The sequence below is a fragment of the Salvia miltiorrhiza genome, unplaced genomic scaffold (assembly GCF_028751815.1).
Source record: "Salvia miltiorrhiza cultivar Shanhuang (shh) unplaced genomic scaffold, IMPLAD_Smil_shh original_scaffold_354_1, whole genome shotgun sequence".
Taxonomy (NCBI): Eukaryota; Viridiplantae; Streptophyta; class Magnoliopsida; order Lamiales; family Lamiaceae; genus Salvia; species Salvia miltiorrhiza.
This window is the reverse complement of record NW_026651532.1, coordinates 108-71,672: the sequence shown is the minus strand read 5'-3', so window position 1 is coordinate 71,672 and position 71,565 is coordinate 108. Positions and strand designations below refer to the sequence as shown.

At 39.5% G+C, this 71,565-nt stretch overlaps 6 protein-coding genes and 1 long non-coding RNA gene across 8 annotated transcripts; 4 read left to right on the top strand and 3 right to left on the bottom strand.

Moving 5' to 3' along the window:
* Window positions 1-17,851: 17,851 nt before the first annotated feature.
* Window positions 17,852-21,173, bottom strand: LOC131004198 (protein FAR1-RELATED SEQUENCE 2-like). Its single transcript, XM_057930820.1, has 5 exons — window positions 21,071-21,173; window positions 19,045-19,603; window positions 18,611-18,865; window positions 18,344-18,465; window positions 17,852-17,937 (listed from the first exon to the last, which is right to left on the bottom strand). The coding sequence occupies exons 1-5, from the start codon at window positions 21,171-21,173 to the stop codon at window positions 17,852-17,854; spliced, it is 1,125 nt and encodes a 374-aa protein (XP_057786803.1).
* A 12,559-nt stretch (window positions 21,174-33,732) lies between these two features.
* Window positions 33,733-35,354, bottom strand: LOC131004197 (uncharacterized). The gene is made up of 2 exons (XM_057930819.1): window positions 34,905-35,354; window positions 33,733-34,677 (listed from the first exon to the last, which is right to left on the bottom strand). Exons 1-2 carry the CDS (start codon window positions 35,352-35,354, stop codon window positions 33,733-33,735), a joined length of 1,395 nt encoding a protein of 464 aa, XP_057786802.1.
* A 4,896-nt stretch (window positions 35,355-40,250) lies between these two features.
* Window positions 40,251-40,871, top strand: LOC131004196 (uncharacterized). Its single transcript, XM_057930817.1, has 3 exons — window positions 40,251-40,439; window positions 40,516-40,746; window positions 40,812-40,871. Exons 1-3 carry the CDS (start codon window positions 40,251-40,253, stop codon window positions 40,869-40,871), a joined length of 480 nt encoding a protein of 159 aa, XP_057786800.1.
* Window positions 40,872-58,162: 17,291 nt separating this feature from the next.
* Window positions 58,163-58,588, bottom strand: LOC131004195 (uncharacterized). The gene has a single exon (XM_057930816.1). It carries the CDS (start codon window positions 58,586-58,588, stop codon window positions 58,163-58,165), a length of 426 nt encoding a protein of 141 aa, XP_057786799.1.
* Window positions 58,589-59,838: 1,250 nt separating this feature from the next.
* LOC131004204 (uncharacterized) lies at window positions 59,839-64,746 on the top strand. 2 transcript variants are annotated; one of them, XR_009094930.1, is made up of 3 exons: window positions 59,839-60,228; window positions 60,325-60,400; window positions 62,123-62,705. XR_009094930.1 is itself a non-coding variant. In XM_057930827.1 (3 exons), the coding sequence occupies exon 3, from the start codon at window positions 63,806-63,808 to the stop codon at window positions 64,541-64,543; it is 738 nt and encodes a 245-aa protein (XP_057786810.1). In that variant the 5' UTR covers window positions 59,843-60,228; window positions 60,325-60,400; window positions 63,696-63,805; the 3' UTR covers window positions 64,544-64,746. The 2 variants fall into 2 exon arrangements, 1 of the variants encoding a protein (XP_057786810.1); XM_057930827.1 differs by lacking the exon at window positions 62,123-62,705 and adding an exon at window positions 63,696-64,746 and having other exon boundaries at window positions 59,843-60,228.
* Window positions 64,747-64,838: 92 nt separating this feature from the next.
* Window positions 64,839-65,648, top strand: LOC131004194 (uncharacterized). The gene has a single exon (XM_057930815.1). The coding sequence runs from the start codon at window positions 64,839-64,841 to the stop codon at window positions 65,646-65,648; it is 810 nt and encodes a 269-aa protein (XP_057786798.1).
* Window positions 65,649-69,885: 4,237 nt separating this feature from the next.
* Window positions 69,886-70,871, top strand: LOC131004208 (uncharacterized). Its single transcript, XR_009094932.1, has 2 exons — window positions 69,886-70,220; window positions 70,317-70,871. It is a non-coding gene; the product is annotated as an uncharacterized LOC131004208 (long non-coding RNA).
* The last annotated feature ends 694 nt before the right edge of the window (window positions 70,872-71,565 follow it).

The window sequence follows — 71,565 nt, the reverse complement described above, 5'->3', positions numbered from 1 at the left end:
AGGGATTTATCTAAAAAGCCTTATGTTCTCTAAACTCATTTTCATTTCTCAAACTTGACTGGCCAGTCTATGTTCTCAAGTACTGAGAGGGAGGCATCCCTCCGCAGCACTGTAATCGGCCAACCTGAAAGTTGACTCACGATTACCGTGTACAATAATTCTACCTCGCGTAGAACCGATATCATTATGCTCAGACAGATAGATAACATACTAAAATCTCAAATATTTTGGCAATGCAATAACTTCAAAATAGATTGTCAGTTCAATCATTGAAAAGAAATCAATACATAAAATGCATAAACATTTTGATTTTAGCATAGAAACGCCCACCTCGTTGCGTCTTTGTATCAACGGGGAATGTCACTCTCTCCCCCACGTCTTTACTTCCCAAAATGACCTTCATCGTTATGAAGAATCGATGAGAAAAAGGTTGAAAAGAAAACTCAATTATTAATCTAAACTCTTTTATGAAACATTAGTATCTCTAATGTTCATCTTTCTAAGTTATCAATAATTATAGCCATTAACCTATTAGAAAGTTAAACTTTCCATTAGGCATGTATTTGAGTTACAAGTCAACATGAATTGACTATGCACAAATTCTAATTTCAATAAGAAATTATAATTATTATTTGATGATATATCAAAATATTCACTTATTGTTAGATCCCGAGGGTCTCAAATAGGTGTATGGGGGGGGGGGAATACACCTATAGGCTATTTTTGACTTAATCTTCTGACCTCAATCAGAGGGATCTCAGTCAAAGATCAAAACGAAACTTTGCACGCAAACAAGGACTCCTGTTTTACTGAAATCAGTTTTGACCAACAGGGTTGACGACTGATACTGAAAGCTCTTCAGTAATGAGTTATCAGTTAAGTTACTGGAACTTAACTTATCCAAGTAAGGGCTTCAGTCGTGTTTGCAAAGATAGAGATGATATCACTCTTCCTTACTATCAGAGGATAGTTCAGTCAGATTGATATCATACGCAGCGGAAATTAAACTTAGTTTCGTAATAGCCTCGGTGGAGCAGGTTGTTGGATTAAGGTTTCTCTTTGCTGTTATTCAGTGTTCAATTTTATCAATTGAAATACCACAAGTAAGAATGTAAAACTGAAAGCTGTAAATAACACAAAGACTTTTACGTGGTTCGGAAAAACCCTTTCCTACATCCACGGTTGGTTGATCAGACCAACAATCCACTCCGCAAGTGCTTCACTGGTGCACTGCAAACCGTACCCGTGTGCTTGCCTGGTGCACACAACCGTAAACTGAAGAAAACCCTTCTTCAGCACCCACACACCTCGCGTAGGATTTCCCTGCTAAGCACACCTCGTGCTCAGACTTTTCACTCAGAGTTCAGAGTACCTTCCTGAACTCCGAACCACTCAAACACTCTTATGGGGAGGAGGTTTGAACGAGTGCCAACTATACTTACAAAGAACAAGTTCTTTGAAGCAAGTTTGACATTTGGCTTCTGGGTAAACAGATATATGCCTAGGGTCTAAGAGAATGTATGTAATCAGCAGTGACTGATTTTGGCTTTGGAATTCTCTTCTTCGATTCAAGCTTTGGGGCGGTTAAGCTTTAGGCTGAGTAGCAATTTTGGCAGAGCTTCAGCTTATGTCGTTGAATCGGTGAAGGTTGAAGTGATCCTCGAGCGCTATTTGTAGGAGAACTCTTGAATAGATCCGTTGGCGTAAATCGTACTCAAGATTTCTTCCGTTGGGGAGCAAATCAAATTTGGGCTGAGGCTTCAATCTTCGAGGTTCCTTGTCTGTGTGGAAACGGCTCTCTTTGATGGACAGGAGATGTGACATCTCTGAAAAGTAGCCACTAGATAGGAATGACCTCTGCAGAGATAAGATATTCTGAGATCTCTGCATTTAATGCGGCTGTACTTGTGCGTACGTGGCTTCCTCTGAACGTTGGAAGATCAGTCCTAGGAGGAATGTTCAACTGATACTTGACTTTAGTATCAGTCCTTTGCGTGCATTAAATAATCAGTCTTCAACTGATACTTCAGTTGGTATCTGCAGTCTTCAGTCTTTGACACCGCAACTAAACTAGAAACGAACTCTAACACTTGAGTTCTAAACGATTCTAGTCTATTACATATAAGTCCTATGAATTTTGGTATCATCAAAACAAGGGTTCTAGACAGCAAAAAGACTGAACTCACAGTACAAGTTCTAAACATGGGGTGAAAACAGTTCCCACTTAACAATAGAACCTAAAAACTTGTACTTAGAGTAAGAACGAAAACAGTTCTAAAACAGAACAAAAGGAAGACAGCAAAACCATAATCAGAGCCTGGACAAATAGTCATTGTCTTCAGGTTGAGATCAATAAGAAGTTCATTTCATTAAAGAAGACTGATAAGCCATCAGTCGAGGTACAGAGCAAGACTTACATTGGAGTAAAAAGAAAAAAAAAACAACATGGGAAACCCATGGACTCCAACAGTCTGCTTGGCTGCGCCTTGAACTTCTTGATCTTCATCTTCTGTCTTCGTGTCTTCATGTTCCTAAGCTTGTTCCACTCTCACTTGTGTTCCGTTGAATTGAGGTCTTTACCTCTTGGCGAATCTTCCTCATGATCATCCTGATGAAGTAGGATGATCATTTTGCTTGATCGTCTTCAGTCTTTTGAGAATAAGTCTCTTAAGAATTTCCCCCTTTTTGGCAACATCAAAAAGGTGGGATTTTGACTCAGGGATGAAGCTAAGACCACTGCGTGGAAACAGAATCGCAGAATGGTCCAGAGAAAGATGCTGAGGGTCAGAGGTAAATGGAGAACACGGAGGGTTTAGAAAAGGAAAAATAAAGAGTGAGTGGAGGAGATATGAAGGAGACGGAGAACGGGGAAGGATCAGGTTTGCATGGCTCTCGAGACAGGGAAGAAGAGAGCAGCAATCATGCAAACCAAAGGAGGTTGAGGAGAGGGTTGATGGTGAAGAGAAAGAAGCACGTGAGGAGAAGTGTGTGGAGGAGGAAAATCGAATCAGTGGCTATCGTGAGGATAGACACTGTCGATGTGGCACCGGTTGACAATGAGCTCCTGCTCATTGTTGTTGCTTGGCATCGAAGCTCCACAGTGGGCAAGAGGCCTTTTTGTGAAGACTATGAAGTCTGTCCTATTTCAGACAGGTACTTCAAACCGATACACCGGGCATGAGGATAGAAGACACTCACTTCGCTGGATACAAGTGAGGGTAGAGCAAACTTTGACGCCGGAGAGACGTTGAGATCCAGTGGAAGGGTCCGGTGAAGACCAGGTATGTGAGCGTCATTCTTCCACTCCATGACTTTGCAGTCATAGATTTCTCCTTTAGTCGGAATAATTTTTCTCTGCAACTTTTGGAAAGATTGAAAAATTTTCTCACAGTCAAGGCTGTGGAGAGTTGTTAGTTGATGCAGAAAAATCGTGAAGACAACATGGTATAAATGGACAAGATTTGAACCATGTAAGAAGATGAAAGGTTTTTCGAAAACTGTGCCTAAAATGCAATTGAAGAGAAAATTCGCGTCCGCCGTCACTGCGAGGGACTGCGTCTTCAAAAAGTTGAAAGGCATCATTACATTCTGTCATGTCAATGAGCTTTTCAAGAAATTTTATTGCAGAGGCAAAAAGGTTGGAAAGATTTTTGGCAATAGGATCAGGACAAGTTCAATCAAAACAGATTTTCACTTTATAAAAATCTTGTCCTTCTCGGATATTCCATTTTCCAACAATTTCCAACAATCAGTTAAAGTTTTTGAAAGAAACTGATCAGTTAGAGATAAGATTTTGAACTAAAAACTTAAAGCTCTTAACTGAAATAACTTATTTTGAAAGAGCAAGTATTTAAAATACTTACTGATCAACTGAACATCGTAGTCAGTTGATACCACTTGATCCTGGTTGTTTTCATCAGGATGACTTCTTCTTCAGATGAGCATTCGGACTTCATTGCATTCCATGTTGGCGATCGTTGAATCATCAGTTGGTTGACCACCAGTCAGCATGACTGTTTGAGAAGATCTTCAAACACAGCATCACTCTTCAGGGTTGATGAGGCCGATCTTTGCACATAGATCATTGAACCTCTATTCTGGAAGAGCCTTGGTCAGCAAGTCCGCTCTCTGAATAGCAGTGGGAATCCATTCCACAGAGACATTCTTCTTTTCGACATGATCACGAATGAAGTGATGTCGAATTTCAATATGCTTTACTCTGGTGTGGTGAACTGGATTCTGGGAGATGTCAATAGCACTGGAGCTGTCGCAATAGATAGGAACTTCCTTTTCGTCGATCCCATAGTCCTTTAGTTGATGGACTAACCACAGGATTTGTGAGCAGCAGCTTCCGGCAGCAACATATTCAGCTTCAGTTGTAGAGGTGGCGACTGAAGTCTGCTTCTTTGAAAACCAAGAAATGAGCTTGTTGCCTAGGAATTGACATGTTCCGGAGGTTGATTTGCGATCAAGCTTGCATCCACCAAAGTCTGAATCTGAATATCCGGTGAGCTTGATGTCGTCGTCTGCTGGATACCATAATCCTAAATTGGGCGTGCCTTTTAGATATCTCAGAATCTGCTTTGCTGCATCCAAATGAGCTTCCTTAGGATCTGATTGATATCTTGAATATACCCCGACTGCAAATGCGATATCTGGTCTGCTCGCAGTCAAATACAGCAAAGATCCAATGATTTCTCTGTACTTCTTCGAAGAGACAGAGTTTCCTTCTGAACCTGGATCAACTTTCCAGTTTGTGTTCATTGGGATCTTGACTGACTTCATGTGCTGAATACCGAACTTAGCTATCAGTTCCTTGGCATACTTGGACTGGCTGATCAGTATTCCTTCGTTGGTCTGCTTGACTTGCAATCCGAGAAAGAAATTCATTTCTCCCATCATGGACATTTGGAATTTGTTGGTCATGATGTCAGCAAACTTCTTGCACATGCGTTCGGATTTGGATCCGAAGATTATGTCATCGACATAAATCTGAACAAGCAAGAGATCTTCTCCTTCTTTGAGAGTGAACAGAGTTCTGTCCACAGATCCCTTTTTGAAGCCTTGTTCAACCAGATACTCCGAGAGAGTATCATACCACGCTCTTGGTGCTTGCTTCAACCCATAGAGCGTTTTCTTCAGCTTGTACACCTTTTCTGGTCCAGCAACCTCAAACCCTGGAGGTTGTTCTACATAGACTTCATCTGTGAGCACTCCATTGAGAAATGCACACTTGACATCCATTTGGTGTACCTTGAAACCTTTGTGAGCTGCGAAGGCTAAGAAGAGTCTGACTGCTTCCAATCTGGCAACTGGGGCGAACGTCTCGTCGTAGTCGATTCCTTCTTCTTGACTGTATCCTTTAGCCACTAGCCTTGCTTTGTTTCTCACAACGTTTCCTTCTTCGTCTTTCTTATTTTTGAAAATCCATTTCAAGCCAATCACCTTTGCATCGTCTGGTCGATCCACAAGCTCCCAAACTGAATTCCAGTTGAATTCATTGAGTTCTTCTAGCATTGCGATGACCCACTGAGTAGACTTCAGAGCTTCTTCAATATCCTTGGGCTCTGTAGTTGATAAGAAACAGCTGAAATTCTTATCTTCGTTGATGTAGTTCTGATTGATGTCGAAGACGAGATTGCACATTGATCTCCGAGTCTTGACACCATCTGATGGTTCTCCAATGATGTTCTCCTTTGAGTGGAGTTCAAACCATCTTCGATACTTCTTGATCTCTTCAGGTGAAGGTGGGGCTTCTTCGGTCAGAATGGTTCTGGGGTGTTGAGCACCTTCTGGAGCAGGGGTGAGTTGAGCTGGGGCGGCTTCTGCGCATTCAACTCTATCTTCAGCAACTGGAGTTCCCCCTTTACTGATGCCGTCTGCATTGGCTCCAGTCTGAACTTCAGACCTTCGGTTGATCTTCTGATACTAAAGCATCTCAGTATCTTCATCTTTGCCTGGTCCCCATATCAAGACAGTAGAGGGCTCGGTGTTGTGGATTTCAGCTCTGGAACCTTCAGTGTTTTGAACACACTTTTCAGCTTCTTGTTCCCTGAAACCATCTGTAGACTCATCAAAGATCACATGAGGTGTTTCTTCAACACAAAGAGTTTGAGTATTAAATACTCGATAGGCTTTGCTTGAACGTTCTATTCCAGACTATCCAAAGAAGACTCCTGGATCGGCCTTACTTTCGAAAGTGTTCAACCTCTTCTTATCATTGTTGTGTATGAAACACTTAGAACCGAAAGCATGAAAGTACGCAATCGATGGCTTTCTGTTCTTTCATAACTCGTATGGAGTTCTTCCATGTCTCTGAGTGAGGAAGGAGCGATTCTGCGTGTTGCATGCGTTGTTGACTGCTTCGGCCCAAAACTTCAAGGGGAGTTTTGACTCGGCTAGCATCGTCCTTGCTGCTTCCTTTAGAGACCGGTTTCTTCTTTCTGCAACTCCGTTCTGCTGTGGAGTTCTTGCTGCAGACGTTTGATGACTGATTCCTTGTTCATCACAATACTTACGAATGACAGTATTGAGGAACTCAGTCCCACGATCTGATCTGATGCTGATGATGTTGACTTCCTTTTCAACGCTCAGTCTTCTCAGCAGCTTTGGCAGTTCCTCCAGTGTCTCTTTCTTCTTGAAGAGAAAAATAACCCAAGTATATCGTGAATAATCATCCACAACTACTAAGGTGTACTTCCTACCGTTGTAGCTTCTTGGAGTGATCGGGCTAAACAGATCCATGTGAAGTAGATGCAGAATCCTTTCAGAGGAGTGTCCTGACTTTGACTTGAATGATGTCCGCGTCTGCTTTCCTCTGAGGCATGCTTCACATTCTTGTTTCTTCTGGAACACAATAGAAGGAAGGCCTTCTACCAGTTGATGTTTAGCAAGTTTGTTGATCATCTTGAAGTTGAGATGGTTGAGACTCTTATGCCATAGCCAATTGAGCTCCGAGCTGCTCTTGCTGATGAGGCACGTTTCTGGTGGGCTGTCTTCCCAAGAAACGACGTAGAGACTCCATTGTCTGAATCCTTTCAGAACCACCTTCTTTTGATTGTTTCGAACAGTGAATTCATCCTTCTTGATCTTCACTGTGAAACCACTGTCACAAAATTGACTCACAGACAACAGATTATGTTTAAGACCAGAAACAAAGCTAACATTACTGATACTGGCGTTACCCATGTTGAGCACACCGTAGCCTTTTGTTTCTCTGATTGAGTTGTCTCTGAATGCAACTTTGGATCCAGCTTTCTCAACATACTAAGATAGATATTCTTTGTAGCCCGTCATGTGCTTAGAACAGCCACTGTCCAGATACCACGTTCTGATCGAAGCTTTGGCCTCTTCCTTCTTTTTGTGTTTCCTGACATTGTCCTGCAAGGAAGAGTTGCTTCAGGCACCCAATCAAGCTTTGGGTCCTTCGATGTTAGCTCGAGTTCCCTTTGGAACCCATATCTGCTTCAGAGTTGGTCTGGCTGATTTCTTGCGCTTCGTTGGCGCTTCAGGTGGCACATGAGCATTCTTCTGTTGAGAAATCCTTTTGAAGGCCTCACTCTTGTAGCAGTTCTGTCTGATGAGTGGTTGAGGTCTTCTTTGCTCGGCGTAGTATCTTCCCTGAGATACTTGAGTCTTTGCAGACTTTTGAAGACTTGGCTGATGTCCAGTAGCTAGTTGTCGTGGATGGCTCTCGGTTCGTCTGGACTCAGCATTGCTTGGTCTCCATGGATGTTGTTCCTTCTGAAACTGAACTGAAGATGTCAGTTTCTGACTGATGTGGCCTTTCTTCCCCCTGGATTGATGAGGAAGATTCTTCTTGACTCCTGATGTTCCTTCCCTGATCTTTGACTGAAATCTACTTTCCAGTCTTCTCAGTAGAATGATCTGGTTGGGGGCCTCCTTAGCTCGTCTGAAGCTTCATGGAGGTGGAACATTTGATCTAGCCATCAGTCTGCGCTTGCGAACTTCATCCATATCATGATCTCTTGATTCTTCTGAGGTTATGATTTCAGAAGGATCGTCCTTTGAGATGATCATGATATCCTTTCCTTTGTCAGCTGCAACCTTTTCTCCGATGCTGTTGACCAGTCTTTTCGATGGAAAGTTACTCATCATGGGAGACTGCATCATGCAGTTCTTGACTGTTTCTTCCAGCTTGTGATTTAGCCTCTTGATCTCATGAGATGCTCTTTCACATTCTGAGTTGGAGATTCTGAGCTCTTCTTCCAGTCGGCTGTTCTCCATGATTAGCTGATCAAGACAAGTTTCATCCAGAAAATAGATGATTGTCTGATTCTTAGCTCGTTCATCATTGATCTCCTTGTCCATTTTCTGATTCTGCTTGAGGAGATCTTCGAACATTTTCCTCAGCTGACAGTGATCAGTCATGAGCTGATCAAACTCGTCAGTTTCATCGGATGAGCTATCTCCAGATTCTGAGTGGTCTCCTGAAAGCATCAGGAAGTTATCAGTAAAAGGAGTTTTTGAGTGAGAGTTTACCTCTGAGCCATTCATTCCATTGTCGTAGCTGTTGTCAGCCACGCTTTCTGATTCATTGGCCATCAGGGCTCGGCTCTCATCATCTGAGCTGGAACTGTCGAAGTCGGATGATTCTGATATGTCCTTGGAAGAGTCAGCATCGTCAGCAACCATCGCTTTCTTCTTTGAAAAGCTACGATCTTTCTTAGCTTTCAGTTCTTTGCGCTCAGCTGGAGTCAGATCAGTGCATTCATGTCGAAAGTGCCCTTTCTTTCTACATCCAAAGCATTCCATATCTTTGATGTCGTAAGCGGCTGACTTCCTTTCTCCGCTTCGATCTGTGGAATGTCTGGAGTTGCCTTCTCTTTCTTTTCCTTTGTAGTGCTGCTTGTGGAACCTTCTGTACTTCCGGAACTTGGACTCCATCTTGTTGAATCTTTCAGTCAACAAAGCATATTGACTGAAGATGTCCTCTGGGTTGAGTTCCGTTGGTTCCTTGATCTGCTTCTTTCCTTCTCTGGTTGAGGCCTTCAGTGCCACTCCTCTTGAGGTTGATGGACCATCTTCGTCTGATCCTCCAGCCTTCTTGTTACCAAGATTTCTCAGAAGGTCGAACTCATTTGCCATGAAATCGGAGAAAAGCTTGTTTGTCGAGAGCTGACTGAATCCTGGCTTATGTTGATGAGCGACTGAGTAGATCTGCCATTCTCTCCGTGGTAGTGCTCGAAGAATCTTCAGGTTGATTTCTCGTTGAGTGTATTTGTTTTTGGAAATGGATTGAACTTCATTCAAGATAAGATTGAATCTTTGTTCCATTTCCTCGACAGATTCATTCTTGAGCATGAGGAAGGAGTCGAACTTCTGGCAAGCTATCGATAACTTATTCTCCTTGATTTCCTCGGAACCTACGCACATTCTTTCCAGAATGTCCCACATCTCCTTTGCAGTTCCGCACTTGATGATCTTCATGACATGCTTGTCGGGAACAGTGCCGGAGATGATGCTTTTGGCGAGGTTGTCTAACTCATCTTGCTTCCTTTCTTCTGTGGTGAAGTCTGCCTTTGACTTGGGCTGGACCTCATCGTAAGGATCCTGATGGAGATCATTAGGAACCCTTTTGACAGTTTCGATGATGATGATCGGTCCGCTGGTGATGACTTCCCACATTCGGCAATGTTGGGCGGTGAGGAAGCTTTCAAGCCGAAACTTCCATATGTCGTATTTTTCAATACTAAACATAGGTAGAGAAGATAATCTGCTGTGGTTAGTCTCCATCAAAAAAGAGAGAATAGATAACAGCAGATAGAGCAAATAGCAAGCACAAAAAGAAAGAGCAAAACTTTTTCGAGACCTTTAAGAAAAAAAGGATCTAGTTCAAATAGAACCTAGTCAGATGCAGATAGTTCTTGCGAACAACCTGCTCTGATACCAATTGTTAGGTCCTGAGGGTCTCGAATAGGTGTATGGGGGGGGGAATACACCTATAGGCTATTTTTGACTTAATCTTCTGAGCTCAATCAGAGGGATCTCAGTCAGATATCAAAATGAAACTTTGCACGCAAACAAGGACTCCTGTTTTACTGAAATCAGTTTTGACCAACAGGGTTGACGACTGATACTGAAAGCTCTTCAGTAATGAGTTATCAGTTAAGTTACTGGAACTTAACTGATCCAAATAAGGGCTTCAGTCGTGTTTGCAAAGATAGAGATGATATCACTCTTCCTTACTATCAGAGGATAGTTCAGTCAGATTGATATCATACGCAGCGAAAATTAAACTTAGTTTCGTAATAGCCTCGGTGGAGCAGGTTGTTGGATTAAGGTTTCTCTTTGCTGTTATTCAGTATTCAGTTTTATCAATTGAAATAGCACAAGTAAGAATGTAAAACTGAAAGCTGTAAATAACACAGAGTCTTTTACGTGGTTCGGAAAAACCCTTTCCTACATCCACGGTTGGTTGATCAGACCAACAATCCACTCCGCAAGTGCTTCACTGGTGCACTGCAAACCGTACCCGTGTGCTTGCCTGGTGCACACAACCGTAAACTGAAGAAAACCCTTCTTCAACACCCACACACCTCGCGTAGGATTTCCCTGCTAAGCACACCTCGTGCTCAGACTTTTCACTCAGAGTTCAGAGTACCTTCCTGAACTCCGAACCACTCAAACACTCTTATTGGGAGGAGGTTTCAATGAGTGCCAACTATACTTACAAAGAACAAATTCTTTGAAGCAAGTTTGACCTTTGGCTTCTGGGTAAACAGATATATGCCTAGGGTCTAAGAGAATGTATGTAATCAGCAGTGACTGATTTTGGCTTTGGAATTCTCTTCTTCGATTCAAGCTTTGGGGCGGTTAAGCTTTAGGCTAAGTAGCAATTTTGGCAGTGCTTCAGCTTATGACGTTGAATCGGTGAAGGTTGAAGTGATCCTCGAGCGCTATTTGTAGGAGAGCTCTTGAATAGATCCGTTGGCGTAAATCGTACTCAAGATTTCTTCCGTTGGAGAGCAATTCGAATTTGGGCTGAGGCTTCAATCTTCGAGGTTCCTTGTCTGTGTGGAAACGGCTCTCTTTGATGGATAGGAGATGTGACATCTCTGAAAAGTAACCACCAGATAGGAATGACCTCTGCAGAGATAAGATATTCTGAGATCTCTGCATTTAATGCGGCTGTACTTGTGCGTACGTGACTTCCTCTGAACGTTGGAAGATCAGTCCTAGGAGGAATGTTCAACTGATACTTGACTTTAGTATCAGTCCTTTGCGTGCATTAAATAATCAGTCTTCAACTGATTCTTCAACTGATACTTCAGTTGGTATCTGTAATCTTCAGTCTTCAGTCTTCGTTCTTCAGTCTTCAGTCTTCAGTCTTTGACACCGCAACTAAACTAGAAACGAACTCTAACACTTGAGTTCTAAACGATTCTAGTCTATTACATATAAGTCCTATGAATTTTGGTATCATCAAAACAAGGGTTAGGATATTCCACAAGGTTCCCAACACTTATAATTTCAGCATGACCTCTTCGTACATAGCGTCAGCCACGAGATTTCAACGCGGGAATCCCACCACGTGAACTCGTCTCTCGACTCAAACTTAACATCTTGACATCTCATCAACACAAACCAACAATTTAAAAACATCTAAGACTCTTTATCAGTCGACTATCATTTATACTTGAAACCAAATGTTCGAGTGTCAGATACAAACATTTATATGCCTTAATCATAACTCTCACACTCACTCCATTTAGACACATAATTGATATCAAACTCAAATAATAAATTATATCTTAACAATTTAATATGCTCAAAATTCTCAACTAAATCTCGGACTTAGTAATTAAATACTAAATTCCAACTTAAATTAATTAACATGCTTCTCTAATTTATTTATGAGTGGATTTTTAAAATGGCCACTTTCATATTGTAAAAATAAAAAATGTCCACTAAAATAAAAAACTTAAAAAATGTCCACTGTTACCAAATACCCTTCACATTAAAAATTAAAAAAATATCCACTTTACATCACCCCTTTAAAAAACCAGTGTGAATTCACAACCAAAAGTTTTTGGTTCTGAATTCACACTGGTTGTGAATTGTGAATTCACAACCAGTCGAATTCACAACCAGAATTTTTTGTTTGTGAATTCACAATCAAAATTTAATTCTCAACTAGATTTTTTTGGTTGTGAATTCACAACCTAAATTTAATTCACAATAAGAATTTTTTGGTTGTGAATTCAAAACCAGTCGAATTCACAACGAAAATTTAATTCACAATTGTAAACCCTAAACCCTATCTAAACCCTAAACCCTAAACCCTAAATTCACTCTAAACCATAAACCCTAAACCCTGAACCTTAAACAGTCGAACTCACAACAAGAATTTTTTTATTGTGAATTCACAAGCCTAAGCCCACTCTAAATCCTAAACCCTAAATCCACTCTAAACCCTAAACCCTAAAACCTAAACCCTAAACCATAAACCCACTCTAAACCCTAAACCCTAAATCCTAAATCCACTCTAAACCCTAAACCTTAAACTCACTCTAACCCATAAACCCTAAACCCTGAACCTTAAACAGTCGAACTCACAACAAGAATTTTTTGATTGTGAATTCACAAGCCTAAGCCCACTCTAAATCCTAAACCCTAATCCACTCTAAACCCTAAACCCTAAAACCTAAACCCTAAACCGTAAACCCACTCTAAACCCTAAATCTTAAATCCACTCTAAACCCTAAACCCTAAACCCACTCTAAACCTTAAACCCTAAACCTTAAACCTTAAACCCTAAACCCTACACAGTCGAATTCATAACAAGAATTTTTTGGTTGTGAATTTACAACCAAAATTTAATTCACAGCCAGAATTTTTTGGTTATGAATTCACAACCTAAATTTAATTCACAATAAGAATTTTTTGGTTATGAATTCAAAACCAGTCGAATTCACAACGAAAATTTAATTCACAATCGTAAACCCTAAACCCTAAACCCTAAACTCACTCTAAACCATAAACCCTGAACCTTAAACAGTCGAATTCACAACAATAATTTTTTTATTGTAAATTCACAAGCCTAAGCCACTCTAAACCCTAAACCATAAACCCTAAATCCACTCTAAACCCTAAACCCTAAACCCTACCCTAAACCTTAAACCCTAAAACCTAAACCCTAAACCCTACACAGTTGAATTCACAACAATAATTTTTGGTTGTGAATTTACAACCAAAATTTAATTCACAGCCAGAATTTTTTGGTTGTGAATTCACAACCAGTCGAATTCACAACCAAAATTTAATTCACAACCAGAATTTTTTTGTTGTGAATTCACTGTCAGAATTTCTGTTGGTTGTGAATTCAAGTAATTGTGAATTTGAGTTTTTAAAGTTTGAATTCACAACTAAAACTAGAATTTATTTTGGTTGAGAATTCGAGTTTTCATTGTGAATTCATAGATCTAGCTAGCTGTGAATTCAAAAATATTAAATTGTTAATTCATAGACATGATTGTGAATTCAAGAATATTAAGTTGTAAATTTATAAATCTGATTGTGAATTCAAGAACATTAAATTGTGGAGAATTTATAGATCTGGTTATGAATTCAAGATCATTAATGATCAATTATCAAAAATATATTTTTCTCTTTTAACCAATCTCTCAAATAAAATTCATAAATCATCACTTAAAAAAATCAAAAGAAATGGAGAAACAAGGATCAAGCTCGTTGGATATACAATGCATCGGAAAACTAAATCCAAATGCTATCACGAAATAATCAAATCTATTTCAAAGTACAAATGACACTACAATTTCCTAGCAACAAACATTCCAACTCCAATTAATCAAATCCCCAAGATTCTCCACAAATCAACCGTAAATCCCCAATCAATATACATGCACAAATCAACTGCGCAAATCCCCAATCAATCAGCAGACATGGTCATTTTAGCATCAGTAAGCTTTGTCCCCAAATATGCCAAATCAAATACAAATTAAATTCAGCGCGGCACAGATCGTGTGGAGGCAGAGAGCAGCGGCGCCGCGTTCGCACTTCTTCTTTTTTGACCGGCGATTTTGCCTGGGGAGGAGGCTCGCCGAAAGTTTCCATTCTAGGGATGTCTGCTGGCGCCGCATTGTTTGGCCGGAAGGTGAGCAGAGGTGGCGCCGCTCTAAGGGAATGAAACCCTAGGCGGCGCGATAGCAGGAAGGTGAATCAGCTGACGTCCTCGATGCCAATTGTGCCCTGGAGGAAGTAGAGAGCGGGGCGGAGCTGCCGCTCCACGCTGCAGGCGAGGAAGCGGAGGTCGGCGGCGTCCACGCGGGCCTCGTGGAGGAGGAAGGTGGAAGACAACAGCCGCTGACTCTCCAGATCTGGAGCAAGATGTCGAAGACAACACCCCAGCCGCCGACTCTTCCCTTTCCACTTCAACCACCCCAAGACCACCAGATCTATGCTTTCCAAAAGTTGAATCCGACAACTCCAAGTTAGAATCGAGAGTGAGAGATAGACAGAGGTGTTTGCGATTGCCGGAGATTGAGTGGCGGCGGCGCGGCAGATGGGGGGCGAGAGGGAGAGAGAGCGTGAGAGAGAGATGCATGGCGGAGGCGACGAGGCCGAGGTGGCGCCGCTTCGCCGGCGATCTGAGCTCGAAGGGAGAGAGGGAGAGAGAGAGAGAGAGAGAAGGGGGAAGGTGTATCGTGAGGGAGAAGAGAGAGAAAGAGAGTGGAGAGAGAGAGAAGAGAATGAGAGAAAGAGAGAGTACATATTTTTAAAGGAGGGTATTTCTGTCTTTTCAATTAAACAATGGATAGTTTTTATTATTTTTATCTTAGTGGACAAATTTTATCTTTACAATATGAAATTGGATAGTTTTATATATTAACTCTTTATTTATCTCATTTAAATATAAAAAATCTAACTCATGCAAATTCTCATACTTGGCTATTTTATATGCATTTCTTATGCAAACTCAAAAAGCTCAATAACTTAATCATGCTCATCTCATAAATACTTAAATAATTCATGTAGTCATACTAACATATAACTCATATGAAGTGTTAGTTTATTTACATGACTTCACATACTCTACATATTTCAACCTAGTAATTAATCATCGAATAATTAGAAAATTTGCATATAATGAAAATAAATTCCCAAAAAATAAATACAAATACTTTTAATTATTCTAAACATATTGACATGCTCAAATTAACTCAATTAAAACTCAATTATCCACATCTGGGCATCAAATCATTTGGTCCTCATTCTTCCCGTTTCTAGCATTTTTCAAAAATTACCAAATTAATATAGTATGCTCATGTGATATTGTAGAACACATATATGCAATAATATTCATCATGCAACGTCCCAAGCGTCACGAATTTAAATAATCATGCTCTAAAAACTCATACAAATTTCGTGCTTGAAAAAATACGAATTTAATATAGAGTGGATTTTGAAAATAGCCACTTTTATATAGTAAAAATAAATTTTACCCACTAATATAAAAACTTAAAAAAATACTCACATTTACCATTTTACCCTTACATATAAATTTTTTACAAATACCCACTGTTCACTAGTTGTGAATTTAACTCGAATTCACAACTGAATTCAAGTATTGGTTGTAAATAACAAGTGTTGGTTGTGAGTTCGCGTGAATTCACAACCAACACTATTTCAAGTTGGGAATTCACAACCAACACTATTTCAAGTTGTGAATTCACAACCAATAAAACTTGAATTCACAATCAACACTATTTCAATTGTGAATTCACAACCACCGCCGATAATTCAGTTGTGAATTCAAGAACATTTGTACAAAATTGCGTGATTTTCATCAATTTCTTTATTATTTGAATTTTTTTTTCGATTAAATTCAAATTGAATTTAACTTTTCCTCAAATTTCTCTTCATTTAGAATCTCAATCTCAAGAGGTGATGATTTCTTTGAATAAAAATTAACCCTAATCTTTTGAAATTCCAAAAATCTACAACACCAGCAGAAAAAACAAATTCATCTTCATTTACACGCACTGTTGCACCTTCAAAACCGCAAGCTGCAATATCTTTTCATTGCTCGCCGTAAGTGGAAAAATCCTGGGAGAATCGCTTCGGCAACCAAAAGAAGAAACGTGATGGAGGCGGCGGCGATCAGCCGTGAAGGATCAGAGACCGACTAGAGATGAGAGAAAGAGGAGAGAGAGAGGAAAGAGGCGAGAGGAGAGAGAGAGAGAGAGAGAGAGAGAGAGAAAGGAGAGAGAGAGAGAGAAGAGAAAGAGCGAGGCGGCGGCGACCGCAACGGGGGCGATCGACGCGGCGGAGACGTCGAACTTGTGAGCGTCGAGATCTGATCGCCGAGCGTCGAGATCTGACCGCCACCTCCACCGCTAGACTGAGCCTCGTTGACGGTTACACTACGGCCGTCCAGATCCTGACCGTTCATCGCGTCGATCGCATCCTTCATCGATTGCTCATCTCTAAACGTCACGAATCTGAATCCCGTCGACCTTCCGGTCTCTCGATCGTTGATGATCTTCGAATCGACGACTTGGCCGTACTGAGAGAAAGCTTGCTCAAGCGAGTGCTCGGTGGTGGCCCACGCCAAACCACCAACGAAACATCTGAATTCAACATCGGCGGCGGCCATTTCTACGATTAAAGGAGAAAATAAAGAACTGAAACGATAAGGAAAAAGGAAAATAGGAGAGTAATCAGAGAGAGAGAGTGAGAGATGGAAGAAATTCTGAATTTCTGAAGCAGGGGCGAAAATGGCCCATTTTAAGGAGGGACATTTTAGTCATTTCACGCAAAAAGTGGGTATTTTTTTAAAATTTTTATTTGAGTGGGTAAAATTTATTTTTCTTATATGAAAGTGGGTATTCTTATATATTGACTCTTTAATATATAACAATCCTATCATACCCCTAAGCTCAAATATCAAGTCAAAACGATCAAACAAAAATCAAAAGACGAGGAACAACATATATGCTAGGATCAAACAAAAATCGAAAAGACGGGGCTGCCCTCATGGGTTTCGTAGCTACGGTTCGTTCCGTTGTTACTTCCTCCTCTAAACATGCTCAACTATATGCTAGGAACAATATATTAAAATTTCACGACGATCCGACATCGTTTCAAAATAAAGTCGAGAAATCGACGTTTTTCGACGTCGACTAAACTCGAAAATCTAACCATCAAAATGTAGGTAGAGATGACACTTACCTAGATACGTGTTCAAAAAGATGATCGTGGCTCGTCTTCTCGTTGAAAACGGAGCTTGAAAGCTCCAACACCATAGAAATGATGTTATGCGTGAGTTTAGTGTATGTTTTCGGTGTTGTGTGTGTGAGTTAAAGTGTTTGGCTGAAATCAGCTGTGTAATATGTGTGAGTGGGTGGGTTTGGGCGGTTGGGGGGTGGTTAAGGGTAGGGTAGGTTAGATATTTAGGATATTAATCCTTTTAGTCGTTAAATATCTCGTTTCGTCTCGTTTTAACGACTAACTACCCATACTCTTCGTTACTCGCCCTCTCAACTTCTACTCACTTTCATTACACTCGTAATTCTATATAAATATAGAAAACGCAAGTTCGTTCTCAAAATTCTAATAAACGAGCTCTATTCGTTTATCGATAAATTCCGATTTACTATTCACTCGTCGTCCAAAAATAAAAACTTTCATTATTGGACTCGTATCGAAAAACTAAGAATATTTCTCGACGACGCGCACATAAGATTTTGAAAGTCGACAAAAAGACGAAATAGCAATTATTACTATTCATCGTCAAAATGTTAAAATTTCAAAAGCGTCTTAACGGACTCAGATCTCACTTTCGAGTTCATCGTTCTCATTAAAATAATTATCTCAAATTATTCAAATACTCATACTCAAATACAGATATAAAATCCCACATTATCCGGATATAAAATACTGACTTCTCAAAAACTATAAATCAAAAAAAGTTCTAAATAAATTCTCATGTCTCTATAAAATTAAACAAGGGAGCTAAAACCTTAATTACTCAAATTTAAGCAATTAAACAAGTCATTAAAAGCTCGGGTATTACATGCTGCTATCTCAGATAATTCCACATTCAATTCATCGAGCCTTTTTTCGAATACATTCATCCTTGTTGGCTTTTTATGAATAATTTCCTTGCACTTTTCAAACTTCTCCTCTGATTTTCGGTATAAAATATACTCTTTCGTCAAGTGCGGATATCCTCTGGAAAATTGGATTTTAGTATGTGGTCGAAAAACATCCTTCCTCCACCTCCTCTTTATGTATCTATCGTTCACAAATCTAACGTCCTTTTGAATGAGGGCTTTTAAAATATGGCAACATAACATACCCTTACTCTTAAACTTCTTGCACTCACATTCAAAATAACCACCCTTCGAGCGATGCTCAACCCTGTATACGTACTCCTTATGATAGCAATTGCCAATAATTTCATTTTCTCTTACTTCATACCTAAATACAATAAGAGAAATATAAAATTCAATAAAATAACTCGATATATATTTCACAAAATTTTATGCTAATTAATCACCATAAAAATACGATTAAGTACAAAACATATTGAAAACAAAAATATTTCACAAACAATTGTACATACCTCTCAATTTCGTTGAGCACGTCTGCCAAGGATCGTTGGACGACAGTCAAATTGCAACATACCATCTTGTCTATTTCCTTCTGAAATAACTCGAACACATTGTTTGTGTAAACACGACCGAATTGGTCCTCCCATTCAAATTGAGTTCGCCGTGTGATGTGTGTAGACTTTGACTTGAAATCAGCCTCCAACTCTTTATGCGTTTTATTTGTAATAGCAATCTCGTATTGCTCAACAAAAGCCTTCAACGTGCTCCTTGAATTGATGTATAGCTATCAAAAAAGGCATGCATCGATTCACTCCTTTGTGTTGAATGCATCCTGGCCCAAAAAAAATTAGTCAAATATACCGGCACCCAACTTTGTCTCACAGCATAGAGGTCTCGTAGCCAATTATTACTTTCTAACCCATATTCAACTAAGAAATCGACCCACCTTCCTTCAAATTTGCCAATGCTCAAGCTATCATATACAATGTTTTTGAAAGCCGTTTGCGCCTTGTTAGATTCCTTAATTGCCTTGAACTTATCTGGCAACTTGTGTAGAATATGCCAAATACAGAAACGATGGATGGTATCCGGCATCAACTCTTTCAAAGCATTCTTGATGCTCTCGCATTGATCCGTCAGAATGGCTGTAGGCGCCACACCTCCCATGGCGTCTAACCAATTGCTAAAAAACCACTTGAACGACTCAGATTGCTCATGTGTCAAAAGAGCACAACCTAATAGTATAGACTGATGATGATGATTAATGCCCACCACAGTTGCAAATGGCATATGGTACCGGTTCACAAGATACGTTGTATCAAAACTAACAACGTCATGAAATTCTTCGTAAGCGGCTTTACTACGTGGATGAACCCACATTACGTTGTGCAACGTCATGTCCTCATCAATATCCATCATGTGATGAAAGGAAGGATCTTCCTTTCTCAGTGTTTTGAAGAGATTTGCAATAGCAGCTGCATCTTCATCAATATCTTGTAATTTTTCTAAAAAAATCCGTTCACACCTTTTAACAAACATTTGTACGTAAGCTCTGCCCGGGAGCGAAGCCCTGCCAGGGATCGCAGCCCTGCCTGTGAGCGCAGTCCTGCCCGGGAGTTATATACTTTATAAAATTTTCTGAAATAAAAACATAAAAATAAGGATAAAATCACACGAAAAGTAAGGAAACAAAATGGAAGAAAAAAAAGCAAACAAAAAATATATGAAAAAAAGGAAACAACAAAGCCGAAAAAAAAGGAAACAAAAAACAATTTTCGGATATAATATATAGGGAAAAAATCAAGGGCTAAAACAGTAAAACAATAAACTTTAAAAAATCGGCCCACTCTCTAAACCCAAAAAAAAAACGGCTTTTTACCACCTGGCGTCCAAACGTCATTTCCAAATTTAAAAATGGGGAAATATTAGGAATTTTTTATTTATTTTGGACCAATGCAAAATCGAAACGCGTAATGAGCCGACAGTTAGTCATCTATGAAGACGACCGTACCATGAAAAGATATAACCATTTACCAAATCAATTTATCTGTCTGTATTTTAATAGTAAAAAAATTTAATCACCACTTGTTAACCCCACGCCCCACCAATTGTGTTTTATCAATTAAACATTTACCTTTGAAAATTAATTTAAATAGATTAAAAAAACATTAGAAATTAGTACTCTTTCTATTTTAATTAATTTGAAACATTTATTTTCAATATAGTTATTTACGAGAGTAGGTTGTAAAATTGTGTAGGCTTATTTTTAATACTTCATCTGTCCCACTATAAGTGGCTCAAAACTTTTAGGTACAGGAATTCAGGAGAATGTGTAAATTACTCCCTCCGTCCCAGCTTTTTGTAAATACAACTAAAAGTGGATACAAAAAGCTGGGACGGAGGGAGTAATTAAAAAGGGTTAATAGCCAATAAATACACGAACTTTCATGAAATTTGCAAATTGCACATGACCTTCAAAAATAGCCTCAGAATACATCACCTTTTAATTTTGTTGCAAATTGCACACGACGAAGATTCCGGCAACTCTTAAGCTTGACTGGCGATGACATGGACAACCACGTGGTTTTTTTACACGCTGGCAAGCCACGTGTGCAAAACGACATCGTTTTAATATTTTGAAGAATTTCTAAAAAAAAAATCCTAAAAGATTTTCCAGCGTCACCATTTCCAAAATCCGGCGAGCCATCACCGGCCTCCCCTTCCGATTCAAAGGCTGAACCAGTGTACTTCCGATTCAAAGGTTTTCCAGTGCACTTGCAAGGGCGGCCTTCCCTTCCGATTCAAAGCTTCTCCTTTCCCTTTCGATTAAAAACAACGGCCTCCCCTTCCCCTTCCCTTTCCAAGGACGGCCTTCCCTTCCGATTCAAAGGTTCTCCAGTGCACTTTCAAGGACGGCTCCGTCCTCAATTCATGGCAATAGCGACGGTGGCTCGCCGCCGCCCCTGAAGAACCAACGAGAACAACCTGCTTCGGATCTAGGGTTTTCGCAGCAAAGGAGGATTGCAGGAACTGCTCCGCCATGGAAGCCTTCGTCGCCAAGCTCTTCGCCACCATCTCCAACGCCAAGGCCGCCTACGCCGAGCGCCAAATGGCCCAGTTTCCCTACAATGCCGACTGCCAAGGCCGCCCTCTCCGACCTCAAATACGCCTACTTAAGACCTAGGAGATTTGGGGATGAAGGTGCAAACGGGAAGAAGGTGCAGACGAGATTTGGGGATGAAGGTGCAGACAAGATTTGGGGAAGAAGGTGCAGACGAGGTTTGGGGATGTTTTCCTTTTTTTTAAATTTATATTCATTCTAAACGATGTTGTTTTGAATGCCGGTGAGTCCACGTCTGAAAATTTCGGGAGCCACGTCAACACCGATCAAGGTGGTGGTCAACGCGTGTGCAATTTACAACTAAATTAAAAAGTGATGTATTCTGTAGCTAATTTTAAAGGTGATGTGCAATATGCAAATCTCGTGATAGTTCGTGTATTTTCTGGCTATTAACCCAATTAAAAATGATAGGGTCTACATTTTTTTAAAGGTTAAATTTTTTTATTTATGAAAATAGACCACTTAAATAAGACGGCTCAAAAAAATAAAATAAAATATAGGCCAATTTTCTTGGGATGCGGAGAATATAATTAAAAGTGATACCTAATTATGAAACAAGTCAAGTGCAAGTGAAACAGTCCGCAAATGAAAATATGCCCAATCAAATGAAACAAAGATAGTGTAAGCTAACCCCTCGTTTATTAAAATATGAACTAAAACTTGGAAATATCTCAATATCCTCAATATCTGTAATACCCCGTTTCCTCGAGCTAAGTTTAGAATAATTTGGAACTTAGATTTAAGATGATTCACGCCGGATTGAGAAAAAAAAAGATTTTATTTAATTCCAACAAAAATGATTTACGAAAGCATTTGTAAATTTTCAAGTTATTTAAATTTTATTTTGTGCATTGCATATTAATTTAAATACGAGAGTGATTCCTCTGGCAAGTGATTCCTCTGGCGAGCGAATCCTCTGGCGAGTGATTTCTCTACCGAGTGATTCCTCTGGCGAGTGATTCCTCTGCCGGGTGATTCCTCTGGCGAGCGAACCCTCTGCCGAGTGATTCCTCTGGCGAGTGATTCCTCTGCCGAGTGATTCCTCTCGCGAGCGAACCCTCTTCCGAGTGATTTCTCTGGCGAGTGAATCCTCTGCCGAGTGATTCCTCTGGCAAGTGATTCCTCTGCACTGGCGAGCATTTCTCTGCTCCGGTGCGGAACTAACTTTAGAGAGAGAGAAGTCAAAGCAAGTGGATAACATAGTTAACGGATAAGATATTTTATGCAAGTGGATAATTAAGCATGTGTTATTTATCCAATACTTGATGGCTAAGTAATTGGGATTAAATAAAACAACACCTTTCTCTTTCATCCCTCATAACAGACGTCTTTTTCCTCTCTCTTCTCTCTCTCCTCTCTCGACTGTCATCACCCAACACCATTGATGAGATTACTCCACCCTTCTCGGCACATTCATTATCCCTTCTGTAAGAAGTTAAACCATCAACTCCTCATTCAAGCAACAACAGAACGAATCTCAACCGAAACCTCTTAAGGTTCCCTCTTGAGCCCTTATCTCATTTACTCAACTGTAAATTCAAGCATATCAATGGTGTCATTCCAGTAAACCAACATACCAGTATAAGTTTTTGCAAGAAATTGTAAAGATGCAAACTTTATTCATATGCATACACTCTGTTCGTATATAATTTTACAAGCATGTTTATTTTTTTTAAAAGAAGGAAGAAAGGTTGAGTCTTGAACTTGGTTTGTGATTGCTGTCGAGTCGAGAGTCGAGGGAGGCAGGGCACGGCGGCTGTGCCGCTGCTGCCCGGTCACGGTTGGAGAGAAAAAGGTGGGCTGGATTGGGTTGAGTTGCGTTGAGGTCAGGACGGCGGCGGCCTGGGGGTCGTCGGCCATCGGGAACAGGGGCTGGGGCGGTGATTGAGCTTTCAGAGGGAGGCCAGGGCGCGACGGCCCTGCCGTTGTCGCTCGACCACGGACGGGGGGAAAGAGAGGGGGTTGCAGTCGGCGGCAGCTTGCTGCTGCAGTCGCTGGAAACGGGCCAAGAGAGAGAGAGAGGCCGAGGGAGGCGGCGGCGTTTTCGTCGTCGCCAAGGAGGAGAGAGAACAGGGGGAGTGACAGGGGTTCGAGGGAGAGGTGTTCCAGAGCGGCGCTCGTTGCCAGGGGTGGTGGCACGCGGCCGTGAGTCCGAGAGAAAGAGAGAGACTGAAGCGTGAGTGTGTGCGTAACTGATGAAGGGGAAGAAGGAGGAAAAGGTTGGGTGTTGGGCTAGGGCTGAAGTAGAGTCTTGGGCCGATTTTTACTTGAGTTTTGGGCCTTTGTTTTAAATTTTCAGCTGGGCCTCTGATTATTTTAAATCATGGGCTGCCCAATCATTTGTTTAATTGATTTTATTTATAATTTCAATTATTAAATAAAGTCGAGTAAGAATATTGTTGGTGTTCTTAACTCAAGATAAATGTTTTCAATTATTTATTCTTTAAATTTTGAAAACCCGGCTAAGTGAATCATAGAATATTAAGCACTTCACCGTGACTTAAGATTAGATTCAAGGAGACCTATTGATAATAGATTTCTTGTAGGCTTTGAGCAACAGGTGGATTAGCACCGCTATTCCGATTCAGAGATAAGATTAAACGACAGGCTTTGCCTATACAGGTGGGCTTATTTTCCAAATGTATGATTGAGCTAATGAGCTTAAATATTCGTGAAATATAAACTATTTATCCAATAAATATTTTTGTGCACTCTACCATGTTTAAGGCTCGCGCAGTTAATCAATTGAGGTTCTCTTATGACCTACCATGTCAGTAAGATTGGATAAACTGCTCTTATAGATTGTGAAATGTTTTAAAAGTTGCAGCCCACTAAGTACATTAGTACTTAGCCCAAAAATACTTTCAAATATTTTCAGGTTAATGGCGGGTGATGACGGGGCGGAGCTGAGGCTAGAGTTCAACTCCTTATTTTGATTTCCGCTGCAGAACTAGCCAGTATCTGTCTTTTGTTCCTTAACTAAAGACCTATTATGTTGTGACTCTAAACAATATCGTTTGTTGAGCCTAGACTATTGACTCTCAAGTATTTCGATCAGTGAATGTTGGTTATCTGAAGCATGACACTAAACTTGTGATCCTGAAGTTATTATGTCTGTTGATTGATTCGTATCACTTGAATACATGTCTTTCTTCACCCAAAGGGGCTAAGCCTGATTGTTATCCCTTTCATTCGGATTTTACAAGGGTTTTTCCTTGTTCATTGAGATGATTAGTCGTACCCCAGTTATAGTTATTGTTTCAATAATTGGGGTGTGACAGAGTGGTATCAGAGCATAAGTTTTCTTTCATGTCTCTGATAACCAAGAATTTCTAATGTCGAGTCTAGATTAGTACCTCTAGACTTCTAAGAAAGTTGTTGAACCTCAGCTCGCCGTCACACTGCCGCAAGAAAAAGGTACGATTTCAAAGTTTCAAAGATATTAAATGATTGAAGAGTTTCCAAGAAGTGCGCGCTTTCAGTAAATGATGCTATGTGAATTGCTTACCGCTTTCCATATGCTATAAGTTATGAATTGCTAATCGCTTTCATATTGTTATTTTGGGTCTTTGACTCATGTAACCAGCTAAGTATCGTGTTTGGGACAACACGAGCCCTTAACGATAAGATAAGCAAGTATCGTGTTTGGGACAACCCGAGCCCTTAACGATAAGATAAGCAAGTATCATGTTTGGGACAACCCGAGCCCTTAACGATAAGATGAGTTAAAGTCGTGTTTAGGACTATCAAGCCTTTCACGAATACCAGATGTATGGTCGAGTTAGATTCCTTGAATCTTTCCGGCACAAGCAAAGTTTTCATGAAAGGGACTTTAAATGTCCATATATGTTAAGGTTTCAAAAGAAACAGAAGTATGAATGAATGAATGAGAAAGCTTTATATTGTCGTTTTAGGCTAGCTGCCTATACGATTAGAATGATGGGTCCTCTTACAAACCGTTTGAGTACCACCCAAGAATGCCTTGAGAATGTTAATCGTGATAGCACCGCTTGATCGATTTAAGTAAGGATTGGTAAGATAGAAATGTTTAACATAGATATGTTACAACATAGAGGCAATGCCTTAAGACTAAGGATTCACTTGAGCTATTTCAATAGCGGTGAGATTAAGTTTTTCACATAAGAACTTATGTTGCTTATGATTATGATGTTAGTCGTGATAGCTTTGCTAGAACGACATAGAATGGACTTTCATGGTATCAGTAACTGAGGATGAAGTACTTGTTAGTAAGTGTTTTAAAGTTAGAAGTTTGACCAGAGCCTTACATGAATAAGAAGTTGACATGATTAGGGACGAAGCTCCCATTTGACTGAGTGATTTGTTTTGTCGGGTCTGGCCAGCCCACATGACTAAGATCTTGGTGATTGCCAATTCAGATTTTTGATCTCGAGGTAAAGCATCATCCCAATATATATAGACTCGCACTATATAGTTGTCACCATATAATATCCTTTTATTACGATAAGTATAGTAGCGATTAGAATTACTCAGTTTGTCGTTAGTTTTCAACCATTAGAACGATGCACTAAGTATCAAGCTGTTTTTTAGTAATCAAAGCGATTTTTGGAATCTCAAGCGAAGAACTGGAGCAGGTAGTGAGTATGATGAAGTTTTCAACCAGCTGTCAATATGTGGTCCACATGGTGGACAATAATGAGAAATGCGTAAAGGAGTTCATAAATGAATCGCGGCATGAGATTTTCAATTCCCCTAGTAAACTAGGAAGATATTACGAAGGAACAAGCAATGAACGAGACTCTCACCACCGAGTCACTACAACAATTGGAGAAGGAAAAAGTTCACGCACAAACAAGATATGTACACCACCTCAAGATGGAGGTAAAGAAAAAGGAAATGGAATGAAAGAAATGGAGGAAATCCTTAAATGGAAGGAAAGCACTAGAACTAAACTTAAGGTATAACCCAACCCCAAGGCTAGTAGGCTCAAGCTAAGAGAGTGAATGCTTTGGCTAAAGTGCCAGAAGCTACAGCAAGAATAAAGTTGGAACGCCACCACAATGGAAACTTAGAAACCCCTATTAAATAACCATTTGGAAATGGGAAAATGAGCTTACATGGCTGAAGGAGTGCCATTAATCCTCGAAGTGAAAGTTACGAAGACGATGAGAAAAGTTTGATGTTAGAATTCCCTGGTCAATCTGAAAAGGTGACTTAGGACGAAGGAAACAATTAAGGAAGTTCAACAGATTTGAGAGTACAAAGATATTTTTCCCAATGAATTACCAAATTTTCACCAGACCTAGTTTCATGCAACATAGTATGTCACTATGGGGAGCACTAATTCAAGATGTCAAAGAAAAGATGATACACTAAGGATGTGTATTGATTATAAGAAGTTGAAGCAAGCTCATAAGAATAGATATCATCTTCCGAGGATAGACGACCTGTTAAAACAGCTGAGAGGAGTCGGTGTGTTTCCCAAGATTGACCTAAGATCTGGTTACCACCAACTCAGGATGAAAAGAGAAGACATCCCAAAGACAGCATTTCGAACGCGTTATGGACTTTACAAGTTCACAGTAATGCCCTTCGATCTAACGAATGCCCCAGCAGTCTTCATGGACCTAATGAACAGAGTTTTCCATCAGTATCTCGATAGATTTGTCTTAGTGTTCATCGACGACATCCTCGTATACTCTAAGACCGAAGAACAACATAAAGAGCACTTACGCATCGTACTCAAAACCCTGCGTAATGAGTAATGGTTTACCAAATTCAACAAGTGTGAATTTTGGTTAAAGGAAGTTATGTTTCTCGGTCATAAAGTGTCGACTGAAGGAATCAAAGTAGACCCCGCCAAGGTCGAAGCAGTCAAGGAATGGAAGGCACCATCAAATGTCAATGAGATCAGAAGTTTTCTCGGTCTAGCAGGTTACAACATAAGGTTCATCGAAGGATTCTTGAAATTGGCTAGGCCAACGGCTCAGCTTCTGAGAAAATGGACTAAATACGTTTGGTCTGAAGCATGCGAACAAAATTTTAAGGAGCTCAAGACTAGGCTGACTACTGTACCAGTGTTAGCAATACCAGAAGAGAATGAAGAATTCGTGGCGTACACTGATGCCTCGAAACTAGGATCGGGTTGCGTGTTGATGCAAAATCAGAATGTGATAGCATATGCGCCTCGTCAATTGAAGCCCCATGAGCTTAACTACCCAACTCATGATTTAGAACTAGCAGCCGTCGTGCACGCGCTGAAGATTTGGAGACACTACCTCTATGGAGTTAGGTGTGAGATCTTTACAGATCATAAGAGTTTGAAGTACTTCTTCGAACAAAAGGATTTGAACATGAGACAACGAAGATGGCTCGAATTAGTAAATGATTACGATTGCACCATCAGTTACCATCCAGGAAAAGCGAATGTAGTAGTTGACGCCCGGAGTCGAAAGACGAAGGCTAAGCTAGGGTATTTTATCACCCAACAAAATGAACTGAATCGTGACTTCGTCTCACTCAGTTTAGAAATTGTTTATCCCCCAGTTTTAGCATCGGGTTGTGTAGCTGCGCTAACAGCTAAACCTTATTTGAGAGAAAGAATTGTGCAAGCACAAAGAGAAGATTGGTTCTTGGAGAAGATGCGTCTTGCCGCAAGAACGAATGAAACGAAAGGATTCACTGAAGCAAAGAATAACACACTTTTGGTTGGTAAAGGGTTGTGTGTACCATACAATGAAGAGTTAAAGAACGAGATTATGAGCGAGGCTCATGATACTCCTTACACTACACATCCAGGCAGCACAAAGATGTACCAGGATTTAAAGAAAATTTTCTGGTGGAAAGAAATGAAAAAAGATGTAGCCTTGTTTGTGGAGCGATGTCTCGCTTGTCAACAAGTGAAGGCCGCGCATCAGAGGCCGTATGGAATGCTGCAACCATTACCAATCCCCGAGTGGAAGTGGGAGCACATCAACATGGACTTCGTAGTGAGCCTACCAAAGTCGGCATGTGGAAACACTGCAATTTGGGTCATAGTGGACCGACTATCAAAGACAGCGCACTTTCTGCCAATTCAAATGACTTTTGGATTGGAGAAACTTGCAAAGTTAGATGTCAAAGAGATAGTACGCCTTCACGGTGTACCTGTATCTATCACGTCAGATCGTGACACCAGATTCACATCGCGTTTCTGGAAAAGTTTACAAGAAGCCATGAGCACTCAACTAATTTTCAGCACAACGTACCATCCTCAGACTGACGGACAGTCAGAAAGAACAATTCAGATTCAAAAAAAAAACATTCGTTGCGAACGATTGTCGCAGACAAAGGTAGAAGTTGGGAGGATTTGTTACCTCTCGTAGAATTTACTTATAACAACAGTTATCAAGCAACATTTGGAAGGATCCAGATGAGGCCTTATATGGTCGAAAATGTAGTTCACCACTTTACTAAGATGAAGTAGGTGAAAGAAAGTTGTTAGGTCTTAAACTGATCCAACAGATGGTTGAGAAGGTCGACCGCATCAAGCGAAGAATCAAAGAAGCTCAAGATAGACAAAAGTCTTACGCCGATAAACGCCGATCGGAGTTAGAATTCAATGTTGGGGATCGAGTTTTCCTCAAAGTTTCTCCCTCAAATGGAGTTATACGTTTCGGAAAGAGGGGCAAGTTACGACCCCGTTATATAGGACCTTTTGAGATCCTAGATAAGATAGGCCCTGTAGCCTATAGGTTGGCATTGCCGCCCAGTATTGGAGACGTGCACAATGTGTTTCATGTCTCTCAGTTAAGAAAGTATGTGTTCGATCCAAAACATGTGATTAAGCATGATGAAGTAGTCCTAGCCCAGGACTTAAGTTATGAAGAGAAACCAGTCCAGATACTTGATCGCAAGGTTCAAGTTTTACGTAACAAGAACATCATTCTCGTTAAAGTGAAGTGGAACCATCACGGGATGAAAGAGGCCACATGGGAACTTGAAGATTCAATGAAAGTCAAGTATCCCGAGCTAGATTACCAAGGTATGTAATTTCGGGGACGAAATTTTCTTTAAGGAGGGAGGGATGTAATACCCCGTTTTCTCGAGCTAAGTTTAGAATAATTTGGAACTTAGATTTAAGATGATTCACGCCGGATTGAGAAAAAAAGAATTTATTTAATTCCAACAAAAATGATTTACGAAAGCATTTGTAAATTTTCAAGTTATTTAAATTTTATTTTGTGCATTGCATATTAATTTAAATACGAGAGTGATTCCTCTGGCAAGTGATTCCTCTGGCGAGCGAATCCTCTGGCGAGTGATTTCTCTGCCGAGTGATTCCTCTGGCGAGTGATTCCTCTGTCGGGTGATTCCTCTGGCGAGCGAACCCTCTGCCGAGTGATTCCTCTGGCGAGTGATTCCTCTGCTGAGTGATTCCTCTGGCGAGCGAACCCTCTGTCGAGTGATTTCTCTGGCGAGTGAATCCTCTGCCAAGTGATTCCTCTGGCAAGTGATTCCTCTGGCGAGCGAACCCTCTGGCGAGTGATTCCTCTGGCGAGTGATTCCTCTGCCGAGTGATTCCTCTAGCGAGTGAACCCTCTGCCGAGCATTCCGCTGTACTGGCGAGCATTCCGCTGTACTGGCGAGCATTCCTCTGCACTGGCGAGCATTTCTCTGCTCCGGTGCGGAACTAACTTTAGAGAGAGAGAAGTCAAAGCAAGTGGATAAACATAGTTAACGGATAAGATATTTTATGCAAGTGGATAATTAAGCATTTGTTATTTATCCAATACTTGATGGCTAAGTAATTGGGGTTAAATAAAACAACACCTTTCTCTTTCATCCCTCATAACAAACGTCTCTTTCCTCTCTCTTCTCTCTCTCCTCTCTCGACTGTCATCACCCAACACCATTGATGAGATTACTCCACCCTTCTCGGCACATTCATTATCCCTTCTGTAAGAAGTTAAACCAGCAACTCCTCATTCAAGCAACAACAGAACGAATCTCAACCGAAACCTCTTAAGGTTCCCTCTTGAGCCCTTATCTCATTTACTCAACTGTAAATTCAAGCATATCAATGGTGTCATTCCAGTAAACCAACATACCAGTATAAGTTTTTGCAAGAAATTGTAAAGATGCAAACTTTATTCATATGCATACACTCTGTTCGTATATAATTTTACAAGCATGTTTATTTTTTTTAAAAGAAGGAATAAAGGTTGAGTCTTGAACTTGGTTTGTGATTGCTGTCGAGTCGAGAGTCGAGGGAGGCAGGGCACGGCGGCTGTGTCGCTGCTACCCGGCCACGGTTGGAGAGAAAAAGGTGGGCTGGATTGGGTTGAGTTGCGTCGAGGTCAGGACGGCGGCGGCCTGGGGGTCGTCGGCCATCGGGAACAGGGGCTGGGGTGGTGATTGAGCTTTCAGAGGGAGGCCAGGGCGCGACGGCCCTGCCATTGTCGCTCGACCACGGACGGGGGAAAAGAGAGGGGGTTGCAGTCGGCGGCAGCTTGCTGCTGCAGTCGCTGGAAACGGGCCAAGAGAGGGAGAGGCCGAGGGAGGCGGCGGCGTTTTCATCATCGCCAAGGAGGAGAGAGAACAGGGGGAGTGACAGGGGTTCGAGGGAGAGGTGTTCCGGAGCGGCGCTCGTTGCCGGGGATGGTGGCACGCGGCCGTGAGTCCGAGAGAAAGAGAGAGACTGAAGCGTGAGTGTGTGCGTAACTGATGAAGGGGAAGAAGGAGGAAAAAGTTGGGTGTTGGGCTAGGGCTGAAGTAGAGTCTTGGGCCGATTTTTACTTGAGTTTTGGGCCTTTGTTTTAAATTTTCAGCTGGGCCTCTGATTATTTTAAATCATGGGCTGCCCAATCATTTGTTTAATTGGTTTTATTTATAATTTTAATTATTAAAGAAAGTCGAGTAAGAATATTGTTGGTGTTCTTAACTCAAGAGAAATGTTTTCAATTATTTATTCTTTAAATTTTGAAAACCCGGCTAAGTGAATCATAGAATATTAAGCACTTCACCGTGACTTAAGATTAGATTCAAGGAGACCTATTAAGAATAGATTTCTTGTAGGCTTTGAGCAACAGGAGGATTAGCACCGCTATTCCGATTCAGAGATAAGATTAAACGACAGGCTTTACCTATACAGGTGGGCTTATTTTCCAAATGTATGATTGAGCTAATGAGCTTAAATATTCGTGAAATATAAACTGTTTATCCAATAAATATTTTTGTGCACTCTACCATGTTTAAGGCTCGCGCAGTTAATCAATTGAGGTTCTCTTATGACTTAATACGTTGTTTGAGAATTGTGTACACTTGTTAGTTGACTCGGTGGGTTGATCTCCATCGGGCTCTAACCAGAGGCGTTATAAGGGTGCTCGGCTGGATGTGTTCCGGAGCATGAGAAATAAGAGGCCTGCCTGGGTAGCATCCCGAGGTCAAAGTAAACTTGGTTGGGTTACGCCCTCAGTCCAAGCCAGCGGGAGACAGAGATCCGTCGGTGGCTAAAAGGCCCGGGATCACAGCGAGTAACAGAATAGAGTGTGACAACTGCGCGCAATCAAAGATATATATATATATATATATATATATATATATATATATATATATATATATATGAAATGTTTTAACATGCATAGAAGTTATTTCTCTTTAAAACCTTCTATGTCATGTCAGTAAGATTGGATAAACTGCTCTTATAGATTGTGAAATGTTTTAAAAGTTGCAGCCCACTAAGTACATTAGTACTTAGCCCAAAAATACTTTCAAATGTTTTCAGGTTAATGGCGGGTGATGACGGGGCGGAGCTGAGGCTAGAGTTCAACTCCTTATTTTGATTTCCGCTGCAGAACTAGCCAGTATCTGTCTTTTGTTCCTTAACTAAAGACCTATTATGTTGTGACTCTAAACAATATCGTTTGTTGAGCCTAGACTATTGACTCTCAAGTATTTCGATCAGTGAATGTTGGTTATCTGAAGCATGACACTAAACTTGTGATCCTGAAGTTATTATGTCTGTTGATTGATTCGTATCACTTGAATACCTGTCTTTCTTCACCCAAAGGGGCTAAGCCCGATTGTTATCCCTTTCATTCGGATTTTACAAGGTTTTTCCTTGTTCATTAAGATGATTAGTCGTACCCCAGTTATAGTTATTGTTTCAAGAATTGGGGTGTGACAATATCTCCACCATTTAAATTTATTTTACTTAATTTATAACTCCATTATAAGACGAGACTGAAGAAATTTTCGTTTTAACGAGAATAACTATACTAGGGCGATTTCGACCTATAAAGTGGGATTCTTATGAAATATTTTGACGAACTCCTCCTCTCATCCACGCCCAAAGATAGGAATTCAAGATTTGATCGGGTCAACTATATATATATTGTAAAAATTAAGACAAATTTTGTTTATTTTTGTAAGTATTAACAAGATATGTATATAGTTATAGTAGTTATAAAACTAATTATTAATTAATTTATATATTTTTTATTTAGAGGATCTTGTGGTAACTTGAAATCTAGTCGTGTTTGACGAGCTTATAAGTTTCAACAGCTTATAAGATGTAAGTTTTTAAAAGTTTACAAAATTGTCAAAATGTTTGGATAATTGAATTTATAAGTTATAGAGAGAATTTTTTTGCTAAAGAGAAAATATTTATTAGAGATAGAAAATCGAAGAGAAATGAATTTGAAGTGGTATATGATGAAAATAACAAATTATAATTGAATAATATTTGTAAAATGATTGTTGTACATAAAATTATAATAAAATGAATTGAGGTAGATGAATATATTTTTTTAGGAACTTAATCATAAGTTCTTAGAACTTATAATTTGTTTAGAAATTTATTTTGTCATATACTTTGAAGAAGACAATTATGATTAGTTTTGAAAAGCTTATAAGGTCAGCCAAACACCTTACGAACATTACTCAAAATAAAAATTATAGCGGAAATAATTATTGTGTTTTGCATTTTTTAATATTTGTTGTAATACACATTAATTAGGTTTTTGATGTCACTGTAAATAAAATCTATATTATCGGAAGTTAGTGGTGTGCATTCAATCAGGGGCGGATCCAGGATTTAATAATGGGGTGGGCTGAAAAATAAATACTTCAACTCAATAAATTTTATGAATATCAAGAATTTTTAATGTTCACATAAGTTGTGCCCTACGTGACTTCAATACGTAAATTTCATCAATAATTGAATCTATATCTACATCTTTAACAAAATCTCTCTCAATATAAAGCATCAACGAATCTTCAAGCAAATCATCTCCCATCTTGTTACGAAGTGCCGTCTTCACATACTTCATTGCAGAAAATGCTCGTTCAGTTGTAGCAGTAGAAACAGGCAATGTCAAAATTAGATGAATTAGTCTAGTTAACATAACATAGACCTTCGATTTTCCACTCTTAATAAGTAGTTGACTCAACTCAACCAGTGTAGAAACTTGAAACTCCTGCATCACAATCACATCGTGCTTATAATGTCCCAACTCATACTCTAACGAAATAATATCTTGATCAGTGAAATCTTCAGGATAGAATTTCCTTGCAAGCTTGCAAATATTTATCACTATTGAATGATTCGAAAGAGTTTTTAGGATCTAAAGCCACACTAAGAGAAAGCAATTCAACTGACACATCATCAAATCTTGTATTCAACTCCATCAAGATGTAATCTATTGCTCCATTGAAAACATCAAAATGGTAATGATGTTCAATTGTAGTTTGCCCACGAGAACGACCAACCTTATATGGAGAATCCAAATTGGGTGCATCAATATCATTCCTCAAGCAAAAAACCTTGACTTCTTCGAGAAATTCTTCCCATCCACTTTCTCTCAATTCTTGAAGAATAGTTTTAGTAGTAGAGACAAATGCAATAGCAGCCAAAATATCTTGAACTTTTCTTTGAAGAATCTGACAAAGAGAGTCAGTAACTCTCATAATCCTATGCATTAGATGTAGTGTGAATACAAATTCAAAGCTTGCCATATTTTTGTAAACTCCTTGAACTTCTGCTTTAGATCTTCCATTCTGAGAATGTTCAATAAGACTTTCAAACACTTTACAAGTTGCAGCATACATACCTATCAAACTCCTCACGGAGTTGTAGTGTGAACTCCAACGAGTAGCTCCAGCTCGCTGCAAATTACCAATTTGATTGACACCACTTCCAGAATCAAGTTCTTCTGCAGCCAATAAACTCTTAATTTCGTGTCTTTGAGCAACGTGCAGTTGAGATACACGCTTGGGTGAAGAAGTTATAATGTTAACAACATTATCCAAGTGAGAAATGAACTCCCAAACAACACCAATATCTTTAGCTGCAGAAACTATTGCCAACTGTGGACGATGGGCAAAGCAATGAATATAATAGGCATATGGACAATCTCTAAGAAATAATGCCTGAAGTCCATTCCATGAACCACGCATATTACTAGCACCATCATATCCCTTACCTCTAATTTTCTCTACCTGCAGATCATGATGAGAAAAAACACGACATATCTCTTTTTTCAAATTTATTGAAGTAGTGTCGCTAACGCTTTTAATTGCAAAAAAAAACGTTCAGTCAAAATTCCATGATCATTCACAAACCTCAAGATAATGGTCATTTGCTCTTGCTTGGAGATATCTTGTGCTTCGTCAACAAGAATACAAAAATATTTATCTCCAACTTCTTGACTAATCATTTGCCGTACTCTATTGGCCATTATATTCAGAAGCTCTTTCTGAATTTCTGGAGCAATATATTGAGCATTTTTCGGAGCATTATCAAGAACAACTTCATTAACTTCTGTATTCATATTTACAAAAGCCTTCACAAATTCAATAAAATTCCCACGATTGGATGAAGATGATGACTTATCATGACCTCTAAAAGCACAACCTTGAAGTGCGAGCCATCGAAGACTTGTGATCGAGGTCTTCAAGCGCAGTCGATTCCTCTGTTTCTCAATAATTGATTGAGAATGCATCACTTTGTCTATATGCCCAATTGGTCTCATCAAATCTTTAGCACGTCTTAAGCACATAGTATGTGGTGATGTAGCTGTCGAACCAACATGAGTAAGAAATGCGCACTTATTTCCTTGATTTATTCTTTTCCAGTTGTCAAATCCTTCATTGACTAATGCATAAGAGCCAGGCATATTAACATCACTGATGAAAATAAAACAATAGAAACAATATGCTTTGTTTGTAGAAAGAGAATACTCCAACCAATGGAACTTATCAAACCATCTCTTCTGAAAACTACGATTTTGAGTGCCAAACTTTGTAACAGGATACACTTCCAATTTCGGTTGATAAGGCCCAGCTTTGAGATATGCACGTCTTATATCATCTCGTGCATTAACAGAATATTCACACAATTGTTTTCTTTTACCTGGATCACGCTCAATACATGTGACTGGATTTTGCTCTACAGGAGTTGATGGAGATAGATTAGTTTGATTTTGGGCAGCTGTGGTTGAAGGTTCTGATCTACCTTCATTGTCTTGAGTATCTTGACGATCATGTTTCTTAAAGAAAGATGATATAAGTCCTTTCTTTCTTTGTAATATGTTGGTGCTCCATCTAAATTACCACAAGAAATTTAAAAATAAAAAATTAAAAGTTTTATAATGTTTGCTTATATGTATCGAAACTAACAATTACAAATTAAATAGGAGTGTTTCAATGATTAATTATAAATTATTTTCTCTATTTCAATTTTCAGTATCATGAAATTAAATTCAATAAAAATAAATACAATTTCAATATTAATTCTAAGTTAGAATTTAATTACATACCGTAATTGTCAAACTTGTTTGTTGCTTGTTGTTGGCTTGTTGCTGAGATGATGGAGAATTGTCAAATTAAAGAATTTGTGCGAGACAGACTCAGACGACAACTATTAGCTATTGCTTTATTTTTTTGAAGCGGTATTGATATTGCTTTTTTAAATTAGCTATTGCTATTGCTTGCTGCTAATATATTACTTAAAATCCGTGCCCTAATTAGTTTAATTAAGTCATCTTTCGTTGACTTGCGCCGCAACCTTTAATTCCATATGTTAGAATTTTTTTTTTCTTCTTTTAAGTTGGGGTGGGCTGGATATGGGATGTTTTATATAGACATTAGATATATATATATATAGACATTATATATATCTAATGTCTATATATATATAGACATTAGATATATATATATATATATATATATATATATATATATAAGAGGCAATATTGGGCTTGCACTGGGCTGAAGCCCAGTGCAGCCATACAATAGATCCGTCTCTGCATGCAATTGTTTCAAGATCATGTCGCGTACAATATAAATGTCACAATCATCAAAAATAAAAAATCCAAATAACTGTTGCTATTTAACCATGAGATTTGGGTCCCACCTAGAAAACCCTCTCCTCTCATCCATACAATTGTGAATAGGTCATAAACAAGCTAACCCTTCTTTTCAAATTTCTGTTTTCTTCTTCTTCTTCTTTTTTAAAAACATTTCTTTCGGTCATAATTATCTCTACTAATAAAAGGGGCCACTTTGGAAACACGTTCATTCAAGATTTTACCAGACCCTTTTAATCTTTAAATTCTAGAACAAAATATTTTGTGTTCATATTGGTTCCTTGTTTGTAGGCACAATTACATAAAGGCCCTGTTTGGATGCCCAGCTTTTCTTGAAGTCGCGTTGACAGAAGATATAGAGCACAACTAAGTATACACAATATGTATATATCATTAATGAAGAATCGTGATTTAAATAATCTTTATGTATGATTAGATTTGTGCTCTCTCATCTTCTGTCAGCCAATTTTTGTCATTTTCTTTACCTGATCTATGTCTATCTGCGATGGATCATCATGTCACTAATCAAGGTAAGTTTTATTTTATTTTATGTTAAATAGTTTTTCTTTGTCCTTAGATATATATATTTTTGAAATGAAGATCTTGATTCTTGAAGACTTTCATGAAACCCTATATAAGCTATTAAGTTGCAGCTAGCTTCTAACATTTAATTGGGAAATAGGGCGAAATGTTCCCGATTTTAGAAACCCTAATTCAGATCTCCCCCTCTTTTGTTTTTCTACAACTTTCAAATGAGTTTATTACTCTTTGAATTGTTGAATAACTAGTGTTCTTTCCCTAAGTTTTTTTCACGTATATTCAAATCACTTACTTTTGATTACTTGTATTTGGGGATTTAATTAGTGTTTTTGTTTCCCTCTTTAGTTCATAATAAAAACTCTATCCCTTTTAGGCACATATGTTTCAATTAAATTTAAGCATGTTTTGGTTAATTAATTAAAGTCATATAAATTAAGGAATTGGTGAAAATTGGTATCGAAGTAATTCATAAACAAATCATATAGGATAGTAATTAGGGTTAATTGCAAAACAAATCACAACATATGTATAATCTCCATTTTAAATTTTGAACATCACTTTAAAAATTTACTTGTAGTTTGGTAAATTAAGGATTAAGTATTATTATTGGGAACTCAAGGTTCTTAAGTAATTTTTTAGCGCATAATTAAACCATCTATTCGGCAAATCAATATATCTTCTATCTTTCTTAATTTTGGAATTGCTTTGAAGTATTGCTTTGTTAACATTGGGTTTATACTCGACGGCTTCGGGACAGCTAGTTAATTTTGAGAAATCAGCTGTTTCTTTCAGCCCTTGCACTTCTAAGCGTGATAGTAAGATGGTGGTGGATATGTTGGGCATATGCGAGACTTCGGGACACGCTCTTTATCTTGGGCTGCCGACCTTTATTGTGCGCCAAAAGAGAGTCCAGTTCGATTTTCTTAGAGAAAGAGTTTACAGGAAAATCAGCTCTTAGAAAAATAAGCTGTTTTTAGCCGGTGGTAAGGAGATTCTCATTAAGTCAGTTATTCAAGCCATTCCTACCTATACGATGAGTTGCTTCAAGGTTCCTATGGCCATTTGTGCGGATATTGAACGAGCTTGCTCGAATTTTTGGTGGGGGGAATCGGAGTCCGAAAAGCGTTTGCATTGGTCGACGTGGGATAAGCTTTGTTGGCCTAAATCTAAAGGTGGAATGGGCTTCCGGAAATTGGCTTTGTTTAACCAAGCTCTTTTGGCAAAGCAGGTATGGAGGTTGCTTAAGTTCCCCAATTCGTTGGCGGCAAGGGTGTTGAGAGGAAGATATTTTAAGCAAGGTGACTTGCTTGCTGCTAACTCTTCATGTAACTCTTCGTATGCTTGGAGATCGCTGCTGTGGGGTCGTGACTTGCTCAAGCAAGGTTTGAGGAGGCGAGTTGGAAATGGCAGGTCGACCAAAGCCTTTCTCGATCCGTGGATCCCTGTTCACGGCAATGGCATGGCGTCGTGTCTTCTGGAGAATTCTAATGACACTCTTGTCGAGGAATTCATGGTGAATGGTGTTTGGGACTTGACAAAACTCGCTGACTCTTTTCTACCGTTTGAGGTGCAAGCTATTGAAAAGATTCCTTTGTCGCGGTTGGAGCTAGATGACGACTGGTACTGGATTTTTGATGAGAAATGACAGTTTTCAGTTAAATCTGGTTATCTTGCTGCCACTGGATATTACTCTCCGAATCCAGCTACCACTTCTAACGATCTTAAAAAATGGTGGAGTTCAGTTTGGCTCGCTAACATTCCTCCGAAAGCTCGGATTTTCCAATGGCGTGCTACTCAAAATCTTATTGCTACAGATTTGAATTTAGTGCGTCATCATCTACCAATCAGCGGGGTTTGTTCGTGGTGCAAGCGTGATTGGGGATCTACAGTTCACTATTTGTTGTTCTGTGATTGTGTTATTTTGGCGTGGAAGAGTTCGGTCTGGTGGATACTTTTAAAGAGTTGCAGAAACCTTTCTCTGGAAGAAATATGCAGATTGATTTTTGAGAAAAAGAGTTTGGCGAGTTTTGAAATCTTTTGCATGTGTCTTTGGAGTGTGTGGCGGTGGATGTGTGATAAGAAGCATGGTAAAGCCTCCTCTTCTTGTCTCGAGAGTCTTGCTGGTGTGGAGCATTACTTGATAGCTTATCAAAATGCTAAAGTTGAAGTTCTTGACTATCAAAGACTGCTGCCAAAGGAAGGAGATGGTCGTTGGATACCTCCCCGCCGTGGTGTCCTTCGCCTTGATGTCGACTTCTCTCTCCACGAGGTGAGTGGTGCAGCTGGTATTGATTTTATTATCCGTGACTGGAAGGGGGCTGTGCTCTCTGCTGCGGCGCATCGTGTTAGGCGGACAGAGACGATTTTTATGGGTGAGCCGCATGCGATGTTGGTGGGTATTGGCTTTTGTTTAGAAAATGATCTTGGCCCGATTGTGGTATACTCGGACTCGATGCTAGCGGTGCATGTGGTCCATGATGATTACAAGGGCTCAGATTCTTTGTGTGATGATTTGTTTGACGCATTTGTGCTTGCTAAGGAAAGGATTGTTTTTTATTTTAGGCATGTTCGTCGCGAGGCGAATAGGGCCGCCCATTGTTTAGCGAATTTCGTTGTTTGGTCTGATGGTGTAATGATCTGGAAGCAAGATTTCCCGTCTTAGCTTACAGATATTGTTCATCGGGATTTGAAATAAATTATTTTTCGTGGTTTTCAAACAAAAAAACATCAGTATTTCTTGCTCTGATGGGATGTGTGTGTGTGCGTTTTAAATACTAAGGGGATGTTTATGTTTTACAATTAGCTTTGATATATAAAAACAAGGGTTAAGTATCAGATAAGCCCCTAACGTGGAAACCCTTATTACAATGCAGACCCTATGGCAAGGGGGTATCAAATAAACCCCTATCGTAATTAATTTTGAACAAATAAACCCTTTGACCTAACGTCCACTTAACAGACGTTTACTTATTAGTTTTTTTTTATTTTTCTTTTTTTGGTGGGTCCCACTTGTAACTACCCGAAATCCCCCTTTTTATTTGGGGAATATGTTTGCGTTCGAAGAACCCTAGCCGGCGATGATTTGTTGCAAATTCCGGATCATCTTTCGGGTTTTTCTGAAATTAGAATAGGGTTTCTTCGTGTTGTTGGACTTCATTTTTAGCCATGAGTCTGAATTTCGTCTCCGGTGGTTATGGATCAAGCACATCGCGCGGTGGACGTCAGTTTGAAGAGAATCAAAATCCCAGGCGTTGTACGTGCGAAATTGACGGTAGAAGGTTGAGGGCTGTGATAATGACATCGTGGACTGACGAAAACCCCGGTAGGAGGTTTTATGGATGTCGAAATTGGAAGGTATGTTTGTGATTTTGCATCAAGCTTGTATTTTTTGAACTTTCTTGCTTTAAATATCTGCAATTTCGTGTTTTAGACGAAGAACTGTGGTTTTTTTTATTGGCTTGATGAACCAATTAGCGAAAGAGGCAAGGAAGTTATCAATGAGTTGAAGCTCATGAAGATTAAGGAGAGCTCAAGCTCGGCACCCACTGATATGGAGCCGGAAATTGTCAAGCTTTGGGATTTTGTTCAAGCTTTGAAATCAGATTCAAACGAAATTAAGAAGAAAGTTAGACTAGTTACTGCAATGTTGCTTGCTTCTTGGGTGCTATTTGCATATTTTGCACTAGTTTAACATGTCTTTGTAAAGTTCTATGAACTCTATTGTAGATCATGTATCCCTTTGTTTTGGAGATGAAATTGAAGCACATTTTGGATTATATGTTGTAAACAAATGATCCATCATTCAAACATAAAATGAAAGCTGAATAACTTTGACGAAGAAAGGCAAGATGAAGCAAACCATATCATTCCATCATTCAAAAATTGCAATAAAACCATCACTACTACAAAAGTTTACATACATAACAGTGAATAGATAACGGTTTTTTTCAAAAACCGTTATGTATGAGCGCACTTTTAGGAATAGATAACGGTTTTGCGAAAATCCGTTATCTATGTACTGTTATCTAAATGCATAGATAACGGTTTGAACAAATGCGTTATGTTTTTGCGTTATCTATTAGTTGCATACATAACGGTATTACAAAACCGTTGTGCCACCGTTATCTATGACCATCTTTTATAACAGTAATTTACAACGGTTTTTGAACCGTTATGTATAAGAGTCATTTACAACGGTTTTTGAACCGTTATGTATGAGCGTCTTTAAAAACTGTTATGTATAATTTTTTTTATTAATTTTTTTAAAATAATATTATATTATCTTATATTATATTAAAAAATAACAAATAAATTATTTATCCTAAAATTTGAATTTATTCCTAGATATAGACTTTGAAAAATAAAAAATTCATAACATTTTTTTTATTAAAAATCTAAATTAGAAATCTAAATACCAAAAATTGAATATTAAAAGTGAAAAAAAGAAAAAGACAAATCCTTATTTCTCTTCAAAATTTCCCCCAATCTCTTCAAAAATTTTCTCCAATCCCGCGCTGAATCCAATCCTGTCTCTCGACTCCCTCTCTCCCCTCTCAACTCCGCCGCCGGCGCCGCTGCCCTGCACCGGCCCGTCGCCGCCCACCCTCGCTGCTGCCCCGCGCCCTAGTTCTTCTCTATTCGATTGGTTGAGCCCTAGTTCTTCTCTGTTCGAAACAACCCAGCCGTCGCCATCTCAGGAAGACCGGCGAGCTACGCGACCTAGAGCCCGCCCATCGTTGCTGGTGGTCCGAGGATCGGCGAGCCGATGGTGTTCTACGGCCGGTTCTCTTCTCAACTCCACATAATCGAGGCAGGAAAGGGGGAAAGCCCTAATTCTCTAATCACCTCTCTTTCTCCTCCAACTCCCGGCGAGCAGTGGCGGAAACGATGCCACCGGTCCACCTTTCTCTTTCCATAGAGAGCTCGTTTATGGTAATTTCTTATTTTGTTCAAAGATTGATTGGATTACAGGCTGTTTTCTTTGGTGTACATATGTGTTGCAGATGGCATCTTCATGCTATTTTCTCTATGCACTAAGGCGCTTAAAGCTTATATCGTTTAGTGGTTTATAGGCTGGATTGGGGTTGGATTTGGGTTCTGGTTATTTTGCTGAGGGATGAATTGGGGGTTTTCGAGCTATGAGCTCAGGGAAGGATAGTGTAACGCCCTGAGCCCACGGGGGTGGGGTTTCGTATATTGTGAATTTGTTGCTTTGGAATTTTATCCAGAAAGAAGAATGTATATTGTGGTTCCTTAAAGATAGAAAGCAATTCCAAGTTGGCTGTTACTTTCTCTGTTATGTATGAATGTTTTGAGCCTATCATAGATGAGCGAAGTGGAACCAATATGATTTATAATGTTGTCTACAGCTGCGGGTAAGCTTTCCTGCTCACTGCTGCTTCTATGCTATCTTCTACTCACTTAGGTCTTTACTTGTCAATATATGTTTCAATAGATGGTAATTTGATATACATTTGAATATTTGATGGATATCCACTTCATGAGCTTGCTTCAGTTTCTGCATAAACTATATAAATCTTCACCTTTTAGCAATTAAAACAAAAGGAGCTTACTATTGAAAAAGAAAAAGACACACAAAGAAGGGGCTAAACAAAATTTCATTGCTTTATGATATATTGTTTCACCGAAGGGTCAGAGTTTTAGCTGAGTTAAGCATGAAAGTGTTACCTACAAGAGTATACATTGAAGTCCATAGTTTTAGAGAACAATTTTAGCGTCTTGCCTGTGCTGTAAAGAGTTTGTCTATTGGCATCTATGAGGACATGTTGAACTTTCTTTTGTATATATGCTAAGTATCCAGTCTTTTGCTGTTCCAGTTAATTATGAAAGCTGGCTCTGCACTATTTTAATTTGATTTTAGATAAAACTGGATATTTTATTCATCAATCTGATAGGCATTTAGTCAGGGATTTGATTTGTTTTTTGTCAGGGATTTAGATGTCGATTTGCTAATGTGTGTTGAGTGTGGATGACTGTGGTAAGAGATTCGAACTTTGTTGTCCGAATTTTTACAATTTGTGCTTGTTTGATTTTTAGGTGTGTGGAGATCTGAGATCATTACAAGAGACTGAAGCCGCCTTTATTCTTTCACCGTTTTCTAGGGAAAGGATCATTCTGTGTAAATTGGGAAAAATGTGGAAGGACGTAGGAACTCCAGCCGATTCTTACTATCAAGTGCGACCTGACTGCACAGATGTACCCGAAAGCAAGTTTAGAATCAAGGTTTGCTGTTTGCTTCCTTTTTCTTTGTCTTTTGGTTTCAATCCAATCTGCAAATTCACATCTTCGCTTGAACATGCATATCCATGAATGAGAGTCCAAGCACACCATAAGATTGAGGGCTGTAGCAATATTCCTTGAACTAACCAATTTTATGTGGATATCTATTGATTGAACTGAAAACTTTTCTTAGTATGTGGCTTGGAAGGGATGGAAATCATGATGCTTGTATTAATGTTCTGATTTTCTGTGCTTTGATCTTGTCCGTCTATAAGGAGCAACAAGTGGCATTGGAGAAGAAACTGCTCGAGTCCTGGCATTACGTGGTGTTCGTGTAATTATGGCAGTGCGTAATCTGGAGAGCTCTAGAAAGATCAAAGAAACAATAATCAATGAATTCTCTGATGCTAAAATTGATGTTATGGAACTCGATCTTTCCTCTTTTGCATCTGTTAGGAATTTTGCATCGGAATACAACTCTTCGAGGCTTCCCTTACACCTCCTCATGTGAGTTTCCTATAATCTATGATCTTAAGTTGAAGCACATATACCTATGGTCTCGAACACTCACTATGTCTTTTTTTTGTTTCATCATAATTTAAGACTTTTTAGGGCATTTTTCTTAGATGAAGATTGTTGTGTCCTGTATACTGACATCTTTTCTTATTTAAAAGTAACAATGCAGGGGTTATGGCTACACCCTTCATGCTTTCACATGACAATATAGAATTGCAATTTGCAACGAACCATCTAGGTATGCTTTCATGTACTTCTTTCCCCTCAAATTTCAAATGTAGCTTTTGGCACTGTTCTGTTTTATATGATCTTTTGAATTCTTTTAAGATTGATAATTCACTATGCACAGTGCTTTGTGCCATACCAAAAGCGAAAAGATTTGGTTTCTTATAACTAAATTGTAATTAATAACTATGACTTAATTCTTTTTGGACTGAGAAAACTGACAAATGACATCTTAAATCTATATATTACACTAAAAGTTCATTTTGCTTTTGTCAGATTAACATTTACTTCAAAAATATCTGAATGTGCATAGCATAGGGTTTATGTTTTTAGTTGACGTTTACTTGTTTTTAGTTGCAACTTGTTTGTTTAACTCTTAAACTATATAGCTTTTTTTTTTTTCAAATTGTGTTCAAACAAAGATGTCAATTATTCTGTTAACTTTTTGTGAAATTGGGAGATTTTGAATGCTGAAAAGATACCATTCGAAACACAAGCTAGTAATTTAGGGCCTACAAATGCATGTTGTGTTCTCTTTTTTTCCCCTGTGTTCTATGCTTTCTTTGTCTGGATTGTTAACTTGATACAGCTGTTATGGTTATATGAAAAGAATAAAGCTGTTAGCGACATAGTCGCTGATCTTTTGCTTTTAAATGTGAGTTCTTCGCAGATATGCTTGGTTTTAATCTGAGGCATTTAAATTTGATTTGTATGACTTGATTTGGTTGTGATTTTCTACTATATTTTACATTTCCTTTTTACTCCTAATATGCAAGGATAATGTTTCTCCTTTTAGCTGTTTGGGATTTTGTAGTTCCCATGAGGAAAATGTTAATTTACCAGGAGAGAATGTTTCTAGCCCTATGTTTTGTTTGCTTTCTGTTATGTCTTAGTTTTTGTCACTTTAATAATTCTGAAGGTAGCGGTCATTCTTCATTTTTCACTAAATCTCTATTGCAGATTACTTTCATGAGGAAGAAGGATTTCAGGAAAGAGCAACTAGTTCTTGAGGACTTAGTGCTAGAATACATAGTTTGATAGATTTTTGTTATAGTTATAAGATAGTTGGTACTTTCAATTTTGAATCGAATATGCAATGATGATGTATACTTGATACTTGGTTCATTTGGATGGTAATGTATGAATATTTTGGATGATATATAAAATTGTTATTGTTGATTTTATCATTTTGTCGTTTTATAAAAATTGCAAAATTAAAAAATATACTACAATTATAAAAAGTGCAAAAAAACTGTTATAAAAGGTGAAAAAAACCGTTATGTATTCTAATCAAAGATAACGGTTAAAATCGTTATAAAAACTGTAAAAATCGTTATAAAAAATGCAAAAAACCGTTATAAAAAGTGCAAAAAACCGTTATGTATTCTATCAAAGATAACGGTTAAAACCGTTATAAAAAGTGCAAAAAACTGTTAACTATGATAAAAAAAAAAATTAATACATAACGGAAAAATCTTAATACATAACGGTGAAAAACCGTTATGTATTCTATCAAAGATAACGGTTAAAACCGTTATAAAAAGTGCAAAAAACTGTTAACTATGATAAAAAAAATAAAAAAAAAATAAAAAAAAATAAAAAAAAAATTAATAGATAACGGAAAAATCTTAATACATAACGGTGAAAAACCGTTATGTATAACCTTTATAGATAACGGATGCGTACTGTTATGTATGACGCATCGTACCGTTATCTATGCTACTATACATAACGGTTTTGAAACCGTTGTGTATGACGTATAGAATAGATAACACCACTATACACAACGGTTTTTTTGCTCATAGATAACGGATAAAATCCGTTATCTATGAGCGTTTTTCTAGTAGTGCATACATATTGATGTCTCTAAAACTTCCATCATTCAACACCATCCAAATATCCATCATTCAAAACCATACATCACCAATCACAGTCTAAAATACCATCATTCAAAACCATAGTTATAAACAAAAGAAAAGCATCAAAACTAAGTTCGGCCTGTTGTAAACTGAGGAAGAAATATCATGCTTCAACTAGTAGTTGTAGAATCCACAGTTGAAGCAATATTTTTCCCTCTTGGGGATCTTCTTAGGACCACTTCTTCTTCTTTTCCTCGTGGAGCCTTAAATGGCTTTGAGGCCACCTTCTTCTTCTTTGATGGATCAGCAACTGTCTGATGTTGTTTTCTCTTGCCCTTCCTCAATTCACTTTCATTTGGTATTGCAAACCGTGTGTTTGGCTCAGGCTCCATGGACCTACCCTCATTTATGACTAATGAAGCAGACATCCCGGGCTGTTTTATGGCATAGAACAACATAGTCTTAGTGCAAATTTAGATCTAAGCTAATGAAGAATAAAGACTGAAATCTCACATTTAGAACACTCCTTCCAGTTTCAGGATTGATATACAAGCCCATGCCTTGAGAACTCCTCTTTGTCTTCACCGTGGTAGGCAAAGTTGAAGTTGAAGCTTGAGTGTCTTGTGCCACCTGAGTAGTATGTAAGTTATTCATTAAGTAATAAAACCAATAATCATTAGTATATATTGGGAAACATATGAATACCTCACTTGGCCTTTGAGGGCACTGGCCTTTTTTATGACTTGAGCTCTTACAGATGCTACAACGTTGTAGCTGACCAACCCTTGACAATTTGGTTCCCTTCCTAGGCTCGTTTGGAGCACTCACCCTCAGCTTCTTGGGCCTGCCAATCTTTTTTTCCACTGGAGGAGGTTCTACTCCATCACAATCTTTAACATTCCAGAATTTCATGCCTGGAACCGGCTGGATGGAGTGTTTATAGCTTTTCATATAGGTTGACTTATGGTACCAGCTGCAAATGACACTTAAAGGATCCAATGAAGAGTAAAATAATGTAGCTAGTGCATGGCAACATGGAACCCCTGTCAATTGCCACATCCTACATGTACAAGTTCTGTTATCCAATGACACGGTGTGTTTGTCCTCAAACTCCCCAATTTCATACCCATCTTCCCCATTCCAAATCACATTGCATGTCAATGCTTCGGATTTAGCTGCCTCAAACAATTTCATGCATGCAGGAGACCAATCACACTTCCACTGATGCACACTTTTTCTTCTATCCCTTATTTTAGTCATCACAATCACCCTAATGTCCTCTAACATACTGATAATTGGCTTGTGCCTAGCTTCTACAATGCTTGAATTGAAAGACTCGGAAATGTTGTTATCTACCATGTGAATGCAGCATCTATCACTCTGATATGCCCTACACCAGTTCTGGGGTGGATAATGGAGGAGATCCACTGCAGCCTGCTTCTTTATAGAGCTAAGCTTGGCCATGTTCAGCTTGTACTCTTCTTGGAATGAAGACCAAGCTGCCAACCAGAACCTCTTCTTCAATTCCTCACATCTCCACTTCTTACTCCAGTTTCCATAGATGTGTCTTGCACACCATCTATGCTCAGCATCTGGTATTTGGTCCTTTACTGCCTCCATCAAGCCCTGTTAGAAGTGTGAAATATTCAGTTGTCATAACTTATGGTTTTCAATAAAAAACTAAGAGATAAATACTAACCTTCTGCATATCAGACATAATAGTCACCTTTGATCCATCACCAAGCTGTAATTCACTCTTCAACCAATCTAAAAACCAATTCCAGTTGTGTTTGTTCTCCTTATTCACCACTGCCCATGCAATGGGGCAGATTCCATCATTGGCATTCTTCCCAACAGCTGTGAGAAGCACCCCAAATGTAACCCCCTTTAAATGACAACCATCTAACGAGATCAATGGCCTACATCCCCCAAGCCAGTTCTTCCTACATGCATCAAGCATGACAAAAATCTGTTTGAAAACTCTTTTGCCATTTTCTAGTTCATCTCTAGACAGTTGCATCTCAAGCTTTGAACCTGGGTTAGTCTCATTTACCTTCTCAATATAACCACAAAGTATATTAAACTCTTGCATGTAGCTGCCTTTCAACTTTGTCAGAATTATTCTCTTAGCTCTCTTGCACTTCATCAAGCTAACATGAATTTTTAAATGTTCTTTCACCTGCCCCTGCATATCCTTTTATGAGAACTTAGGATTTCTATACAATGCCTCCTTAAAATAGTTGGCAATGTATGATTGAGAGCAACTAGACACCTTCCTCTGCCTAGTACAAGTATGTTGGGCTACCAATGTTTTGATAACTAGCCCTTCTGCCTCCCCATCCTTTGAAGCCAGCAAAACAAATGGACAATGACATTCACTACTGCAAATAACTCTAATTCTCTTTGGTTCATTTTTGATAAACTTAAGATTGTACCCAAATTTGACAGCATAGGTATTGATAGCATCTCTACAATCCTTTGCTCCTGCAAAGGTCATACCAAGTTCAAACTTACCCTGCTCCCCAACTTCTGATGCATCACAAACATCTTCATCATTAACCAAACCATCATCACTATCAGACTGCTCATCACTATATATGCTGGAGTCAGTCTCTGAGTCAATACCAAAACCTAGGTCATCTCTTTGGTCATCATCTCCATCCTCACTTCCCAATTCATTAACTCCTATAGCATTATCTTGTTGTTCATCATCTCTATCCTCTATCCCAATGACAGTCTCAGTCTCTACCCCACTGTCTAATGCCACTCCCTCCTCACTTCCCAATTCATTAACTCCTATAGCTTGCCCCTGCTGTTCATCATCTCTATCCTCTACCCCAATGACAGTCTCAGTCTCTAGCCCACTGTCTAATGGCACTCCCTCCCCAGCATTAGTCTCTACTGTCCCCACCCCATCCACACTCTTTCTCAATGCAGTAACCTCATCATCATTGGCAATCCTCAAACCATGCACATCCTCTAAATCACCACTACCATCTTCTTCCTCAAACATACGTAAAGGTATAATTTGGGGCATGGGATCTGTTTCATGGTCAGCAAACAATAAGACCTCTGCTTGTCCAACTATGTCAAAGTAGTCAAAAACTTTCTTACAGTGCTGTGAGTCGCTAAGGAGAACTAAGCCCTTCTCGACAGTGTAATCATCATCTAAGACATAGACTTTCTTAGGCTTACTACCATAGCAATTAGCAAATTCATCAAATAAGCGCTCATAAGTCATTTTCTCATATGATTCTTCAATTTCTACAGAATTGTAGCCATCGTACATTAGTTTCCCGGAATCATCATTTTTCACCCATAAACCCATGAAATTAAAAACGAATGTCAACATGCTGCATCACAGACAACAAGAAAACAAAAAAAATTCACAATCAATAATATGTATATAACATACTTCAAGAAAAATCGATATAAGAAACTTGTTGTGAAAACCCTTGCTTGCATGACTTATTGCTACTGTCGACATTCCAAACTTCAGAAAAACGATCATGCAAACTTACCTTACTGTCGATTTGATCAATCCCACCGGAGAAGATTAGCTTCGTCTCTCAATGGCGTCTGCAACTTCAATGGCGTCAGTTCAGTTTTGTTGGAATGGCGTCTGTGATGTTGGCAAGGGGAAGAAACGATTCATATGCCAAGGTTGTTACCAACACCCGCCTAAAAATTACAAGTGGGACCCTGTCACACCCCAATTCTTGAAGGAATAAATATAATCGAGGTGCAACTAATTCATAGAAATAAACAAGGAACAACCTTGTTAAAACCCGAATAATAAGATAACGAGTCGGGCTAAGCCCCTTTGGATCACAAGTTTTGTTTCATGCTTCTGACAACCAACATTCATTGGCATAAATTTAGTAGTGAAGAGTCTAAGCTCGGTCAGGTATATCATTTGAAATTTAACATGAAGATCTTAAGTTGGGAAAACAAAAGACTGATATGAGTAATTGCTACAGCGGAAGTCTAACATAGAAATTTATCTCTAGCCTCAGCTCCGTTCCGTCAGCACCAGCCAGCCAACCTGAAAACATTTGAAAGTATTTTTGGGCTAAGTACTAATGTACTTAGTGGGCATGCATTTTCATAAACATTTCATAATCATAAGAGCAGTTTATCCAATCATACTTGACATGACTTAGAAGGTTTTAAATTGAAATAACTTCTAAGCATGTTAAAACATTTTCTTTCATTTGTGCGCACATGTCACACTCCCTTTCCGTTACTCGCTGTGATCCCGGACCTTTTAGCCACCGACGGATCCATTACTCCTGCTTTACTTGGACTGAGGGCGTAACCCAGCCAAGTTCCCATTTGGGACCCAATGCTCCGGAACACATCCCGTCGAGCACCCTTATAACGCCTCATACATGATTAGTGCCCGATGGAGATCAACCCACCAGGTCAGCTAATAGGTGTACACAATTCTCAAATAACGTGTTAGGTCAAGAGAGAACCTCGATCGATTCATTGTTGCGAGCCTTAAACGGAGCAGAGTGCACAAAATATTTTATTGGATAAACAGTTTGCATTTTATTGAATAACCAATTTGCATATCATTGAAACATTTAGAGCTTAATAACTCAATCATACTTTATACATTTGAAAAGTAAGCCCACCTGGTTAGGCAAAGCCTGAAGATCATAATCACATATAAACCTGTCTTGGGAAAGCAGCGCTAATCCCCCTGGTCACAAAGCCTACAAAAAATTCTATTCTTAATAGGTCTCGTGAAGCTAATCTTACTTCTTAGTGAGTGCACTAAACATTCTATGATTCATCACGCCGGGTTTTCAAATTTAATGAATAAATACTTGAAAACTAAATTTCTTGAGTTAAGGACACCAACAATGTCCTTACTCGATTTTCTTAAATAATTGGAATTATAAATAAAACCAATTAAATCATAAATACTTTTATTGCAAATAAAAATGCAATTTCATGTCATGCTTAGCATATAATAAGTGATTACTTTAAAATATGCACATAATAATAATATAATATTATTATGCAAATAATTCTTTTAAAATAATAATTAATCAAACTCAATCATGAAGTCCAATTAATAACATAAGTATAGTCCATTTTATTAAGAACTGCACAGCCCAAAACTCCTTCAAAATCAGCCCAACTGTTTTAATTAAATGGAAATCGGTCCACTCTCTTTAAGGCCCAAAAGAAAGCCCAGCCTAAATAAGTAAAACTGGCCCAACAGCCCAACTTCGGCCCAAAACTTAAGCCCAACCCTCAAGCCCTATTCTCAAGCCCAACACCCAACCCTTCTTTTCTCCCCCCTATCAGCCGCACACCCCTCCATCCCTATCAATCACGCCTTCTCTCGACTGCTCTTCCTTCTCTCTCTCTCAACACCCGACTACTCCTCTCGACTGATCCATCATGCCCGGCGACTGCAGCAGCAAAGCTGCCGCCGACCGCGACTCCGACTCCCATCGAAGCAGCCGCCGACCTCTCTCTCTCTCTCAGAATTTCGCCGCCGCTGAAGCTTGCCGGAGCAACAGCGACAGCCGCTGACGACGCTCGGATCTCCCTCCTCAGGTCGACGGCACCAAGGCCGCCGGCCATCACCCCTCTTCTCACTCAAACCCACACAAGCAGACGCACCTTGCGCCGCTCACGGCCCCGGCGAGGAGCGGTGCCTTGAAATACGGCAGCCAAAGCCCCAATCCACGACCACGGCCCTCGAGTTTCAGTTTCTACTCCAGCGGACGACGACGGCAAAGCCGCCGCGACGCCTCTCACCTTGACAACGGCGAAAAGTATCGCCGCCGCCTCCCTTCTGGAACTCCGGCGAACGACAGCTATAAGCCGCGCTGCCCTCACCTCCGGCAACCGCAGCGATGCCACGGCCGCCGCCCTCTTCCCCTGCCTAATTCAGCCACCACCGCCCTCTCTACCACTTCTCACCAAACTCGACACTTACAGCAGCACAACCCACAAAACATAGCTCAAGATTCAAGTTCAATACATGCTTATTTTATATATCATTGCTTGAATTCTCAATGTAAAATCAGTTCATACAATTCATGCTCAATGTATAAATAAGGTAAAGTTCATATCTTTAAGTCTCTTTTTTTCTTTTCTCTGAAAATGCATATCTATATGTGGACACGTTTATGAATGAGTGAGTCGTCTATTGCTTTTGAAATCAAAGTGAGAAAATTAGATAAGAAAGTTTGAGGTGGAACCTTGAGTTTGAATATATGGCTGACAGTTGGGGTTTGATTTTCTGCTGTGTTGCTGAATCTCAGTGGATTGAGAGCTCTTGCATTTTGAGTTGCTTGCTAGCTATAGTTATTAGTGTGTGATGGAAGGAGGACTTTGGCTGATGAGATAAAGAGTGAACCTTCTACTTCTTGCGAGAATGGGGTGAGTGAAATTGTGGGAGAGGTGGTGAATAATGCAATGTTGCTGCAAGCTCAATTTATAGGCAAACTTAGCCGTAATAGTTGAAGACAATGGCAGTAATAGTTGAAAACAATGCATCAACTTTTGACAATGAGATTATTTGCCGTAAATGCATGGAAATTGGCAAGAGCTGTGAATAGTAGCCTATGTGCTAGCCCATTTGACCAACAGCAAGAATAGATTTGCTGTCGTGTAGTTCAGTTTGGAGGGGAGTTGGTGGCTGCCAATTGCCAAGTGTGGCTAAAAGTTGAAAAAACTAAATGCAGGAGCATGGCTCTTGATGGGAGTCTAAGTGAGGTGAGTGATGATTTGACAATTAAAACTGTCTCATAAAAGAATTGTATCTGTAAAAATCTTTCAGGATAAAATTGTCGAAACTGTAATAATTCTTCAGGATTTGCTAATTAAAAGCTCGTGAAAATACTTGAATGTTAAATTAAATAAATATGCAATGCATATAAATTTAATAACTAAATTTACCAAAGCTTTTGTAAATTATTTTTGTTGGAATTAAAATAAATTCTTTTTCTCAATCCGGCGTGAATCTTCTTAAATCTAAGTTCAAAAATACTCTAAATATAGCTACGAGGAAACGGGGTGTTACATTCCTCCCTCCTTATAAATTCCGTCCTCGGAATTGCATATTTGGTATTCTAGTTTGGGATACTAGACTTTCATTATCAGTGCGGCTACATAGCTTGATGCTTATCACATTTTCTAATCGTGAAAATGCTACGTCTCATGTCTCGAGAACTGTTGACAAACGAACTCATTCTAATCATACTATGCTTATCGTAATCAAAGAAGATCTTATTGGGACAACTATATAGTACGAGTTTGTACATTGGGATGACTAAATTGACAATCACCGAGATCATAGTCATGTGGGCTGGCCAGACCCAGCACGGCGAGTCACTCAGTCAAATGGGAGCTTCGCTCCCAATCATGTCAACTTCTTATTTCTTATAAAGCTCTAAGTCAACTTCTAACTTAAAGCACTTACTTCTAAGTACTTCAATCATAATCATTGGTACCATATAGGTCCATTCTATGTCGTTCTAGCGGTGCTATCACGACTAACATTCTTAAGACATTCTTGGGTGGTTCTCAAACAGTTTGTAAAAGAATTCATCATTCTAATCATATAGGCAGTGAACCTAAAATGATAACATAAAGCTTTCTCATCTTTCATTCATTCATACTTATAGATATTCAAGGCTGTTGATTATTTATACCGTTTAGAATGTGTTCTTTTTGGTTGTAAGTGTATCATTAAAAGGAAGGGAAAATAAAAGATATAAAAAAAATTATCTGGTCCCCACACTTTTTATCTCATGTTTTCTTTGGTGGAAAATATATGAAAATAATATAAAGAGAGAGAGAGACAGAGAGAGAAGATGAGATAAATTGAACTTCCTCTGTCCGATCGAAAGTGAGTCGTATTCTTTTTTGGGTCGTCCCAACGAAAGTGAGTCGTTTCATTTTTTGGTAAAAATTAGGGAATTATAAGACTCTATTAATAAAATTAATTACATCCTTAATTATTTTTCTTAATCACCCTAGTTACTGCTCATTCTTTATTTTTGAAATTATTTTTTATTTAATTTTTTAAAAACCTTTAATTACAAATATAATTGAATAGATTTAATACACTAAACATCAACTTTTAAAATCTCGTGCCAAAAATAACTGCCTCATTTATGATGAGACGGAGGAAGTATATATTTTGATGGTAAAAGATAATATAGAAAAATATTATCACACTTATAACTGTGATAATTTTATCATAAATTGGAGTGAAAAGGTGAAAAAATGGACTGCTCAGGAAATTTTTTCTTTATGTTTGAAGAAAATTTTCCAACTAAGAGAACGTGTGAAAAGAGTGAAAAAGGAGGGAAAATATATATATTCCACACCTTTTGATCAAAGAGAACACACCTTAAATTAATTTAGCTTAATTCATATCTCATTAAAATAATGAGATTGGAAAAAATTTATTTTTGACTATAAAAATATTCAATCATCAATCATGCATTTTATCAGGTAAAGTAATCACTCTTGGGTGGATTGCTTAATTTGAAGTATTTTTCTATTTTACTGAAAATACCAATAAGTACCGACTATAGGTTTTCTACCAATAAAAGATCTACGCAGGACTTATGATAAAGAAAATGTTAAACTACTTCGTGAATACGGCAACGTTGTTTAGAAGATAAGAGTAGATTCTGTTAATTGTTGGAACTTTTTATATAATACTATAGATATACATGGTTATTTTAAATTAATAAATATATCATTAACTTGGATACATGTACATGTATTTGTTGATAAAATCGGAATACATATGTGGTTGAAATTTGGAATCGAATTAACATGTGATCCAGATCACCCTTCTAGCTTTTTCTACAGATTTTTTACACGTATATTAGTTGTAGTTTAGAAATTGTCTTTTTTTTTTAGTTTAGAAATTGTCTTTTGTTTATAGAATTTATCATAATTCTTTCTACTATCTGTATTTTATACAAGAAAATATCTTCTAATCTAAGTACTCTAAATAAAATTTACTTCCAACAGTATGAGACCATAAAAGTGAAACGACCATTTATCTTATTGTAAATACAAATTTATTGATCTCGGCTTTAATATATCTTTGACAATAATTTCGAACTATATTGGGCATGACCTCAAATCTCAGGTCAGTCCGGCCCATTTATTCTATCGGGCTTACACCCTTTAAATACGTTTGTTTGGGGTGTTTTATATATATAGATATTGCAAAACTTATTTTATACTCCCTCCGTCCCGCTATTAACAACGGTCCATTTCTTTTGGATACAAGTATTTAGGAGAATAAAATTGTAGTGTAAAAGTATGTAAAGATATGTAGGGCCACATTGTTTATAATATAAAATCATTATTAAAAAAGAAAATAGACCATTATATATGGGACAGTCCAAAAAGAAGAACAGGACTGGAAAATTATCAACTTATATATTGTAGTTTAGATTTTCACGAATATGTATGCCATCATTTGATTAACAGATCAATGCTTCTCATTTCACCATTTTACATAACATAATACCATGAGATCCAATTTGTTAGAAAAAAGGATTAATGAATGCCAATCCACGTATTTTAAGACTAAACTAGTATTTGCATTTCGTGCAATGCACGAAAAATATTTTTATATTTATATATTAATATACAATGGATACAAACTCAATTATCATATGTATAAATATAATAAAAATTAATTTTAAAAAAATTAATATATTTAAGTTGAATATTGAAAAAAAAACACAATATTAAAAACATATATTATGAAAAAGGAAAAAATAATAAGTTAAAACAAATAGATTTATTCAAAAAATGATTGAGAGAGGAGAAAGAATTTTTAAAAATTTTAATCTTTAAATAAATATAACTTTTATATTTCAAGTTAAATATTTATATAAAATATTATCAAATTAAAGCTCTTATCGTGATCTTTAATTTGATATGCATATTAAATATTTTATAATTGGTTGAATTTTAAAATTTTGGAAAAAAAATATTAAATAAAATAAAGAAGATAAAGAAAAGAGTAGATTTTGAAAATAGCCACTTTTATATAATAAAAATAAATTTTACCCACTAATATAAAAACTTAAAAAAATATTCACATTTACCATTTTACCCTTACATATAAAATTTTTACACATACCCTGTTTATTGGTTGTGAATTCAAATCGAATTCACAACTAAATTCACGTATTGGTTGTGAATAACAAGTGTCGGTTGTGAATTCGCATGCGAATTCACAACCAACATTATTTTAAATTGTGAATTCACAACCAACGAAACATGAATTCACAACCAATTCACAACCAACGAAACATGAATTCACAACCAACACTGATAATTCAGTTGTGAATTCATAAACCTGGTTGTGAATTCAAGAACATTTGAACAAAATTGAGCGATTTTCATCAACATATATCACCATAAATCGAAATTCACATATTTCCAACAGTTGTAAGGATAGCAAACCAATAGTTTGAGAAGACAATACATCACAAAATTCGACAAAAAAGAATAAATGACCGAGATTAATCAACCGGAGACCCTAAGTACTCGAGCTCGTCGTCGTCCACCGCCTTCTCTCCGGCGGACTTGGCTGGGCAGCTCCAAATCTGAAATTTCGATTTACAGATCGCCGGATTCGACATCACGACAACCACCAGCAGCATCTTCACCGCCGCTTGCAGCAGATCCGCTTCCGACGACAGCGCCGTCGACAACGTCGCTCTAGAGGTGGAGATCGAGATCGCATTCATCCACGGCAGGAGCGCCACACCGCAATGCGCCTCAGCCGCCGCCCTCACCTCCAGCCACAGCCGTAGTACGACGATCCGCCGCCGGAAGAGAAAAAAAAGGGGGAGAGAGAGTGTAGAGAGAGAGCGCTTTCTGCAGAGTGAGAGCTCTTCTCTCTCTCTCTCTCAAAAATCAGACACGCCGCCCAACATCTCTTTCTCTCTCCGTCTCCTCACGAGCTCCACCGCGTATGGCCCCGACGAGGCCGCGTCCGGCCGAGGGCGTCGCTCCACGCCCGCTCATCTCTCTCAACCTCAGACGCCTCATCGCCTAGATTCTCCTGCTCCCTCTCAATTCGCCCCCAATTTATCAAATCGAATCAAGCCCTAATTTTCCTCTTAAATCCGAAATCGCTGCCGCCGCTGTAACTCCCGGCGACTGGCTTCCGGCTTCGTCCTCTTCATTCTCGAGTCGCCTCTCTCAATCGATTGGAGCAACGGAATCAGCCCAGAGAGAGAGAGAATAGAGCGAGAGAGTGAGAGAGAGAATAGAGCGAGAGAGACGAGAGCATAGTGAGAGAAAGAGTAGAGAGGATTTTGTTTTTGGAAAATTGCAAATACTACTATTTAAGAAGGGGTATTTTAGTCTATTCATGCAAAAAGTGAGTATTTTTTTATGTTTTAATTTGAGTGGGTAAAATTTATTTTTGCTATATAAAAGTGGGTACTCTTGTATATTAACACTAAAGAAAAAGGCAAAAAAAATTTAGTTTACAAATAAACCTTCGATTTTATTATAACTACTAAATTACATCTCAATTTTGAAATTAATTTTAAATTGAGAGTTGTATTTTTAATATAGTATAGATTTCTAAATTTTCACAAATATGCCTCACTATATTTGTAGACACACACAAACCCATTACCTCTTGAAAATTAGAAATTTTTGTTGTACGAAAAAAAAAATAGTTGATATCAAAGAATGGAGTTTAATTTAATTTGTAATATTTATAAACATTCATGCATTCTTTGAAAAGGGGAACAATCTAAAGAAATTTGAGATTTCTTGACACGTAAATGTCCGGTGTTCAGTTTGGTGAAATACGCATGACTTAATTTTATGATATGATGTTTTATTAGATAGACTCGATTCCATATTTAATTTTGAGATGGTGTCACGTAGAATTAATTTTTATTATTTAAGTATTGGCCTTCCCACATAATAAAAATAATCTTCGATATTTTGAGCTAATTAGTTCAATTTCAGGTCAACTTAATTTAGAGTAACTAACCACTAACCGAGTGTTTCAGTATTAGCAATTATATATGTTTTGATTTGTGATATTTATATCTAACAAATCAAACTGCAATCAAAATATGAAAAAGCTCTTGCACTCTTTATTAATATGCCAAATAATGTAATAGAGGCTCGATAGGCAAATCTAACCGTTCTGATTAAAAGCACAATTAAAACAAATCAAAGAAATTTGTCACACATTTAGAACAAGAAGACTCCGGCGGCGGCGGCGACGGTGCCCATGACGGCGGAGACCTCCAAAGCAGCGGCGCCACCAGCGGGGGTATCGGCTGCCGGCTTAGCCGCATCAGCTGCATCAGCAGCGGGCGCCTCAGCCGGAGAGCCACCGGGGGCGGCGGCGGGGGAGGCGTCACTGGCCGGAGTTGGTGAAGATGCCGCCTCCTCCTCCGGCGCGGCGGCGGAGGCAGGGACAGCCGCCGTCGGAGTGGTGGCCTTGGTGGGGGCTGAAGCGGGCACCGCTGCCGCCTTTGGGGCGGCGGTGGGGGTGGCGGAGGCCGGTTTTGAAGGAGCCGCCGCAGGCGATGCCGATGGGGCGCCAGATGGGGATTGGGCCGCGGCAAAGGCGGCGGAGAAGAGGAGGGCAAGAACGATCAAATGGCGTGCCATTTTTTTATTAATTTTGTTTTTTTTTGGGGGGGGAGGGGGGGCTGTCGAGCTTTATTAATGATTCTTGTAGTTTATTGCATCAATTTTTTCTTCTCTAATTGTGTTAGACGACAATTAGAGGAGAAATTGGAATCGCTCAAGAATGAAGAATACGGTGGGAGGTGGCGGGGCTTTTATACGGCGGAGGTGGCGGGGAGATGCGGTGGATGATCGATGGACATTTCATGCAAATTAAGAACCTCGAGTTTTTTGGTATCAGCAAATGAGGAGGTTGGTTACTTTTGATAATTTGTTGCAATATTTATGGTAAATAGCGATGGTCGAAGCCAACGACAAAAAAAGCTTTCAGGGATTTATTTTTAAATTTTTTGGGTAATATATATTATTGTCTGATGATGTGATTGATTAATGGGGTTTTTATATAATAAACAACTAGCATTTGTGCTCGTATAATTCATGATTCATGAGAAACGTTTTATTTTTCTTTCTTATATATATATATAATATTCACCACCTTTACAGTATATAGGTCCAAATTTGGACCACACAATGAGGCCACATGGCTCACTTGGAGCGCGCACGTGGCAATAGTCTCCCAAGACCTTCTAAGACATAAAATACGAAGGGTAAAATAGTCATTTTGAAAATTAAAAAAAAAACAAATATATATATATATATATATAGATATATATATTACCGAAAATTCATTTTTCTCCCGCGCCGTCGTCAAAATTATGCATGTAATTATTGTACACCAATATGCATAAACATAAATCCAAATATGCATAACGTTTGATAGAAATATGCGTGAGAAACTATCAGTATACAAACCCTCTGATGTCTCTCGCTGTCGAATAATGCTATGTGTGATATCCCGACCCTTTCCATAAGAAATATAGAAGGCCTAACTAAGTATACTATTGATACACGCCCAATATTTAATAATTATATTGTAACTAGGAAATTGTTATAAATTTACCCCCGATATTTTATTTTTAGATCGATAAAATACTGAGTCATTGCTAAAATATATATATATGAGAAATATTACTGAAAGCATTTTATTTTAGTTAAACGTTATATATATATATATATATATATATATATATATATATATATATATATATATATATATATATTATTCATTCATATTGAGGCTAAAGCCCAATATATATATATATATATATATATATAATTATAATGTGATATTTGGGTAATTTATTTTGTCATAAGCCCAAAATCAGATGTTATTATAATTATTAGTAGTAGTATTTATTTATTTAGCTTAAGTCTATGTAAGATCAGATTAGATTAATGAGTGAGAAAGAGAGCGTGAGTGAAAAATCATCTCTTCTCTCACAGATTATCTTTTTTTTTATATACCAGATCAGTTTTTTTTTAAAAAAAAATAAGCGTGAACTAAATCATCATTACTTCTCTGATAAACCAGATTTCATTACTTCTTCTGCCAGCGTCCTTTCATCTTCCAAGAAATATTTTCTTCCAAATCTTCTCAAAATCTCCCATCTCTCCAGACTAAAAATCCCTGCAATCATTTCACTCTTCTCTTCCTTTAATATATATATCCTCCTTCCCTCACTCAAAGTTCTTTTCACTGTTCCTGCACAATTATCCTCCAGGTAACTTTCTTTATCCTTTTCTCCACTTCCAGTGCAAGTACTTTTATCTAGAGAATAACCTTTTATTGTTCCCCCATTAAATTATTGCTGCTACAGACAACAGAACTTGGAAAAAGAACTGAATCAGTTAAGCCAAAACAACAAAGACACCAAAAATCCTCTTACTAAAAAGGTTCGTTCCTTCCCCTTTTTATTATAGAACTTGCATTACTCTTTAGCATAGCACCATTACAAGAACATAGATCTCTAGCTCTTATACCACATCAATGACCATGATATAATCTTACTCTATGTACTGCTCTAAACAAAACAAAGAAAAAAAAAAAGAAAGGGAGAAGAATCTGTAACAAACCAAGAACTCTTTCATAGCCTCAAAAATTCTGAACTTCAACTCCAAGACTCAATTTTTTTTATCCCAAGAACTTGCTCTTCATTTCAACCTACAAGTATCGATTCTTTCTCCTTGATTGGGACGGGTCTGGAACGTGAGTGTGTGAGGAGTGGATTTTCTGTCCCCTCGATGGCTGCCGGAGAAGACGGCCGGGCAGAGGCGAGGTAGCGCGAAGAACGCCGGCGCCGGAGGGAAGGAGATGAAGGCTGCAGCTCCTCCCCCTCTTTGACCGCTGCTGCCAGAGGATTCAGGAGGAGGGACGACCCCTCAGTGGAATGGGACGCAGGAGGAAGGGCGCCGGTGGACGGCGACGGCACGACCGAGGGCCTGCCGCCACTGACCACCGCGAATGCAGCAGCAGCGGCGGCGACCCTCTTCGGTCGACCGCCGCCCAATTTACGCCAGGAGAGAGAGAGGGATGGAGGGGTGGCAGAGCGTCGTGGCCCGGACGACCCCGTCTCGCCGGAGTTGAAGCAGCGGCGGCGGCGCGGCTAGGCAAGAGAGAGGCGAGAGTTTGAGAGAGAAGGGGGGGGTGAGACGAGAGAGAGAGAGAGCCCCCTTTTAAAAAAAAAAAATCTGATTTTGATTTTCTTATTTTAGGGTTATACTCCCTCCGTCCCAATAAAAGTGGCCACATTTCATTTTTGGGTGTCCCATTAAAAGTGGCTACTTTCTAAAAATGGCAAAAGTTTACTTTAATTAAGTCAACAATTACTCACTAATTTGGTCAACAATTGTAGGCCACTTTCTAAAAATGCAAAAATTACTCACTAATTTGGTCAACAATTGTAGGCCACTTTCTAAAAAGTACTCACTAATTTTGGTGGGTCACACTCAATTAAAACATAACAATCCCCTTCTTAATCTCCGTGCCCAAAAAAAAGTGGCCACTTTTATTGGGACGGAGGGAGTAGTAATTTTTCAATTTCCAGAATTATTTCCTTTTTATTTTATTCTGTATGTTATTTTTAAATCATTTAAGGCCTTTAGTTAATTGAGTTTGGGCTCCCCATTTTAAAAATCTGTTGGGCTCTTCATTATTCTACCTAGACGGGCCGATTTTTACTCCAGAATGGGCTAGAATTATTTTATTTTTGGGCTCTGACTATTATTAAAACATCTGGGCTTAATTATTTATAATAAGCCTTCTAGGTAAATTCTCTTGGACTCTAATTATTTTAACTCAACCTATGGGCACTTATATTAATTCTCACTAAATTATAAATTGTTAATTATTTATACATCTTGAATTCTTAAATTATTTTCAATTAGGTTATAAATTATTTATTACCTTACAAGCTTTAAAATGTATTATCTATTTTCACTAAGTTTATATATTCCAATTAATTTACTAATTATTTCATAAATTTTACACTCATTATTTAGTTAACCCCATCAAATCAATAATTATCCGGGCATAGTGTATCAATAGTTAGAAATTCCCTATTCCTTAGAAATTAGAATGGGACCTCGGAACCTACTTAAGGAATAAATTTCTTGTAGGTCCGAATAACCAAGAGCAGTGAAGCCTCAAACGAGCTGAACATCGAATCTCCGCTATTGAGGTGGGTTATACTTTACATACAATGTATCTTGAGTTATATAAGCTCTGATATTTCATGAAAATTATCTGTTTATCCAATATAAATGTTTTTATGTGCGTTCTGTAATTGTTTAAGGCTCGCTTTAGTATCGATCGAGATTCTCATTTGGCCTAACACGCTAAATGAGGATTGTGTACACAGGGTTAGTGGCTCGATGGGTTGATCACCATCGTGCACTAACAGATTTAGAACGTTATAAGGGTGGGTGCTTGACAGGAGGTTATCCGGAGCACAGTTAAGGTTATTGATTCCAACCGGGTGCGTCCCGAGATCAATAACAGATTTTGGATCTGACTGGGTGCGTCCCGAGATCAGTGAATGTGGGGAGAAAGTGAGTAACAATCGAACGTACATGGGCGCCCTCGACAAGAAAATATTTTTGTCATGCTTAGGAGTGGATTTCTGTTTTTAAACCTTCTAAGTCATGATTTTGATATTGGATAAACTGCCTTCTTATTTCATAAAATATTTCGAAAACTTGTGCCCACTGAGTACATTAGTACTCATCCCAAATATTTTCAAATGTTTTTCAGGTTAGGCGGCTGGTGCGCACGGTGCTGAGCTGGGGAGTGTCTCTTATCCTGACGACTAGCTACTCCTTAGCTAATCTAGTTGAATTCCCGAATAACTTCTAAATCAAATTCTGTTGAGCTCAGACTCATTATTTCTATTCCGCTGCACTGTTGAATGTTAAACTATCAGGGTTGTGAAACTAAACCTCTTTAGATCCTTGGGGATTTTCTCCATATGATGAACTCGTTCTATGTCATCATTAACCATCTTTATATTAAGCCATTTTATTTATCGTATTTTATTTCCTCCCAAGCCTGGGCTGTCGCAAGTGGTATCAGAGCCTAGGTTTTCTTTCACATCTCTGATAACCACAAATTCTTTAAGACTGAGTCTAGAATTATTTCCCTAGACTCCTATACATCGCCAACACTCCCAGCTCTCCGTCACACCACCGCCTCAAGGTATGTTTCATTTAGTAAATTCAAGATGTTTGCAAATTTTCAAAAGTATTTCTGAAATCTATTCAAATGAAAACGAGGCGCCCTATAAAAGAAAAGAATCATTGCAACAACATTATCTTGTAAAAGGATACGCATGACTCGAGCAAATGACGTTTTGGGACAAACCGAGCCCTTAACGGATCAGCAGGAAACGATTGTCAAGGAGGGTTTTCTCGAATTCCCTTGACCTAACGAGAACGATTACATGTTGTGGCCTCAAGTGCCACTACCAATAAGGAATGTTCCAAAAGAGTTACGAACCTATAACCCCACAGATTGTTGTAATAACATAGAAAGCTAGGAGTATCTATGAGGTAGTAATAGGATCACTGAATTAGGATTTTACAAAACTTGAGAATCACACGAGACGTCCGAATATAGAGTATGGACCTTAGGCATTGCTTAAGCTTCGTTTACATTTTTATTTATAGTATCTGATATAGAACTTAATATTTTCAGATGGAACCACCCCAACCACCCCCGAGATTCCCCGCGCTTAGGGATAGGATCGAACAGATGAGACACACTCGGGACTTGGAGGATAGGCTCCGTCGATTTTGGCTGTGTCAATGGGATCCGGACGAGCCCTTTGGGGCATTTTTAGGGCGTTTTGTGCACGCATGGCAGTTTGCGCGGACGGCCGGCGTCACAGACTACGAGGTCGGCCAGCAGCTTATTCGACATTTACCTCACGGCTGGAGAGACTGGGCAGAAGAGCAGTTGGACGATACCTGTTCACATCCCGTCCTCTCGGGGACTTTGCATTGTTCAGCACGCGGATCTTCAACATGTGGGCGAGTCACGGACTCACTGCCCCCTTACCTGCTGTAGCACCAGTGGAGATGCCCCCACCACAGTACCACCATTATTCCCCGAATCAACCGGCGAATGCAGCAGCCCCTCTTCCGCCGTATCCCATGAATGGGGACGAGTATGAGGACAGCCCACCTAGGGGCCTAGTAGTCGATGCACTGGCACCCCCACCAGTACCCCCACCGCAGGAGCCAGTCGACGAGCCCGAGGTACCTAGGCGGTACCGCATCCGCCTAGAGGATTACGGGCAGCCCTTTGCTCTACCAGAGGAGGACATGATGGGGCCAGAGATTATGCTAGAAGACCCACCTGCTCCCCCAGCCTTCCCAGCGCCAGCAGACAACGACATTCCCATCATAGATATAGAGGAGGAGGAGGAGGATCCCGAGGAGGACCCCGAAGAGGATCCAGGGGAGGACCCCGCAGGCTTTCAGGATTGGGAGGACGAGGACTCATCATTGTTGGGAGACGGCTCTGTCACTGACTCACCCTAGCAGATGCTGCCATAACTTTTTGACAATTAGCATAGGTGTCGGAATTTGAATTGTTTTGATTGGGAGCCGGGAGTAGATAGCCCGAGCTATGTCCGAACACCACTTATCCGGTTGTTTTGATTTTGATGATGAATGCTCAAACATATGCCTTTAATGTTTTTAATGATTATTGAATTGTGTTGAGTGGACTCTTTATCCTATTAGTGAATGTTTTTATTTTATTTATTTATTTATTTATTTATCTATGTATACAAGTTTTACCTTCTATTAATCGATGAAAAACACGTACTATAGAATGGAAAACTACGATTTTGAATTCGAGGCTGAGATCCCAGAGGAAGGTCCCCTCAATGGTGGACGTGGGCGTGGACGTGGTCGTGGTCGTGGTCGTGGACGGGGACGGGGGCGCGGCAGAGGACCTGAAGGCCAAGGAGGAGGATATGACTATGAAAACTTTGTGCCCCCAGTAATTCCTGACCGCACTGCCGCCGAAAAATTTAAGAAGGAGAAACCCCCGACTTTCGACGGAATGGGTGGACCTGAAGACGCTGAGAGATGGATAAGGGCGGTGGAACGAATCTTCCACTACATAAACTGTGAGGACAATGAAAAGGTTAAGTGCGCCACGTACCAACTCGTGGACGAGGCGGATTTCTGGTGGGAGTCGGTGAAGAACACCATGACTGAGGAACAGCTTGGGGAGCTAACCTGGGCGGAATTTAAGACCAAGTTATTTGAGAAATATATACCAGAGTGCTACCGTCAAAGAAAGCAAAACGAATTTTGGAATCTGAAGCAGAGAAACATGACGGTATCTGAGTATGACCGGACTTTCAATCAGTTATCCCGTTATGCTCCACACCTGGTGGACACAGACGAAAAGCGAACAGAAAAATTCCGAAATGGTCTGCGCCATGAAATTTCAATCGTCCTTGCAAGCCAAGGAGGCCTCACCTACGGCCAAACCTTGAACAGGGCACTCACCATCGAGTCACTATTGCCTAAGGAGAAGGCAAAGGGCCCTGCCCAAGCTGCTCACCCACCACAGCCTGGCCAAGCATCACACTCAGATGTGGGAAAAGGGAAGAGAAAATGGGAAGAATGAGGAAATTATGAACACGGGAGGAGGCCGTGGGCAGGCAACCAGGGACGAAACTACAATCAACAGCAGCAAGCCCCACAAAGGCGACCATGCCCGAGGTGCAACAAGTTTCACCAAGGGGAATGCCTAAGGAGAACGATCGTCTGTTTCAATTGTGGTGAGCAGGGGCACTATGCTAACACATGCCCGAAAAGGAATAGAGGAGCCCCACAGCAGTATAACCCTGGTCATCAGCAGAGGAACTTCGGGAATCCCCCAAGAAACCCGGGGAACCAGCAACGGAACCCGGCCAACCAACCAAGACAAAATCAAGGCCCGGGAGGCAACCAGAGACCACCGCAGAATGCTAGGGCCTATGCCCTCAACCAGCAGCAGGCAGCACAGGGCCAGGGGAATCTTGCAGGTATGATAAATGTAATCGCAACACCGATTATAGCTTTATTTGATACGGGAGCATCCCACTCTTTTATTGCGCATGCTGCCTGCGAAATGCTGAATTTGACCCCGGAGTTAACCCAAGAATCATTGGAAATTAGCGTCCCGGGAGGTGGAAAAATGACAACTAGACATGTCGTTTTGAACCTAGAATTGAACATAGGCGTTGACACACTTAGGGCCGACCTGTATGTTATCTCCATGATAGAGTTCGACATAATCTTAGGAATGGACTGGCTCACCAAGACCAGTGCCACAATCTACTGTGATGAAAGAAAAATCTCATTCCATACGCTGGAAGGAGGTGAAACAAATTTCCATGGAATCAGAATGGGAGCCAAGGTTCCAATAATCTCCGCCATGAAGGCCACCAGGATGTTAAGAAAGGGGAATTGTCAGGCGTACCTAGTTCACCTGATGGGGCAACTCGAACAAAAGAAGACGATCGATGAAGTTCCGACTGTTAGAAATTTCCCCGACGTCTTTCCTGAGGAATTACCTGGCCTACCACCAGATAGGCAACTGGAATTTACAATTGACTTGGAGCCCGGAGCTGCACCGGTGTCGAAGGCGCCATACAGAATGGCCCCACCAGAGCTACAAGAATTAAAAATGCAACTGCAGGAGTTGTTAGACCTGGGTTTTATACGACCCAGTGTGTCACCTTGGGGAGCACCAGTTTTGTTCGTCAAAAAGAAGGATGGCTCGTTGAGGATGTGTATTGACTACCGAAAACTCAACAAGCTCACGATAAAGAATAAGTACCCCCCTTCCCAGGATTGATGACCTGTTCGACCAACTGAAGGGAGCGGGCGTATTCTCCAAGATAGATCTTAAGTCTGGCTATCACCAACTTAAGATAAGACAGGAAGATATTCCCAAGACCGCGTTTCGAACCCGATACGGGCATTACGAATTCACAGTGGTGCCTTTTGGTTTAACCAATGCACCGGCCGTATTCATGGATTTGATGAATCGAATCTTTCACCAATTCCTGGACAAATTCGTTCTGGTCTTCATCGATGATGTACTCATCTACTCAAAAACAAAGGAGCAACACGAGGAACACCTACGCATAGTGCTGGAAATCTTGCAAGCGGAACGGTTATATGCCAAGTTTAGCAAATGCGAATTTTGGCTGAGCGAAGTGATGTTTCTCGGGCACATTGTTTCGGCCAAGGGAATTAAGGTAGACCCGGCCAAGGTGGAGGCCGTCAAGGAATGGAAGACACCAACAAACGCCCATGAGATCAGAAGCTTCCTAGGATTAGCGGGCTATTACAGGAGGTTCATAGAAGGGTTCTCCAAACTAGCAAGGCCAATGACACAACTGCTAAAGAAAGGAAGCCAGTACAAGTGGACTGAAGACTGTGAACGGAGCTTTCAGGAACTTAAGACAAGGCTAACTACTGCCCCAGTGTTAGCCATTCCTGACGAAAGTAAGAGTTTTGTCGTCTACACCGACGCCTCAAAATTGGGACTTGGGTGTGTCTTGATGCAAGATAGGAAGGTAATAGCTTATGCGTCCCGCCAACTGAGGCCTCATGAGTTAAACTATCCAACCCATGACCTGGAGCTAGCTGCAGTCGTGCACGCCCTAAAGATTTGGAGACACTATCTCTATGGTGTCAAGTGCGAAATTTATACGGACCATAAGAGCCTGAAATACTTCTTTGAACAGAAAGACTTGAACATGAGGCAACGAAGATGGCTGGAACTGGTAAAAGATTACGACTGCACTATCAACTACCATCCAGGAAAAGCGAATGTGGTGGCAGACGCCCTAAGTCGAAAAACTGGAGCAAAGCTAGGAAGCCTAATTACCCAACAGGAGGAGTTAGTACGTGATCTGGCTGCACTCAAACTGGAAATAGTACACCCTCCAAAAACGATATCGGGTTGCATAGCTGCTATGGAAGTTGTCCCGGACTTGCGAGCAAGGATCATTGAAGCACAAAGAGGGGACTGGTTTTTGGAAAGATGAGACTCGCTGTAAGGTCAAATGAACCCAATGGATTCACAGAAGATATGGACAATGCTCTAAAATTTGAAGATAGGCTTTGTGTGCCTCATAACAAGGCACTGAAGAATGAAATCCTGAGTGAAGCACACGACACGCCCTATACAGCTCACCCGGGAAGCACGAAGATGTATCAAGACCTGAGGAGGATATTCTGGTGGAAGGGGATGAAGAGGGACATATTCATGTTCGTGGAACGATGTCTTGCATGTCAACAAGTCAAAGCTCTACACCAGAAACCATATGGGTCGTTGCAACCATTGCCAATTCCGGAATGGAAATGGGAACATATCAACATGGATTTCGTGGTAAGCTTGCCAAGGTCGACACGTGGAAATACCGCCATTTGGGTGATCGTGGATCGCCTGTCGAAGTCAGCTCATTTCCTCCCCATACAAATGACTTTTGCATTGGAAAAGCTTGCGAAAATATATGTCAAAGAAATTGTGCGCCTTCACGGTGTACCGGTGTCGATCACGTCTGATCGTGACGCCAGATTCACATCGAGATTTTGGCGGGGTCTACAAGAAGCAATGGGCACCAAGTTAAACTTCAGCACAGCATACCACCCCCAAACAGACGGACAGGCTGAACGGACGATTCAAGTATTGGAAGATATGCTCCGAGCAATCGTCTCGGGCAAAGGAGGGAATTGGGAGGACTTGCTACCCCTCGTGGAGTTCGCATATAATAACAGTTACCAGTCCTCAATCGGAATGGCTCCATACGAGGCACTGTACGGGCGAAAATGCAGATCACCCCTTTTCTGGGATGAAGTGGGTGAACGAAAACTGTTGGGACCAGAACTAGTTCAACAAATGATCGAGAAGGTTGACCAGGTCAAACAGAAGATCAAAGAAGCACAAGACAGACAAAAGTCATATGCCGATACACGACGCACTGAACTAGAATTCCACACGGGAGATCGATTTTTTCTCAAAATCTCCCCCACAAAGGGAGTAGTCCATTTTGGGAGTCGTGGTAAGCTGCGACCCCCGCTATATAGGTCCATTCGAGATCCTAGATAGAGTGGGCAAAGTAGCTTACCGATTAGCCCTGCCACCAAGCATTGGAGACGTGCATAATGTGTTTCATGTCTCGCAACTACGAAAATACGTGTTCGACCCAAAACACGTGATAAAGCATGAGGAGGTAGTCCTAGCCCAAGACTTGAGCTATGAAGAGAAGCCTGTCCAGATACTTGATCGTAAGATTCAAGTTTTAAGAAACAAACAAATACCTATGGTTAAAGTGCTTTGGCACCACCATGGGATAGAAGAAGCCACGTGGGAACTAGAAGAGAAGATGAGAACTCAGTACCCCGAGCTTGATTACCAAGGTACGCAAATTTCGGGGACGAAATTATTTTTAAGGGGGGAGGTATGTGATATCCCGACCCTTTCCATAAGAAATATAGAAGGCCTAACTAAGTATACTATTGATACACGCCCAATATTTAATAATTATATTGTAACTAGGAAATTGTTATAAATTTACCCCCGATATTTTATTTTTAGATCGATAAAATACTGAGTCATTGCTAAAATATATATATATGAGAAATATTACTGAAAGCATTTTATTTTAGTTAAACGTTATATATATATATATATATATATATATATATTATTCATTCATATTGAGGCTAAAGCCCAATATATATATATATATATAATTATAATGTGATATTTGGGTAATTTATTTTGTCATAAGCCCAAAATCAGATGTTATTATAATTATTAGTAGTAGTATTTATTTATTTAGCTTAAGTCTATGTAAGATCAGATTAGATTAATGAGTGAGAAAGAGAGCGTGAGTGAAAAATCATCTCTTCTCTCACAGATTATCTTTTTTTTTATATACCAGATCAGTTTTTTTTAAAAAAAAAATAAGCGTGAACTAAATCATCATTACTTCTCTGATAAACCAGATTTCATTACTTCTTCTGCCAGCGTCCTTTCATCTTCCAAGAAATATTTTCTTCCAAATCTTCTCAAAATCTCCCATCTCTCCAGACTAAAAATCCCTGCAATCATTTCACTCTTCTCTTCCTTTAATATATATATCCTCCTTCCCTCACTCAAAGTTCTTTTCACTGTTCCTGCACAATTATCCTCCAGGTAACTTTCTTTATCCTTTTCTCCACTTCCAGTGCAAGTACTTTTATCTAGAGAATAACCTTTTATTGTTCCCCCATTAAATTATTGCTGCTACAGACAACAGAACTTGGAAAAAGAACTGAATCAGTTAAGCCAAAACAACAAAGACACCAAAAATCCTCTTACTAAAAAGGTTCGTTCCTTCCCCTTTTTATTATAGAACTTGCATTACTCTTTAGCATAGCACCATTACAAGAACATAGATCTCTAGCTCTTATACCACATCAATGACCATGATATAATCTTACTCTATGTACTGCTCTAAACAAAACAAAGAAAAAAAAAAGAAAGGGAGAAGAATCTGTAACAAACCAAGAACTCTTTCATAGCCTCAAAAATTCTGAACTTCAACTCCAAGACTCAATTTTTTTTATCCCAAGAACTTGCTCTTCATTTCAACCTACAAGTATCGATTCTTTCTCCTTGATTGGGACGGGTCTGGAACGTGAGTGTGTGAGGAGTGGATTTTCTGTCCCCTCGATGGCTGCCGGAGAAGACGGCCGGGCAGAGGCGAGGTAGCGCGAAGAACGCCGGCGCCGGAGGGAAGGAGATGAAGGCTGCAGCTCCTCCCCCTCTTTGACCGCTGCTGCCAGAGGATTCAGGAGGAGGGACGACCCCTCAGTGGAATGGGACGCAGGAGGAAGGGCGCCGGTGGACGGCGACGGCACGACCGAGGGCCTGCCGCCACTGACCACCGCGAATGCAGCAGCAGCGGCGGCGACCCTCTTCGGTCGACCGCCGCCCAATTTACGCCAGGAGAGAGAGAGGGATGGAGGGGTGGCAGAGCGTCGTGGCCCGGACGACCCCGTCCTCGCCGGAGTTGAAGCAGCGGCGGCGGCGCGGCTAGGCAAGAGAGAGGCGAGAGTTTGAGAGAGAAGGGGGGGGTGAGACGAGAGAGAGAGAGAGCCCCCTTTTAAAAAAAAAAATCTGATTTTGATTTTCTTATTTTAGGGTTATACTCCCTCCGTCCCAATAAAAAGTGGCCACATTTCATTTTTGGGTGTCCCATTAAAAGTGGCTACTTTCTAAAAATGGCAAAAGTTTACTTTAATTAAGTCAACAATTACTCACTAATTTGGTCAACAATTGTAGGCCACTTTCTAAAAATGCAAAAATTACTCACTAATTTGGTCAACAATTGTAGGCCACTTTCTAAAAAGTACTCACTAATTTTGGTGGGTCACACTCAATTAAAACATAACAATCCCCTTCTTAATCTCCGTGCCCAAAAAAAAAGTGGCCACTTTTATTGGGACGAGGAGGGAAGTAGTAATTTTTCAATTTCCAGAATATTTCCTTTTTATTT

Excerpts from the sequence above, each read along its gene's own strand:
- LOC131004195 (XM_057930816.1), bottom strand. The coding sequence starts at position 58,588 with ATGGCACGCCATTTGATCGTTCTTGCCCTCCTCTTCTCCGCCGCCTTT.
- LOC131004198 (XM_057930820.1), bottom strand. The coding sequence starts at position 21,173 with ATGGTGGCGAAGAGCTTGGCGACGAAGGCTTCCATGGCGGAGCAGTTC. Across the intron at positions 18,466-18,610 it reads GTGCTCAACGAAATTGAGAG|GTATGAAGTAAGAGAAAATG; the intron begins GTATGTACAATT and ends TATTGTATTTAG. Across the intron at positions 17,938-18,343 it reads CAAGAAGTTTAAGAGTAAGG|TTTTTGAGAAGTCAGTATTT; the intron begins GTATGTTATGTT and ends TTTGATTTATAG.
- LOC131004204 (XM_057930827.1), top strand. The coding sequence starts at position 63,806 with ATGGGATCCGGACGAGCCCTTTGGGGCATTTTTAGGGCGTTTTGTGCA.
- LOC131004196 (XM_057930817.1), top strand. The coding sequence starts at position 40,251 with ATGAGTCTGAATTTCGTCTCCGGTGGTTATGGATCAAGCACATCGCGC. Across the intron at positions 40,440-40,515 it reads ATGGATGTCGAAATTGGAAG|ACGAAGAACTGTGGTTTTTT; the intron begins GTATGTTTGTGA and ends TTCGTGTTTTAG. Across the intron at positions 40,747-40,811 it reads CAATGTTGCTTGCTTCTTGG|ATCATGTATCCCTTTGTTTT; the intron begins GTGCTATTTGCA and ends ACTCTATTGTAG.
- LOC131004194 (XM_057930815.1), top strand. The coding sequence starts at position 64,839 with ATGGAAAACTACGATTTTGAATTCGAGGCTGAGATCCCAGAGGAAGGT.
- LOC131004197 (XM_057930819.1), bottom strand. The coding sequence starts at position 35,354 with ATGCCTGGCTCTTATGCATTAGTCAATGAAGGATTTGACAACTGGAAA. Across the intron at positions 34,678-34,904 it reads TGAATATAATGGCCAATAGA|GTAGAGAAAATTAGAGGTAA; the intron begins GTACGGCAAATG and ends CATGATCTGCAG.